Raw genomic sequence first — 71,579 nt, forward strand, 5'->3', positions numbered from 1 at the left:
CAGTCCTAGAGTCTATGAATCTATGAAGGAAAATATTGTGTCCAACTGAAACTGCAGAGGGATTTTAAATAGGGAGAATTTACCTGCAAAGAATACCAGGGCTAATATCCCTATGTTTTTTGACAAATCTCACGTGATCTTTAATTGTAGAATCATTGAAGTGTAGGGCTGGATGGGATGTCGAACGGTCATGTAGTCTTGCTCACTGCACTGAGGCAGGACCAAGTAAACTTTGACCGTCTGTGGCAGGTGTTTGCCTAACCTGTTTGTAAAAACTTCCAGCAATGGAGATTCTACAACCTCCCCTAGAAGTCTATTCCAGAGCTTAATGACCCTTTTAGTTAGAAAGCTTTTCCTAATATCTTACTTAAATCTACCTTGCTGCAGATTAAGCCCATTACTTCTTCACCTACCTTCGTGACATGAAGATTGATCACAGGCCTCTTTATAACATGTTGGAATATTAATATTAGGTCCCCCATTAGTCTTCTTTTCTAAAGACTAAACATGCCCAGTTTGTTTATTTCCTTTTCTCATAGTTCAGGTTTTTAAAGCTTTTATCATTTTTCATTGCTCTCCTCTGGACTCTCTCTCCAGTTTATCAACATATTTCCTAAAGTGTGATACCTGCATTTGGACACAGTGCTTCAGCTGATGCCTCACCAGTGTTGAGTAGTGCACAACAATTCTCCCCCATCTCGTACACACAGCAGAATGACATTAGCCTTTTTTGCTACTGCATCACATTGTTGATATGTTTAATTTGTGATCCACTATAACCCCCAGATCCTTTTCAGCAGTACACATAAGCCATTTTGTAGTTATGTATTTGATTTTTCCTTCCACAATATAGTACTTTGTACTTGTCTTTATTGATTTTCAGCTTGCTGATTTTCAAACCAATTCTCTAATTTATTGAGGTTGTTTTGAACTCCAGTCTTATCCTCCAAAGTGCTTGCAACCCCTCTTAACTTGGTGTCATCCACAAATTATATAAACCTACTCTCTGCTCCATTATTCAAGTCATTAATGAAAATATTGACTCGTACCAAACCCAGAACTGATTCCTGTGGGACCCCACTAGATACATCCTTCCAGTTTGACAGTGAATCATTGATATGATAAATACTCTTTCCTTATGGTCTTTCAACCAATTGTACACCCACTTTACACTAATTTTATCTAGACTACATTTCTGTAGTTTGCTTATGAAAATGTCTCATAGAACAATATCAAAAGCCTTATTAAAAATCAAGATCTATCATGTCTACTTTTTCTCTCTATCCACTAGACCAGAAACCCCATCAAAGAAGGAATTAGTTTGGTTTGGTGTGATTTGTTCTTGACAAATCCATGCTGCCTACCCTATTATCCTCTAGGTCAGTGGTCTCCAACCTTTTTACACCCAAGATCAATTTTTGATCTAAGGGCAACCCAGGATCTACCCTGCCCCTTCCCGAAAGCCTTGTCCCACTCACTCCATTCCCTCCTCCCCCATTGCTTGCTCTCCCCCACCTCACTCACTTTCACCGGGCTGGGGCAGGCGGTTGAAGTTCAGGAGCGGGTGCAGGCTCTGGGCTGGGGCCGAGGGGTTTGCCGTTTGGGAGGGGGCTCTGGGCTAAACATGGGGCAGAGTGTTGGGGTGCAGGAGGGGGCACAAGGTGCTGGCTCTGGGAGGGGGATTAGGGCTGGGCATAGGTGTAGGAGAGGGTGTGCGGTGCTGGCTCTGGGAAGGGGCTTTGGGCTGGGACAGAGTGTTCAGATGCAGGATGGGGTACAGGGTAATGGCGCTGGGAGGGGGCTCAGGGTGGGGCTTAGAGTGCAGGAGGGGGTTTGGGGTGCAGGAAGGGATATGGGGTGCTGGCATTCTACCTATCTACCAGGCTCAGAACCTTAGAATGCCCTTCAACTCCTCACACTTCATCGTCCCACACAGTATGCAAGCTTGCTCTATGTCCTGCCTCACTGCTAAAACCCTAGGCCATGTCTCTCCCCTATTACAGTGCCCTTGTTACCTCTGGCCTCCTTGCTTCTCAACTCCAGTTTTTCCAAAATACCACCATTAGAGTCGTCCCACCCACAACACTGAACACATCATCGCTCTCTCTGAATACCTTCACTTGCTTCCTATCTTTTACCATCCAATATTCAAGCTCCTTGGGCCTGCTAACTCTCTCACACACACACAAACTCTCCCCACTGATTAACCAGTGTTACGCTGATGTAATTCCATTAACTGCACCGAAATAAGAGAGTGAAGAATAAGGCTTCTTGTCTTCCATCTTCCAGGTGCTTGGCTTCTTCTGTCTCTTTCAGAGTCTGATCCTGAAAGTGTCTGTTTGCTCTCATCTCCCATTGGCTTTAATGAACCTTGAGGATGCTCAACATTTGGCAAGATGAAGCCCTTATACTGCAAGCCCTTTGAGGAAGGAAACATGTCCTATCTTATGCTTTGTAAAATGCTAGGCAACAGTGCAGCATTATAAATATTATGAGCATTATAATCACAACAAATAAACATACGCACAATTCAAACCACCTTGGACTACAACCTTTTTAGGGCAAGGAGTGCTATTTTGTGCATCTTCTACAGCACCAAGCACATTCTCCATGCTTAAAGAAATAGTACTGATGACTGTACAGCAATACAAATGCTATTTAGGTAACTGCAGTTGTAGAAAAAAAAGTGTAGTTCATTTCCAGTATGTTCCACTGCATTATATGCTGGATTTTTTTGCAACATCGCTCAGCATTATCTGATCATGAAACAAAAGACCCTACTAATGCATACATACACACAAGAAGCAAAGTTAAAGCTGCAGTGGGAACCTTAGACCTGGGGTTCTCAACCTTTTTCTCTCTGAGGTCCCTCCAACATACTATAAAAACTCCACAGCCCACCTTTGCCACAACAACTGTCTTTCTGCATATAAAAGCCAGGGCCAATGTTAGGGGGTAGCAAGCAGTGCAACTGCCCAGGCCCCATGGCACATGGGGCCCTGAGAAGCTACATTGCTCAGCTTCAGCCTCATGCTGTGGTCATCCAGCTTTCTGCCCTGGGCCCCAGCAAATCTAATGCTGGCCCTGCTTGGTGCCCCCGCCACCCCTGAAACTTGCTCACAGCCCCCCCAAGGGGCCCCAGACCCCGATTGTGAACTATTGCCTTAGCCCATCCTGGCTTTTGTAACATTACAAGTCATTTTTGCCTATTATTTCCATCACTTTGTTAATTTTTAAAGGAAAAACAAATGGGGAAAAATATTTTTCATGAATAAATAAATTGGAGGAAAGGCATTGGCTGGAGAAAACTGTGCTGGTGATGAAATTGTGACCCCATTCTGTTACCCAATATATATAGATGGGCCACAGAGAGTCCTTTTTCTCCTTGAAGGGGTCTCACCCAGGTACTTAATAGCTCCACGAATGCTTCTGTTCTTAGACCTGGTGAGCCCATGAGGCTGGATTAGTATAGCCCTGATGAGTAAATGAATTAAGCTCCAGTTGCTCACATGCCACTGCAGAGCTCGCCCACTAGTCAAGTAGTAATGAAATGTAAAAGCTGAATTAGATTGTCACCCCTAGAGGTCAAGGGGGAGGCACACTGAGGGAAAGGGGCAGCTTGCATTATGACTGCCTGTGCTGTGCCCATTCTGAGGATAAGTATAAGACTTCTGTTTCCATGGCTGTCAATCCAGTCCCATTCAAAAGCAAAAAGTGGGATTTTCAGACGCACCCAAGTGGTTTAGGAGCATGTCACACTGACTTCCAATGAGATTCCGCTCCTAACTCACTTAGGCCCTTCTGAAAATCCACTCAGAAATTCTGAAATTCCAGAGTCAGTTTTTAACTCCGTGTTTACTCAAAATCTTGCTGATATCAATTATATCAATTCTGAGTAAAGAATGAGTAGGAGATTCAGGATCTAGCCCTCAATTTTTTAGATTTAAGGAGGTAAACATAGAGTCTGATTTTCCACAAAGTGTTGAGTGCCCCCTAAGAGATGTAAGTGGCAGTGGAGAGCACTCAGTCCTTCCCAGGAGGGCTCAGCCCTGGGCGGGACTGGGCCTAGACTGTACATGCACAGAGCACTATTTATAAATACCATAACTGGGGCCACCTAATGCCCTGCTGATTTACCTACAGATCTAGTCCTGAGAACAGAGGATGGAGTCAACTGCCTTTCTAGTACTGCCCCTTCCAGTGTCAACAACCCAAAGAATTTTCTTTGTCAGGTCAGGATCCATACTGAGGGGAAAACGTGCATCATCCTCACATCCTGCTCCACAAAGATCAGGGGGGAAAGGTAATACAACCACGGTATGCCTTTCATGGGGAACAGCCATCCACACTGGGGCAAATCCCCTATTTAAGGAAATAGCCATGTACAAGGAGTCCCTGACAAAGCAGCTCCAACAGATGCACATTGTGACTACACACTGGGCGAAGTGTTAAATCAAAGCCAGGTTTAAGTCTTAAGTTATCTAAGAGGCAAAGCCGAGCACCTGAGAATAGATGGTTTTTCTAAATGTTCACTGCTAGCTCAAAAATAGCTGAGTGCTTGTCATAAAAGTTTCACTAATATTCCCCTTCTGCCTGAGGCTGTGTAGGAGTCAATTTCCTGAAAAAGTTACAAGCATCTAAAAACCAAGGTTTTGAATGGAAGTGTCACCTCAGCTTTAAGTAGCAGATTGCTGCCAGGAAGCTCGACAGCCCAATATGATCCAGGTAATATAATTTAAATATATTAAATTATAACAGGAATGACTGTATTATCAAAGGGAATGTGACCTTGGCTATTTAAAAATCTATAATGGGTGCAGAAAAGTTCTGATATTTTATGTACAGTTAGAGTGATGCTCCCACTGACCAAGACTTGGACCTATGTAAATATCCCCCAACGTCAGTATCATGTCATGCTTAGAACAGCCTCCACCATCTCTTGCAGCAGAGTCTCTCTCTTTCCCTCCTTCAAATTCCTCAAGTAAAATTGTTTTCTTGTGGAAAGCTCCCCAAACTCTGATCTTATCACTGAGATGCTCTTTCCTTTGCAGTGCTAGCCTCTGTATCATACACTGCAGAGGCTCAAGATGGAACTCTTGAACCTGTTCTTGCTTCATCTCTTTCATCTATGCTATCCAAGTACTATTTCAAGGTGAGGACACTCAGCTGCTCCCTGGAGTTGCATAGCATCTCACAGAATTGAGCAAATTGGACACAGTTACAGGCGTAACTAAACAATCATTTTTAATAGCAGCAATGGGGCCAAGCTGCAAAGCTCAGATCCAGATCCCAATTTAAACTCTCACCAAGTTGTTCATATCTGGGATTTTGACCCAGATCATCCCAACGATACGCATAAGACATTGATTTCAGATCTGGATCAGATCATAACTTCCCCAATGCTCCGGGTCATTCAGTTCTACTACAGTAACCCTGATCCTGAGAAATATTTGAACTAAACAAGATCTGTTACTCTTCTTCAGCAGCACCCTTCTTCTCCAGCATAGTGAGGTTCTGTTTCTTACTGAATTTTTTTTTTGGCCCTGGCACAGATTTGTTTGGATTTTCTTATATTCTTTGCAGTTTAATTGTGAGAAAATATAAATCAATATTTTATGTTCATTCACATAGCTTTCCCCCTCATTTGTGTGCAGCACCTTGAATAATAAGCCCCTGGATTCTTGATTGTGGCCATCATGCGCTACCAAATACAAATTAGAAATAACAGTACTTGACTCATTTGCTCTTTACACAACAAAAATACTATGGTGTAACCATACTGGCACCTCTGGGTCCCAAATAACCATATTTACTGAATATGTACAAAGGTGCCAGGCCTAGTTACATGCACACTAATGCTCTGGCTGGTTTAGGGTGCCTTCTAGAACACAGTGAGTCCCACAAGAAGACTCTCAAACTATTCAAAGGGATATGATCATATTTCTATATATTAGTACTAACACTAATGACTCTACAGTGAAACTAAAGCCTTCAAGATTCAGTGCCTCACTAACCCTAAAGGGATCTATTACCTCTAGCAATTAAATTTGTACTCTTCTGTTTCACCATGAAGAAACATAAATGCCTCTGCCTGGTATACTGTTCACTATAGCCCGTGAGTGAAAGTAGAATGCATTCCTAAGTGCTGATACTTATGATCATCCACCATTCCACACTAATGAAGCACTGAAACCCATTACAGACGCCTGTAATGTGCGTGACATACAACAGCAAACATGATCACACCACGGTAGTTGGACTGGGGGAGTGAGAAGTCATAGCACATGCTGTTACCATGGTGCTTTTCCTCCCACTATCCAGAACATTACAAGTAAGATGAGTTATGTGATGTACAAAGGGGCAATTTTATTGAGTCCCCAAGAGAGATTGCTTTTATATGCAGTTGTGGATTTCTGGTAGAGAAATCCTGGTAATTACTTTAAGTGATTCTCGCTGTCAAAAATACTGTCAGATTTAGACACTTTACATGTAGACAACTAACTAAGAAGGCATGTCGCATATGTACTTATGTTACAATCGAGCATCCATGGACTTCCTAGCCTCGCCAAACTTTATCAGAGATATGTCAAAGGAAAAAGACAGAACATTTAACCAACAGCTTGAACTATCAGATCCACGTTTTTAAATGTTTAACATCCAGAAGCTGTCATTTTAAAGGGGTTGTATCATATTTTCTAAAGGAAAACATTAAAAAAGTGATCAGAGCAATCAGAATGAAAAATAAAAACCAAGAGAATCCTAATCTGGGATCAAATTGTGGTAGTTGGGTAATAGCCACCCAAGCAACACTCACCCAAGACATTACTCACAATAAACTAGTTGGAGCTTCCTAATATGATAATCACTCTTTATTGCGTGCTTTTCAGCAGCAAATAAAGTTTGGAAATTTGACATCTTAAATCATCATTAGGATTCCGAGTTAACACTCAATTTACAATATATGGGAGTTCTCCCTGAGTTTGCAAAGAGAAAATACTGTATCTGTTTACACTCAATTTTCAAGCTACAATTTATCTTTGCAGCCATACATGCAGTGGCAGATTTAGAGTTAGTGGGGCCCTGTGTGTAGCTTCATTTTCACCCCCGCCCCCAGGACCCAGCCAAGAAAAAGAACTTTTTCTCTTATTTTTCATTCTTAATTTCTTCATCCTCTTCCTATATTATAAGTAATGGGAAGTAAATGAAAATAAAGTGAGGCACTGTGACTGGGGAAGGGGGTTGCAGTGCAAGACGGGATGCAGGGGGCAGGCTCTGGGAGGAAGTTTGGGCACTGGGTGAGGGCCCTGGGCTGGGGCAGAGGGTTGAGGTGTGGGAGGGGTGTAGGCTCTGGGCTAGAGCAGGGGGTTAAGGTACGAGAGGCAGGCAGGAGAGCATTCTGAAATGCTGCAGTTTTGCCCCACACATCCACCTCAGCAATGTATCTAATCATTGCATTTGCAATGCTCTCTGGTACCCCAGTCGATTTCAAAGGTGCACTGTGGAACAGGAGCAAAAGACCTATCAGAATCATCTATATGAGCATTAAGCAGATTCAGGCTGAACTGCTTCCAACTAAATTAGTATTGAATTCTGCTGAAAGCAAATTCTAGTCCAATGCTACAAAGCACATGGTAAACCAACAGGAGGACTAGTGTGTATGGACATAATAGAGCTGAGTTTTAGAGGTGCTGAGATCCCACAGCTCCCACTGAAGTTCACTGGATTTGTGGGCGCTCAGCACCTCTGAAACTTAGGCCTCATGAGTTTTTCAATCATTTTAAGACTACTGTTTTTAGCAGGATAAATTTCTTTAAGGTGTCCAAGGCCCTGGTAGCTGAGTTTTAATGAGACAAATCTTATTGGACCTGCTGGTCTGTGACTTTAATTTATTTTTTGTATAAACAGTAAATATTGAGCTAGTTGTTAGTATGACATCCTGGCATAATTACATGTCACACTTGAAACTGATTATTTGAAAACCAGGAAGCTGTAATGCATAAACATGGCCACATGATGGTACTGTGTAACTAGTTTCTACGTTAAATACATTAAAGTCTGAGTTTTTTTTTAAAATGTATAAATAAGGCATTAAAAGTTTTTCCCTTCTCACACCTTCCGAAAAAAAAGTGGGGGTAGAAATAATGATCCACTTGTTTGTTTCCTTAGAAATATCTATTTTATAATCACAGTCTTTCCAACCATATGCAAGATCAGATTCACCAAATTGAGATCTTGAGTGGACTGCCCACCTCTTTATAGAATGTAATTCCAATAAACATTAATAAGAGTTAAGATCACATAGAGGCTGGAGCCCTTGTGCCATCCTCTATGATCTAATTTGACATGCACACATTAAAGATAGCTCCTGTCCCCTAACTTCAGATCTGCAAATGCATATTCCTCAGTAAATTAAATGTAGCATTTAGCAGTGGTTTTCAACCTGTGATCTGCGGATCCCTGAGGGTCCATAGACCATGTCTAAGATTTCCAAAGGGGTTTGCACCTCCATTTGAAATTTTATAGGGGTCTACAAATGTAAAAAGGTTGAAAACAAATGGTAGATCATATTAGGGTAGTATCTCTTCAAATACTTTGCAAGCCCTCTAGTGGAGCAGCCAGAAAGCAGTGAGAGCAGCAGTCTGTATGTAACTAGCTCTGATACGTATGTGTGTGTATATTAGTAAACAGAGTTACTTGGGATCCACTGTGTCTGTGATTTCTTCATACTGTTTTTATTGTGTAAAGAGCAAAAAAAGACAATGCTAAGGCACTGCATGCAAACGGAGAACAGAATAGAAATTACTTTTAGGTACTTGCTCACAAGCTTAGTAACCATGTGTAAACTATAATAATTTTTTTGAAAATCCTCATTAGCATAAATAATTATTTTTCTCTCTTTTTCCCCAGTGAAAACCACCTGCGTTTCAAGTTTTTCCAAAAATGACCTGTCGGAGAACATTTTTTTTTTAGGGGCAGATTAAAAACTACCATCTATGAGGTCAGCTCTCTGTTCCTTCATCCTCCATGGAATGGAAGTTCACTTTCTGAAGGTAAAGCAAAAAATTTTTAGAGTAGTGCTCTTTTAGTAAAAGCAAGTTACAATAGCTCCATATTGGGTGAAAGTGATCCATAAGTAGGGCTCTTAAATATTAAAAAAAATTAACTGTGATTAAATCATGATTAAAAAAAATCATGATTAATTCCACTGTTATCCAAATATTTAAATAAATGGTATTCTATTAGCATTTGTTTTCCACATTTTCAATTATATTGACTTCAACTGCAACACAGAATGCAACTTTAAAAGGGCTCACTTTATATTTATTTTTGATTACAAGTATTTGCACTGTAAAAAAAACAAAAGAATAGTATTTTTCAATTCACCTAATACAAGTACTGTAGTGCAATCTCTTTATTATGAAGGTTGAACTTATAAATGTATAAAAATCTACAAAAAAGCTGCATTAAAATAAAACAGCGTAAAATTTTAGAGCTTGCAAGTCTACTCAGTCCTACTTCTTGCTCAGCCAACCACTCATATAGACAAGCTTGTTTACATTTAGAGGAGATAATGCTGCCTGCTTCTTGTTCACAATGTCATCTGAAAGTGACAATAGGCATTCTCGTGGCACTGTTGTAGCTGGCGTTGCAAGATATTTATGTGCCAGACGCGCTGAAGATTCATATGTTCCTTCATGCTTCAACCACCATTCCAAAAGACATGCATCCATGCTGATGACGGGTTCTGCTCGACAACAATCCAAAGCAGTGTGGACTGACGCATGTTCATTTTCATTAACCAAGTCAGATGCCACCAGCAGAAGGTTGATTTTCTTTTTTGGTGGTTCAGGTTCTGTAGTTTCCGCATAGGAGTGTTGCTCTTTTAAGACTTCTGACAGCATGCTCTACCTCTTCTCCCTCTCAGATTTTAGAAGGCACTTCTGATTCTTAAACCTGGGGTCTAGTGCTGTAGCTATCTTTAGAAATCTCAATTTGGTACCTTCTTTGCGTTTTGTTAGATCTGCAGTGGAAGTGTTCTTAAAATGAACAACATATGCTCTCTCATCACCCAAGACTACTATAACATGAAATATATACCAAAACGCAGGTAAAACAGAGCAGGGGACATACAATTCTCTCCCAAGTTCAGTCACAAATTTAATTGATGCTTTTTTTTTTTTTTTAAATGAGCATCATCAGCATGGCAGCATGTCCTCTGGGATGATGGCTGAAGCATGAAGGGGCATACCAATGTTTAGCAGATACGGCACCTAAATACCTTGCAATGGCAGCTACAAAACTGCCATGCAACTGTCTGTTCTCACTTTCTGGTGACTTTGTAGATAAGAAGGCAGCATTATCTCCTGTAAATGTAAACAAGTGTTTGTCTTAGCGATTGACTGAACAAGAAGTAGGACTGAGTAGACTTGCAGGCTCTAAAATTTTACATTGTTTTGTTTTTGAGTGCAGTTATGTAACCAAAAAAAATAAATCTACATTTGTAAATTGCACTTTCACAACAAGGATTGCACTACAGTACTTGTAGGAGGTGAACTGAAAAATACTATTTTTTATCATTTTTATAGTGCATTTTTATAGTTCAAATATTTGTAATAATAATATTCTGTGTTGTAATTGAAATCATATATGAAAATGTAGAAAAACATCCAAAATATTTAATAAATTTCACTTGGTATTCTGTTGCTCAACAGTGCAATTAATCAAAATTAATTTTTTTAAGTTAATCACATGCATTAACTGTGATTGACAGCCCTAATAACAAGTAGTACAGTATGCAGAAAAAACAACAAACATGGCAAAACCACTCGTTGGGGAGGTTGGTGACCATGGAGAAGACTGGAAGAGTGACTTCATGCCCCAGCCTGTGAGTTAGTGACCCTCCTAGTAATTGTGCACAATCCAGTGTGGAAGAAGGGTTGTGAAGCCAGCCTGCAGAAGGAGCAGAGCACCTGAGTTCATAATTACATGTATTCAGTGGCTATAAACTTCCACAAGGAGCCGCACAGTATGTGGCTTTGATTCTCACCTAGAGGCTGGAATACCAGCTATGGAGCAACCCTATGCCTTCCTGCAGGCGGAGCTAGGTTCCAATTCAAAACCTCTGCAATGTTCCTTGCACAAGACAAAATTTTCCCAGGAGCAGGTATGACGTTCACTTTACAGGAAAATCTGAGCTCATCAGGTGTTGTTGCTCTGCTACTCGTCCTTTAGCAAACCCAAGACCAACCTCACCAAGTTCCAGCCTGTGGGCTGGTCTACACTATGGGGGGGGGGGGGGGAAATCGATCTTAGATCCGCAACTTCAGCTACGTGAATAACGTAGCTGATGTCAAAGTATCTAAGATCGAATTACTCACCGCCCTCACGGTGCAGGATCAATGTCCGCAGCTCCCCCTGTTGATTCCGCAACTCCGTTTGGGTTGGTGGAGTTCCGGAATCGATATAAGCGCGCTCGGGGATCGATATATCACGTCTAGATGAGATATATCGATCCTCGAACAATCGATTGCTACCCGCCGATACGGCGGGTAGTGAAGACATAGCCTATGACAGTTGAACCCAACAGAAAGATTCACTAAACCTGAGAACTTCTACTGACACAGTCTGCACTACTTTATTGATCACACATCCTACACACACTATCATTCATTCTCTGACCTTGGCTTTTACTAGCTATTTGTCTCTCTTCACCCCACCTCTCACAAAGGGAAAAAAGATTTTCTTTTTACTTGACACAAAAATTGTCTATTTGTCAAAACCATCACAACATTAGCACAACGGATTGACTCTGGAAAAGCAATTGGACAGGGGTATGTCTCCTACAAGGGAGGGATCGCTCAGTGATTTGAGCATTGGCCTGCTAAACCCAGGGTTGTGAGTTCAATCTGTCTGAAAACAATTCACAATCCTAGAGACAAAGAGAGATGAGAATGTGGGGGGTGAAGGGCAAAAGTTAAGAAGAGAATCAGAAAAGGTAAGAGATAAACAGATCTCTTCTTTTGACCCAGGAGGGGGGGTAACTAAAAAAAAAATTTGCAGAGGTCCACAATACCAGATCCAACTCACTTTTTGACAGAGTTAAAAATCACAGGAAATGATTATTTATCATGAACACAAGGTTTTGGGGTTTGACTTGAACTATCTTCTCACATGAGGCTTACAAATCAAACTCAATCTATGACTTTAGACAGTAAATGATTATTTTTGTTCTGCAGCCAGGAAGTTTCAACTTTGTTACTCTGAACAATGAATTGGCCTCAGGAAGTCAGGTTCATCCTATCAGAAACAAGTAGGTTCAGCCAGTGACACCACCCTGCTTCAAACACTGAATTCATAGATATAGAACTCCATACCGGATGCATGAGATATCTACTTGTGATGGATCAAAGTTCTCACATGCAAACAGAAGCATCCTGTAGGAAGATTAAGATTTCAAAGGCTAAATTCTGAAGGTGTTTTAGAAGGTAAGTTTTATAAGCAGCAAAAGTGAAAAACAACAATGTGCTGTATGGTATTGAGTTAATTGCATGTTCAGAGTTCTTAACGTCAGAGCAAAGATGTGCTTTTCTGCGAAGTATCAGAGATAAATGTTAAACAAGACCATGCCAACAGGAAATAGCATATCAGTATAATTTTTACACAGCTCAGAAATCAGCATACAGAATTTATGCACAAAATTTCCTATATCTAGCAAAGCAGATGGAAATTGTGGTGCTGCTGTCCTCACCTCTGAACAGTTGACACTGGGAAATAAACACAACCTTATTTTAATACATAGATAAACAGAACCACCTCTCCCAAGATGCAGTCAGTCTGCAAAAAGGAATGTTATAAACTCTTCTATTGCTTCTGTTTTGTAGTGTCTGATTCTTCTCATTCAACGCCTGCATTTTCCTAATGTTCACTTCTCATTTGGGCTCCAACACCTGATTTAAATGTACATTTCAGCCTGCCTGCATTTATGTTTATGTTAATCAAAAGGAAGCTTGTGTTTAGCTTTTATTACTAACTTGGGGATAAATTCTGCTTTATATTGAACGGAATCTTATTCCACATTTATTTCCACCTGATTTGATCTCCCATTAATTTCAGTGGGTCTCCTCCACTGAAATCAATGGGACTTCTTGTGAAGTAAACTACTACTCAGTAAGACTGGCAGAATCTAATTTTTGATAGTTATGGCCCAGATTTTAATATCTTAACTCATGCCACACCTGAATCTTGCCTATGTAACCACTGATAACATTTGTAGCTGTGCAAACTAAAATCATGACTTGGGCTGGCCAGTCTTTATGAACGATGCAGACAAATTGGAGACAGTCCAGAGGAGAGCAACAAGAACGATAAAAGATTTAGAAGCTCTATAAGGAAAGGTTAAAAAAACTGAGCATGGTTAGTCTTGAGAAAAGATGATGGAGGGGGACCTGATAATCTTCAAATATGTAAAGGGCTATATAAGGAAGATGGTGATCAATTATTCTCCACGTCCACTGAAGGTAAGACACAAAGTAATGGGTTTAATTAGTAGCAAGAGAAATTTAAGTTAGGAAAAACTTTTTAACTAGTATCTATAAGAATAGTTAAATACTAGAATAGCTTCCCAAGGGAGGCTGTGGAATCCCTATCACTGGAGTTTTTAAGAACAGATTAGAAAAAACCTGTCAAGGATGGTCTACGTATACTTGATCTAGTTTTAAGACACAAGGGTAGACTAAATGACATTTTGAGGTCAACTTCCAGCCCTACATTTCTATGACTCTATTATTCCTTCTTCGGAAAAGTACCTGTTTCTCAGGAAGACATAACTTATTTGGCTTGGATGATGCAAGGTTAGTCCAATTCAAATGCCCTACTCAATGCCTTCGGGCTGGCTATGTAAAGCAAATGGAATATATATTCACACCCAAATGACAACCTACATGATGTGAAAGCTAAGATTTCTAAGAGCCATATAACACTGCCAACACAAACACTGAATATAACAGACACAAACAACCTCCAAGGAGAATGTCACACAAAATGAATGTTCCTCACAGGAACATTTGTAGCTGTGCAAACTAAAATCATGACTTGGGCTGGCCAGTCGTTAAGAAAGATGTGGACAAATTGGAGAGAGTCCAGAGGAGGCATCTTCAGTGCCATAAACATAGCTCAGTTATCGAACTCTAATCAGAAATTGCTAACCAAATCCCAACCAATGGCTGCTTGTATGTATGTTTTGTAAACAATTCTTCTCTACTGTGTGCAAAGTTTCCTCCATTTCCTTGCACATACAAAAGATCCTATTGATGTCAATAGGAGTCTCTTGATTTCAGTGAAAGTTGTTCAGGGCCTCATTCTCCACTGGTGGAAAGGACGTTTATTTCCCCCCCCCCCCTTCTTTTAACTATTGGTTAGAGTGTTGGTTGTCAAGCTGCGGGACACAGCCTCCAGGAAGGTCCTGGAGAAGTCCAGGTTGATCACAATCACCCTCTTCTTTCTTTATGACTTGTTGGGAGAAGAGTCTCCAAACTTTTTTCTTTTGTAATATGGGGGTCACAGCATGAAAGAAGTTGAGAAGCACTGGTGTAGGGAATACCAAAGTGATTGTCTGCTGCAGTTTGTTTGAATTTGTCTTACCTAAGATGATTGTGATTATTTTTATTATTTGTATTCCACTATTGCTTAGAAGCCCACCAGTGATTCGGGCCCTATTGTGCTAAGCACGCACATATAATGAAAAGACAATCCCTGTCCCAAAGAGTTTACATGACTATAACAGACACTAGAGAAAACAAAAAAATGTCATCTTATTTTCTGCATGACATCTATTGCACTGTTTCTCTTTCCTAGTTAATTTCCTATTTGTGTGGAGCCAGAGCAATCAGAAAAGAAACATATTTGAAATAGGAAAACAACTTTGCAAAAGAACAAGAACAGTAACAGCAACTTTTGGACAATTAAGACTGAAACTACTGAAAACTCATTTTTCTGAACTGAGATTTCAAGTTGATGGGGTGCCCTCAGACTTTTTTTTAATTGCTGGTGTAATCATGCCATTTAAAAAAGTCATATTTACTTCTAAAACAGCTAACTTAATAGTGAGATTTAATATTTGAAATCCTTCCGGTATGGGAAATGAAAAGTATATTTTATTATGCTATGTTCTTAACATGTCACCCACCATATACACCTCTAGCCAGGGGTGTCGCATGAGTAACTTGTTTTAGGGCTCTTTTGAAACACTGAAATGTTGATTGTTAATCAACAAGATCAGCCTTTATAATAAGGCAAAACTAGAAATTTTCATATCTCATGCAGCCAGAACTCTGCCAAGACTTGAATTCATACTGGCTCCTGTCTGCCGACTAGTGGCAAAATCTTATAGTAGACTCAGCTAGTTAAGTGTTCTTTCCATCTGAAGAAAGGTAGGACTCTGGGAAAGGGTGAAAAAGAGTCAGAAGGAAAGTAGAATTGTGAAGATGTTTGGTTGAATAAAACAAAATGTAGACCTACAGCACAATTAAACTATTCTGGATGTAGCTACTAAGGAAAATTCGGAGTGAAAATGTCTAGACTGGGAAACAGAAAACTTCCTCCCAGAAGCAGAGGGCTGTTAACTCAGTACATCAATGAGGGGCAAGATTACTCCTATGTTGAAGGATCTCTCTACAATTTTAAGAAGAAAATCTGGACACAAGAGTCTTTTCCATTTATTTCTACTGATCCAGTTAACAAATCTAAAGGGGAAGCTGCTTGACCCAGTGGCTGAGGCAAAGCTAGACTGTGGCGGGGAAACCAAACTGTAACCTAGCGGTAGAAGAGAAGCTACTTGTCAGTCCTGAATCTCTAGATGCCATTTGCTTTGTGAGGGTGACCAACATCTGGAAAGACTACATTTGTATAAGCTACGTTAAATACATTCATATCATTAAGCATCAAACCTAGATGGAATAAAAATCAGAACTTTTAACTTTATAATCCAGATGAGACTGTTCCATAAGTCAAGAATGCAGTCACACCTCAGCCATGCCACCTTTTCCTTGACCAAATCCCTGCACCAAGGGCTGATGTGTGTATGAAGGCAATTTACATAGAACCATTACACCCACACTACACCACTACAGACCATGGGAGAAATGGGACCAAGAGTTGTAGTTCTAACCTCTTCAAGGGAAAAGATAAGTTACCCATGCTGTAAAAAGATGATTGCTAGAATAAATGGTAAATTCACTGTAAAAGGGTTAAAACATCACTTGATTAATACAAAACCTTCACCTCGTAGGTCTAACTATGATTTGAATTAAACCCCAAATGAACAGCATAGTATCTTTTGCAATGCAACATATGAACTGCCTTACTTCTTTGTGTTGCAATGTGCTTTATCTTTGATTTCTTGCTTACTGACGGGCAGGGATAAAAGCAGACTCTAGTTACTCTAGAGTCCTGCATCTTTGATTATTTTTATTATTATATGGGAAGGCTCATCATTTGGGGCTTTTAGGCACCGAAGTCAGCCTTTTGAAGAAACTTTCAAAGGTTTAACACCTCTTTGCTTGGTTTCCAAGTCACCTCTAGCCTGTACATCCCCTCCTTAGTTAAAATTCAAAACTTAAATGAAAAGTTATGTTATTTAAGATATTGTCTAACTGACTCATTTAATTGCATGTGGTTAAAATTAATTACAGGCTTTCTTTGTGTTGCCTGAAGTGAACTGCGACATAAATTGTCTGAAGTTAATTAATTTCAGTACCAACAGCTATGAAAAGACAATTAAGGATGAAGAACAGTGTGCCTTTGCCATATCTGCATTGTTTCTCTTGGCTAGTTCAGTTCGTAACTTTAAGACAGATTATTCGCTGGGAAGTCAGATACAAGAAACCCCAGGTAAAGCAGGTATAAAAACATCCTTAAGTTTAATTTCTAGCAAGTCAGAAACATTGGATATTTTCCTGACAAACCTTGGGGAGAAACAAAATGCACATTTGAAAGACCAGACACCTGACAGAATGAACCAGAAAATAGAATTGATGCCACAGAGGACGTTCTGGAAAACACAGATGATGGTCAGAGACTGCAGCAGGGAACGTAGATAAAGACCTCAAGGATTTCCTGAAAAAAATCTAACAGAGGAGATTAAAGACACGTTCAGTAAACATCCCAACAGCTGGTAACCATGAAAGACCTTTTTAGCTCTGTCTGCCACCCCATCCAAGTCCAAGGCCAGTCTTTATGGTTGGACCTACCATTTCAAGCCCCAAAGTCAGCCTGCTCCTTCAGGATTTTGACATTTCATTCAATTTGTGGTCAGTCAGTAACATGTCTTCTTGCTATATAATGCAGTGCCTAAAAGCAACATGGACTAAAAACCTAGTCCCATTACAGTCTGGACTCATGCCACACATTACAAAATGTCTGGCCAAAATTCAGCACTTTTGGCCTGAAGGTGTTAAACTACAGAAAACAGGGCCCATTTTGATGGGCCATCTCAACCACTAGAATCTTTTGGGTCCAAAACCCATTGTAGAGTGTCAATAAAAAGCTTACATAAAATACACTTAAATCTCCTAGGGAAGTTGTGTTGGATAAATGTTTGTAAGATGTACATTTTAAAAGATTCCTCTCCAAAAAGGTCTTAGAGATGCCACATCATATTTGATCAGTTTCTAGATAAAGGCTGATGGGATCTAAAATTTAAACTTTTTTTCCTCCTCCGTCAGAGCTCATCACCAGTCATAAGGTTCTGCAGGTCAAATTATAACATCAAGTCATACCTCAACAAACCCACTGAAAACTAGCTTGGTTACACATGTTCAGACAAGAAACAACATGTCCGCTGTGTCTCTGTAAAATGGGGATAATGTTGTTTACACGCCTTTGAAAAGTGCTGAAATGGATTCACTGACACCCAATAAACATTGCACCCCACAATGCTACTTTTCAGAGTGGAACTGCTCTTTAATACAGTAGACATCAGAGGGGTAGCTGTGTTAGTCTGGATCTGTAAAAGCAGCAAAGAGTCCTGTGGTACCTTATAGACTAACAGAGGTTTTGGAGCATGAGCTTTCATGGGTGAATACGACGAAGTGGGTATTCACCCACGAAAGCTCATGCTCCAAAACGTCTGTTATTCTATAAGGTGCCACAGGATTCTTTGCTGTTCTTTGTCATCATTTCATGTAAAATAATTGTCCGAGTATAAATTAGATGTCAGATGCCATTTCTTGGGTCTGCTAGTTTGACCATTATTTTTTACCAGAGGCATTTTTAGTCAAGAACATTTGCCTGGACCTCTTGTGATTGGTTGGCAGTGTTGGATTTGTCACTCAGAGGTCCTAATTTGTTCAGTAGTAAGACAGGTGATGCCCTGTATAAATAGGTTATCTTATTTAAAAGGAAGACTTCATTTTTTGTTGTCAGTAGCAATACCAACATACACAGAAAACTTTCAGTATGCACTTCAGTCCCAACATACTCACAGACAATTGGAAAGCTTAGTTGTTATAAAGGACAACAGAGTATCAAGAGAGGCAAGCTTCCTCAGTCCCAGTGGTTCCTTTGACATCTTCGCTGAAGCAGCAATTTTTTTTACACTTTTAGGAAGCTTAGATACAATCCTTTTATAATTTTTAAGGAGCTAGGTACATAGGACCAAGAAGTTGATCATGTGGAAGTTTTCTATATTTAAATTTTGACTCTCCAAATTTTGTCCACCTGAGGGCCAAGTTGGCAACTTGTCTAGAGCCAGATGGCCTCTGCTGATTTTTTTTTCTGTTTTTTTAAACAGCAGCCAACTCTAGCTATTTATTTTCAATACAGAAATGCCATTGCTCAGAAGAGTCACATTCTGAGAGCTGTAGTATCTGTATGCTATACATATATATATATTAAAGATGGGGAAACTTTTAAAGCAGATTGTGAAACTGTAGACCAGGGATCAGCAACCTTTCAGAAGTGGTGTGCCGAGTCTCCATTTATGCACTTTAACTTAAGGTTTTGCGTGCTGGTAATACACTTTAACGCTTTTTAGAAGGTCTCGCTCTATAAGTCTATATATTATATAACTAAACTACTGTTGTATTTAAAGTAAACAAGGTTTTCAAAATGTTTAAGAAGCTTCATTTAAAATTAAATTAAAATGCTGCTCTTCCATTCACCTAGGCTGGCAGCGGGCTGAGCAGGGCCTGCGGCCAGTATCCTGGCTGGCAAGGGGCCGGCAGCCAGAAACCCAAGCTGGCAGCGGGCTGAGTGGGGCCGGTGGCCGGGACCCCAGACCGGCAGCATGTTTTAAATTTAACTTTTCAGATATCTTAATGCCCATAAATACTGTTGTAAGAACAGAATTGCTTTTCTTGAATGTCTTTCATCTTCTGTATGATACACTGAAATTCCTAGAAAAATGAACTGGACGCTACTGGAACTGTACAGGTAAACACAACAGCTGTTATATACTCAGGAGCTTTCTCAACTTCTTGGATATCTTCCCATTCTTACTAGGAAAGGTCAGCATAATAGTCAGAGATACCCTGCATGTGAAATTTGAGTATGCCTTTGTGACATCTTAGCTACCTAAATGCACTTGCTTTCTCTACTGGGGCAGCAGATCTATTGCATCCTAAGAATTGTTATAAGTAGGTATGCTCTCTCTGCCCTATTATTGTGCTACAATATGCCTTTTCACTACAAATGATTTTTTGCATAATGCTCCTGAGACTGGTTTTTGAATTGAATGTGGGATCTATCACACCCACTCACTTCACTACCCAGAATGTGCTAACGAGTTGCCAGAAAATATCAGTCTTTGGACTTTTATCCCCTACAAAACTTGTGATATTTCAATGGCTTTGCACTGCACTCACCCCTGGAGCCAACAGCAGGTAATTTTTTAATTTTATTCATTACATTCTTAACATGATGAAGTCTGTTGAATACAATACAAGTCAGTCACAATCAAGTGCTGTATTTATAGGACTTACAAATCAGGCGGGGGGGGGGGGGGAGTCAAGCACTGATCAGAAGGTAAATCATGGACACATACCTTGAACTTTCAATTGTCACTTTGCCCCACACAAGTTTCAGAGGAAGAACAGATGAGTATTGGAGCAAATGAAAGTCAGGACACCTGGGTTCTAATACTAGCTTCGACACTAATCAGGATTTGTAATCGTGGGCAAGTCAAAATCCCTCTGAGGCTCTACTTTCCTATCCTGTATAATAGGGATGCTTGCATAGCTCTTAATTTGCAGGATGGGGGAAAGAGGGCAAAGGAGGAAAACAGTAATCTCTTGGTTAATGTTGTAGTGATTAGAAAACATAAGTTACATATGTATTAAGCACATCCTGCATCTTAAAAATAATAAGCCCACTTCATAGTTTCTGGGGCCTCTTTGTGCTGTCACAAATAGACTCAAAGAAGCTACATGCTCCACAATGGAAGAAGATCCTCTGTATCACCCACATAGGAACCTCAGTTCAGAGGGTTTTCAGCAGGGTGGATTAAAAAAACAAAACAAACCCCACACAATGATTTTTTTAAAAAATAATTAAACACACTTTATTTAAATTGGATTTTTTGATAAAATGTTTTTAACGAAAAAACCTGAAAGTTTAATTAAGATGAGATATCTTTGAGCTATAATGTATCATGGAATAGGGATTATAAAGTCTATAGTATGAGAATATATTCATGTAATGTCTAAAAATAGTTTTGTAAATGAGTTCCAATAGTTCATGTATTAGGGACCCAATTTTATGGGGTTCTAGGAGCTTCTGTATAGATTATTTAGGTTAATCTTTCTATTTACCCCCTGGAACTCAGTGCTCAGTCTAGAAGTCAGAGATGCTTAGTTTTACAGTTCTCAAACTGTGGATTTGTGTCTCCAGAGATAATATGCTTGTTAACAACAAAACATTTTAAAATATAGAGGTGAGAAACAACAGACCTCAACCCTATTGTCCCTCTGCAAATTTCTGTACACAGAATCAGTCCCTTCTCTCTCTCTAAAAGTGCAACATTTCAAAAAGTTCAATGAATAGAAGATTGTTGGGTGGAATAGATCTGGACAAGGAGAAATCCAGAGATAAATGTGAGGACAGCCCATAGACGTAAACGAGAAACTGTTTGAGTAGCATATTCCAGAAGTCTTGAGGTCTTTGAGTGTAGCCTTCATTGATTTGAGACTTACCATACCATTCTCTCACTAGAAGGGAAAATCTATAATGGCAGCAGACTGTAAAAGAGCCGGTTTAGGTCTCATCTATCTCTGAATTGTGAAGAAAATTTATTAAGGTTATAACAACCAACAAGAATGCATTTTTATGTAGAAATCCATGATTACATTGAGTCTTCCTCTCTAGTGATTTAAATCAAATTCACACTGGTTTTCCTGGATATGTCAAGGGTGGGAACATGTGTGCCTGAAGTAAACTCGAGGCCTTTATGTCACCTGTAAAATGAAATAGAACCTCCAAGCGGGGCTTGTTTATCCAGCTCTTTAGATACAAAATTATATGAGTAAGGCATTATTATGTCATATTGCATTCAGTTGGATGTTTAGTGCATGTTCATGACACTACTACTTAGCCACCTCACTGAAAGTGTTACAATAATCTGTGATTCTACTGAAGAGGTTTTGCTTTTCTGCTACTTCTAATTGTTAAAAAAAGTGTACATTGAAACTCCAGTTAAATTTTGTAACTAGATCTCACACAAGCTAAATGTTTGGCATATTTTATTGTAGAGTCCATTGTTCCTGAAATAGGTCTAGGAAGTTTGAATAAAATGTTATGACTACTATCCAGCCAGTGGCTTTGTTGTGACTATTTGTCTTGCATTTATGTGATGAAGTCAGTTTCAGCTGTTGATCCCCACTTTTCCTTAACTTAGTAGTAGAAGTTTTAGAACTAGACAGCAGACTAGATACAGGCTGATAGCTGATTTTAAAAAAAAATAAGATTTGGAGGTCACCTATATTTCTACTACATATGACAATGGCAGGATTGAGACACAAAAATCTTAAATATACACTTTCATTGGTGGTATTCTTAACACTGCCAGCACCTGGTCCATTGTTGTCAATGCAAGTGAACCTTTGGGGATTTCATCAAAGTAAAGATGGTTCTTGGTCACTATTGGGAGATCAAAGCAAATAGGAATGCCTGGAGAGAGACTGGTGCATCATGGTTATTATGAAGCTCCGATTCTGGACAAGCTAAAAAAAGGAAAGAGGCCAGGCAGCATCCTGGCACCTTTACATTTCTCCCACTGATAGATTTTATATTTTCTAAAACTAGTCACAAGTTCTTTGGTTGGCTTTTAAGAAATCTGCTGCACTGTAGGACCTATTACCAGCATGCTGCAAGAATGACTGGAGCAAACCACAATATTTATTACACAGAACCTGTGGCCTAAACACCCTAAGAAGTGCTGAACCCACTATTTCAATCCATAGGTTGTCAGCATCTCTGCTACAACTCTATTCCGAGAGAGCAGCTGCAGTTGGTAGGGGAGGGAGTGGGATGGAGAACTAATGTTCATCTGATTTCTCGGGCTTTGCGTGGTTTAAATTCTGATATAGTTATGTAACCTAAAGATTTTTTTCCCCTTCACAAAGTTAAAAATCACTGTCTCCCAGAATTGCCTAAATCAGTTTTAAATTACTAAAAACAACCCAGGCTAAGTATAAGTTGTCTGTCTTAGGGTCATATGCAGAATAGTCACATTTAACTTTGAGATTTGGACTGTAATACTGATTTAAAAAGTCAGGTATACTAAGCTGTTAAAGCTCTTGACTGAGCAACTCCTATCAGAAAGGTACCCACTACTTCAGAGACTAGGAACACTTGAATCATGTCTGCACTTACTCCACACAGGGCAATAAGCCTTGTAATGTGGATTTTAAAGCCCTGTGCTTGTTTGCAGAACAAAGGGCTCAAATGCTGTGATCTATATGTTCATGTAGCCTGGGGAAATAATCTGAACTGATAATACATTTCATATTCTGCATCACAACAACTAAAAGTGCCTCTCTGCTCTCACTGGTACTAGTGTCAATCCTCCCTCCCACTCAGACCTGTAACCTGGGCTTCATTTTTGACTGCTCCCTCTTAAGCAGCACATCCAGGCTACATTTAAATCTCATTTCTTTATCCATAAGTTTTCCAAATGCATGATTTTCTTTCCCTCCACTCAACTAAAACTAGTTGAAGGCCTCATCTCCATACGTCCTCCTCCTTTCCAGCTTCTGTAAGAAGTACCACCCAATCTGATCCATTCAGAGTGTACATGATGGGGCACTATGACAATCTTCTCAGATCACATTGGCTCAGCTTTGAAAACCTGCACTGACTCCCACTATTTCACCACATCAAGTGTCTAGTCTTTGCTTTTAAGGCTTTTTACATCTTAGTCACTGTCAAGGTAGTATCCCCACTCTGAACCTTAGCGTCCAAAAGATGGGGTACCTGCATGAAACCCTCTAAGCTTAATTACTAGCTTAGAAATGACAGAGCTGCCACCACCCAAAATAGTGTTTGGGGCACTTTCTGGCCCCCAAACCTTTCCCTGGGGACCCCCAGACCCAAACTCCTTGGATTCAACAAAGGGAAATAAACCATTCCCCCCCTTTCTTCCTCCCAGATTCTCCCTTCCCTGGGTTACACTGGGAGATCACTGTGATTCAAACTCCTTGAATCTTAAAACAGAGGAAATTCACCTTCCCTCACCCTCCCAGGCTCTCCCTGAGAGAGAGATCCTAACAGAGAGAAATCAGGCTTTTCCTCCCCCACTTCTCTCCTTTCTCCCACCAATTCCCTGGTGACTGCAGACCCCCTCCCCTTGGGTCTTACCTGATTTTTTTTTTTTTTTAAATTTCTTGGGTTCTTAAAAAGGAAAGCTTTTAATAAGACACAGGAAAAAAAAGTAAAAATTGTCTCTGTAAAATCAAGATGGAAAATGTTACAGGGTCTTTCAGCTTACAGACACTAGAGAGAATCCTCCCTCCAGCACAAATACAAGTTGCAGCAAACAGATACAATCCTTCCAGCGAAACACACATTTGCAAATAAAGAAAACAATCAAAAGACTAAACTGCCTTTCTAACTGGTACTTACTAAATTGAACAGAAGAGGCTGTTTCAGAAAATTGGAGAGAGTCTGTATACGTCTGGTCCCTCTCAGAACCCAAAAAGCACAAACAAAGGCTTCCCTCCACCAAGATTTGAAAGTATCTTGTCTCCTGATTGGTCCTCTGGTCAGGTGTTCCAGGTTTACTGAGCTAGTTAACCCTTTACAGGTAAAAGACATTAACCTTTAACCATCTGTTTATGACAGTCACACCATACATGCCCATCCCATCTTCATTTTGGGAGCCAGAGAGAGTTGAGTCAATGGGAGTTAGAGCTAAAGGAGTTTGGCACTCAGCTCACCTGGGCTACCTTCTGAAAATTCCAGCCTTAATCTCTCCTCAACACTGACTTCTCTCCCAAACAAGTGTTGGGACACTCAGGTAAATGATGGTGCAGGTTGTACATGTCAGCAAGCAATAGCAAAATTCAAAGAAAAATACAATTGCGAAATGACTGTTCTTGATGGTTACAATTGTTACCTATTAAATATATTATTTTGGTTTCCCCTTGCTCCCTCCTCCCATTGTTAGGCACTCACTCAAAATTAAGTAAAACAATCTAGTCACGCAGCACAGGGACCACTGTTTATCATTTGTGCATAAAGTACAATGGGGCACTGATCCTGTTTGTATTGTAATAGCACTTGAAGGCCCTGTTCTATCCCCATGGAGAATGTTGGCTCTTTGCTTCAAAAGAAATTGCAGGACTCCCTTAGCACTGATTTGTGAAATTGGTTGTTAGGAGGGGTTCACACCATACCTGGAGGCAGCTCAAACTCACATTTGCCAGATATTATCTAATTACAGCCTATTTGATTTAAAAAACAAACAAACAAACTCACTCTACTTAAAATTGGGAATAGGCAAAAGCAGCAAGGCCAGGCAGTTTGTTTTAACACTACAGTAGCCAGAGGATTTTTTACAATAACTTAGTTGTTTTTGTTCTGCATTGAAACAAAACCTTTCAGGCATTTTTGTGAAAGAACCTGTGGTGAAGTGTATGTTTTCAGATACAAAGTCAGGTTTGTTTTTTTTTTAACTCAAGTCTTTAATTGAAGAGCCTGGGATTTCAGAAAACTTCCCAACTCACTAAGTCTCTGCAAAAAATATTTTGCTTTGATGATACATTGACAAAAATGCATTTGTCAAAAAAGGTGCCAACCAGCTCCAGTTAAGCACCACAGGGTAATGTGCAAGCTATACTAGACAATAATGAATAAATTGAGCTTCAGAGTAACATTCATCCTGAAGTCAACCTACCTACCCTGATTGTTATTTGACCAATATGCTGGGAAAAGCTAAGCTAATTTTATATTCTGCTATTACACCTGCCAAAAATCCCTCTGTTGTGGAAGATTCCACTGAACTAAGGGTTATGCAAGCAGTAAGTTACTGAACAAAGTCATATCGATAGCAAAAGGTTGTTTGCCAACATGCTACAGCTTCTGAAAGAGGTAGCTGTACAGCCCTATTGTGAAGGCTGCTAAATTTATTCAGCTGTGGAAACCACTGCTGATTTGAATGAACTTGACAGGATAGGAAAGAATGAGCAAACTGAAGTTTATTAGCTCACTGCTACATGCTCTCTTATTTTAGTTTGATTGTATAGCATCAGTTAGGATTTCTGAAACTGTGCCTCTTTCTCCACTAAGCATTTACTTAATGCCTGGGTCTCTCTCTAAAGGGGAAAAATATAAGTGACAGTTTGCATGTATATTTCATGTTACAGGAGATCCTAGCAGACAAGAACTGTTCAACCCCTAAACAGGGTTATTAAAAACTGTAGGGAAGGATGACCACTAATTTTAGATTGAAAGTGTAGCTCCTTCACTAGTAATAGTGAGCTGGCTTGCTCTACTTTAGATAAGTTTAAGAAATGCTTATATGACAAGCTACCAGGAAAAGCAAAGCATTTACTCTGCTCAGCAGGAATTAGTGAATCTCATTGTATAAATTCCTTATATAACTGTCTTAACACAGCTTGTCTTCTGTCCTTGCATCATGAGTTATCTTCACATGAAGAAGAATCAAAAAATTGATGAATGACTTACTCACTTGACATCAACTCAAAGCCTCTGGCATGTCTCAGCTGGGATAGGGCCATATCTCCAGGTCATTTGCTCTTCTTTTAATCAGAGCGTGGTAGTCAGTCATTACCCTACTGCTGAATACAGGTAATTTCCATTTCAGCTAAGCGACACAAAAAACTTCTCTAGCTATTAAGTTGGCATTTATTGACAATTAACAAAAGAGTGAAAGTAACAAATTAGACTTACCACTTAACATGAGAACCTATACCAAGACTTCCAAAAAGCAAGTACCAAAGGGAGTGCCTCAGACAAGTAAGCAGTCGTTTGATTCAAGTCAGCTTTCTGCAGCCCTCCTCTGAAAGACCGTTCCTCCTCGAAAAAATGTGGGTGGGCAAGCAGCCTACTCCTTTTATGATTCCTCATGCTCTAAGAGCAGAGCATCAATCATCATACAATTTTACTTTTAAACTAGTTAACAGCAAGATTGAGTTTGGTTTCAATTGTAGTTATCCTTTGATAATGCACTAATTGCTGAAGTCTCCCCCATGCCAGTTAGTCAGAGGGTTAACTTAAATGGTTATTGAGGAAATAACCATGTTGTGAATCACCTCATTATATATAGGCTACACTAGCCAGTGAAAACAATGGTGTCACTTACAGCCTCTGCTTGAAGTTCAGCTCAGCAGACTACCTCCTTCACTATCATTTGATTTTATGTTATTTATAAACAAATACAAGGTTTAAAAAGGGGAGTATTAATTGCTTAATATTTTCTGCATAACAAGGTTATGATCTGAGCTGGAGTAGTACTGGTCACTGCATCTCACAAAAGGGGACCACAGAATCAGGAGGCTCAAAGCAGGGTAATAAGAATGATGGGGTACAAACAAGAGAAGATTGAGAAGTGGATAAGGAAAATGTATATTAAAGGCAGATGAGAGACTGCAGGAGAGACACTCCTTAAAGCAACAGCAAGGGGTGGGGACTTAAGCCACAAATTCAGGCTAGTAGGGAATTGTTTATGTAATGCAGAATGTAGATGCCAAGAACTCATCTGGACTTGGTAAGTGACTGGATATTTATATCCTTATGAGAAATTAAGTCTCCTGAAAGCAATGTGAGAATTGCCTACTAGCTTTAGCAGGTCACCACTCCTGAGGTGGGCACCAAGGCTATAACAAGCTATCCAGCATCTGTTAATTGCAGGGGTTCTTGTATATATGTTTGTGTAGGTGGTCTGGTGCTGGCTACTATTCAGGCAGGCTACCAAACTAGCTAGATCATGGCCAGTGTTGGAATTCATATGCAGGGCAGTTGCTCTAATACCTAGCTCTCATTTAGTGCTTTATGAAGCTCAAGATCACCACTATCAGTGAATAAATGGAGGAACAGAGAAGTGAAAGACCATCTTCAAGGTAACCGAGAAGGTCCATGGGAAAGAGCCAGAAGTAGAACCCAAGTATCCTGATTCCCAATCCACTAGGCTGGATATTCACTGCAGGTAGAGTTGTATTCAATTTAAGTAAAGGACAGGGAGAAAAGGGTAAAATATGTATTTATGCTATTGTATTTAGCTCATCCAGTTGTTTTTGGCTAGTATTTCTACAGAGAAGAGAAACTGGATGCTTAATGCATGGAGTAGCATCAAATGCAGCAATTACCAAGGACAGTTTCTAATCTTGTCAGATAGAAGAGTGCCTACCCCAAGTCACCTGTGCTAGAGACCTGAAAGTTATAATGAAAGCAGTAGGAGCTCTGTTTCCACCACAGCCCAGGAATAAAGCCACTTGAGTTAGGCACTCAAGTAGAGATTTTGGCTAAAGTTTCTCTTTGCTAAGACAAAAGCCTAGCTTTGGTTAGATTTTAGGTGTTGCTCAATTGAGAAGCAAGACTCTAGTTGTGCTGCATTCCTTTGTCATCAAACTAATGTTCTGTCACTGTAGTTTCTGGTAAGCCCCCTGCTGCTGTAGGCAAGATTGTTTCTACACAGATCAGACCCAAGTCTTAGGCTATGCAAGTTAGTCTAGTTCTTTATTATTAAGAGATACAAAAAGATTCAAAGCTGTTCAGTGCTCAATAAAAAAAAGTTTCCAAATTCACTTTTAGAGTCAGGACAAAGGTGGCAAGTCAATGATTTCATCCAAGGTAGAGAGAAAGTTGGTAGTTGATTGTAGCAATTCTGGAAGAGTTAAAAAGGGGGTAAGTCAATATCTCATGAAACCCCACATTCTATTAAGTAGGTTAGACTCCCAGTAACTGTTAAGGGTTGTTACCCATGCATTCCCTGTCCTCCTCTCCACCCACCACTCCAAACAAAACAAGGTCTTACCACATTCCCATGAAATGGGAGACAGCTTCACAGGTGAAGGGACCATGTTTATACATCTGTCAGGTATATTTTTGTCAAGTATCAACAGAGGAACCCCAGTCAGGGACATGTGGCTTAGTCTGTGTTCTTCAGGAACGTCAAAACTCTCAAAGTCTGTTCAGAGAGATTAGTTTATTTCAAGTTTGACAGAGTTGCATGGCTTTCCACCAGACTACTGTTAGTATGAAGCCTGTCCCCTTAGACCTGACCGTGTGTTAAAGAAGGATAGTTCACAGGCAGCTAGATGCTACAAGTATGTTTACTCAGTTCAAGATAGCAGGTACTAAGAACTTGACAGCATATGGGATCATGTAGGCAAAGGCTGTGCAATCCATTTGCCTGCACCTTCATTGGTGTTTATGAGACATCCCTGTGGGATGTCTTATTATGCAATTATTTAAGTGCAATTTAGCATAAGGTATGACCTGCCACTTGTTGCACTAAAATCTCTAGCAGGCTGGGCACTAAGTGCTCACTCCCTCCCCTCCCCCGTGAATAAGTGAAGCATTTATTCAGAGCTGGCATGAAAGCTCAAGGGTGCCTACCATCGCATCTTGTGATAAGACATGGAACCACTTCATGTTTATAAAAAAAAAAAACTTGCTGATCTCATTCTCTTGAGAAACCCTTCAAACTACTTCAGAAGTATTCAGAATATCTACCAAGGTTCCCTTATGTGTTTTAATAAGCCTTACTAGAAGTACCATCAGCCAAGATGGTACTAGTTCTGAGGAAAGAAGAATCAGGAAGGCAAATGCTGCATTTGCAAGACTCAAACATCTCCCTCAAGACAAAAAACTGAATGGTAACAATTGCTTTGTACACAATCACAATATATAGCAGTGAGACATGGCAACTTACCAAAAAAGATACGCAAAAGTTGGATGCATTTCATCACTAAAGTGTCAGAGAACAATATTGGAAAGTATATAGAGATAGGAAGACTAATGAAGTAGTCAAAAATTACTTGACAAGGCACCCTCTCACAAATAATCTACAAAAGACAGTGGCTGGGACATGTGCTGAGAATGGAAAAAGAACCCCTTACCGAAATACCGCCCTTGAATGGAAGCCAGAAAATGCAAGAAGAGGAAGACTGCAAACATGGAAACAAACAGTTCTGAACGACATCAGGCACCTCAACATGAAATAGGAAGATCTGGAGAGAAGATCAGTTGACAGGAAAGGATGGCAAATGTGGGTAGCCCAATGGGCAGCAAAGCACGAGATGGACCAAGGTCTAAGATATTAGCCAAGGGCTTTCAAGAGTTACATCCTAAGTTAGCGCTACAACAGTCTAGCTAAAACCCTCCTTTGGAAAGCAAGGTTAGCCTGAAAGTCAAGACTTATATTTAGGTCTACTTAAGAGGCTAGGACAAAAATATGTCTTATATTTACATCAGTTCTCACCAAGAGGATTGTAGGGAAAGAAGTTTTCAATTTCTGGATAGGCTTCTTCAGTGGCCACACTGCAGCTTTCCACTTGAGTTGTCTTTTCAGTAATCTAAGAGAGTTTATGATTAGTCATCCTCCAGTAGTCTAATTTAAAGTGTTTGTCCTCTATACTGATGAATTGCCTCCCAAGATGTGCACATAAGCAAGACTCCTTAAACTAGTTTTGCTTTTAATAAAATATTAGTGTTCCAGTTTGATTGCTGGGAGTTCCTATAAGACCACAGGTGACAAAGGACTATCTGCCAGATGACATGTAGTTCACTCAGGGGTGAAAGTGACTTACAGGACTTACCGGTACTGCCTGAGTCCTGAGGGGGCATGGCCTCAAGATTTAAAGACCCTGGGGAACCAGCTGTGGCTGGGATATCCAGAGCCTTTAAATCAACCAGGGGCTCCCAGCTGTAGAGGTGGCTGGGAGCTCCCTGGGGAGCAGGGGCAAATTAAAGGGCCCCAGGGCTCTGGCCACCAGGGGGAACTCTGAACTTTGTGGGGCTGGGGCAGGGATTTAAAGGGCCCAGAGCTCCTGCCACTGCAGGGAGCTCTGAGCCCTTTAAATCCTGGCCACCAGAGTCATGGCCAGGATTGAAAGGGCTCTGGGCTGCCCCCAGTCATGGGCAGCCCAGAGCCCTTTCAATCCCTGCCATGGAAGTCAATGCGGTCCAGCATGGCATACCGGCTCTTGCCAGTACACCATACCATACCAGCTTACTTTCACCTCTGAGTTCGCTAGATACTGAGCAAGACCAGCTCATTTTACACAGGGCAGACAGATTTGGAGGGTTGGGGGGCAGAGTCTAGCTGATCAGGTAGATAAAGTAGTATGATGCATCCCATTACTGGGAATTTGGGTTAGGGTCACTCCCTTCCCTAACTGTTTTTCTACCAGAAAAGAAAGTATTTCCTACAATCTGGGGAAGATTTTTGGATTAATAGCAATAGGCTCTTTAACTTCCATAAAGATGGAGTCTTACTGCACTCAGACACCTTTTCCCTGTACAGAAATACCAATATCCAGCCTCTGTGCTTATTTCCAGGAACTGAGCAGGTAGAAAGCTATAGTGCATGTTCAGTTCCTGCTGAAGTCTTTATGTACGTACTTTCTTGGCAGGCAAAGCCTGTTTTTTCTGTTTTTGAATTTCCTTCTTGTTTGTAGTTCCCAAAGTTCTGTTTACATTTCCCAGAGCCTTCCTGACAGACTGAGACCTGGCTGGAGCTGCATTAACTGTTCTTCCAACAAGTGGAGTCTGGGTCTGTGATCTTTCAGATAAGACTTTTGCTGCAGGGAGAAATTTAGAGTTTTACTTAGATGAGTCAGTACATAGCTTTGCACATGCTTGACAGGTTACTTCTAGCTATTTCAAGTTTTCTGCCTAGTAAGATGACTGTGACTTAAGAATCAAAGGTGTTGTCTACATTTAAAACCTCTATTGGCATAGCTACACTGCTCAGAGGTGTGAAAAACCCCACACCCAGACTGCCAACAATGCTGACAAACAACCTGAGTGTTTATACAGCTACGCTGACAGGAGAGAACTTATGTTCATATAAATAACTTTGTTTGGGGAGGTACTGTTCCTATACCACCAGAAAGTCTCCTTCTGTTAGTGTAACCTGGTCTGCCCTAGGGTCATGCCAATGTAGTCAATGTCTTAAATGCTTAATTCTCTATAATCACATCCACTCCAGTGGACACAGATGGAGTTACCTCTGAACTCTGTTACAGGTTCTCAATATACTGCTTAAAAGGGACGATGGGAAGGTAAGAGTAGCTCACATAGGATTCTGAGGATAGCATTTACAATACTGAATCTTTGACACAACTTTCATGCTATTTTTTCAGATCTGAAGAAATAGTGAGCCAAGCATGTTCCTGATTTATTACACTAGACATCTTGTTTTGGTTCACAGATTCAAAGTTGAATTTCTATAGCAACATATACTCACAAGATACTGAGGACAACCTTAGCCGATCCTTAGAAGCAGCACCAACATCTCCTTCATTCTCTTTGTCTATGAATATAAGGGTTGTCATCTTCAGTGATGAGATCACTGCAAAAATAAAATAAAAAACCTAAACACCACACTTCTTTGTTGAGTTACTGCCAAGTCCTCAGGGAACACATGCATTGAGGACAGTCATGACTTTGGTGCCTCTCCTAACACAAGCATACATTGGGGATTCTGTCTTTAAGAGGGAGCATTTATGACTATGCTGTCCATTTGTTTCCTAGATGAGAGTCAGTTTAAGCGAGACCCGTCCCCAATTTGAAGAAGCTGTAATTAGAGCTGTATATACACCCCCCCTTTACCTTATTTTGGGTACCATATTCTTGCTAAGCTTTAAGCCTGACATCTTAGTGTAGGAAGTCCCACTGCCCAATCTTGATTACTTTTACAGAAAATGTTGGTAAGTTAGAATAAACCTGTCAACATTAACCAAGTTGCTTAATTACATCTTACTATGTTCTGTTTATTCTCTTATTAAGAAGACTAATTTGCACTCGCAAGTAATGTTGCCACTATAATGCCAAAAATGACAAACTGTCAAGTTTGGAAACCCAATCACATGATTTCCCAGCCTGCTTTAGTAGTCTGCAGTCAGCTCCTGACTAAGTTAAAGGGTTAGAAAGAGGCAGTTTTCAATAGAGACTTCAAAGTAGGCATCAACTTGAAAATTTCCCACACAAGCATCATTTGTGCCTATAGTTCACACCTAATCATACTATAATTTAAGGAGCCAAGACAAGTCTGTTTCCTCAGCCTTGGGTTAATCAGTAGATCATGGAAGTCTGATGAAGGGGAAACATTTCTGGAAGATTGTTAAACTCAGATTAGTGTTATTGCATGAGCTGTTCTGGTGCAGTGAGGTGGCAGTAACTAGACCACCACCACCACAAATGTTAGCACTTTGCATCTTAAGTGGAAATAGGGACAGAGGAAGAAGCCCAAAACAGCAAGCCAAGGTAGTACTTGCACCATTTACCTCAAGAGATGAGAGGGTGAAGATTGTGCCCTCAGGGATGTGACAAAGGAAACATTACCCAGAATGATGTTATTTGCAAGGGATTACAGTGAAGTATATTATAGTTTGAAGATATCAGACACGTTGATCAGTCTCCCCTTCCACCCCCTCCCCCCCCCCATGCACACCCACACCATCAAAGGAGCCTGCATTTACCTGGCCAGAGTCCTCAGGAAGCGCTAGGGGGAGCCAGAACAATGCAATTCTTAGAGGAGACAGCAACGTGTCAACCTGCTGAGAGCAAAACAGCATAGGCAGCAAGTCATATGGGCCTCATGCGCCACCAATATTCAGGAACATGGGCTCAGCTCCACCAATGTTTGGGCTTATGTTTTTAGAGCCATCCCAGCCACAGGACAGACTGGGACAACTGCCCTGGGTCCCACACTTTGGGGACCCTCACACTTCAGGGGGATATGGGTCCAAGAGGACAAGACATCAGTAGGGTACCTGGCCCCAGACCCCCTCCACCGCCTCCTACTTCCCCCAAGCCCCCACCCTGCCTCATTCCAGCCCTTCCCTCAAGAGGTACCACAAGCCATCAGGATAGAGTTGCAGCCAGGATATGCATTGCTGCCAGCAGCACCACCCCCCAGCCCCCCACATCTCCTTGAAGTACAGGATCCCCCAAAGCACAGGGCAAGTTCCCCAGTCCATCCTATGGGCTAAACAGCTTTGCTTGGATCCATTATAGGCACCACCACCACAAAAAAAACAAAAAACAACAAAAAACCCACCACACACACCACCACCACAAACCTGGCACCCATACACCAGAGCTTAGCCACAGCTTCATCCCAGAAGCTAGGGAAGCCTCCACTCCATACCCAGGAAAAGCCAGAAGTAGTGTCAGTAGAATGGCTTGCCAATTACAGAACCAGTTTCTCCTCCCTTGGTTTTCACACCTCTACTGCTAGAACGGGGCCCCATCCTCCCTAACTGAGCTAACCTCGTTATCTCTAGCTTACTTGCTAGCATATATATATATATACATACATACACCTACCCCTGGAAATTTCCACTACTTGCGTCTGACGAAGTGGGTATTCATCCACAAAAGCTCACGCTCCAAAACATCTGTTAGTCTATAAGGTGCCACAGGATTCTCTGCTGCTTTTACAGATCCAGACTAACACGGCTACCCCTCTGATACCAGAAGTAGTGGAGATTAACAAGGCAGGAAGCACGCCAACTCAAGTCCTGCTCCCCCCCTGCGGGGAGACAGCTCAGCCGCTCACTGGAGCAGGCAGCTACCCGTAGAGAGAAGGAAAAGCACAGATACGTCCACAACCCAGAGCCCCTGCAGTAAACCAGCCTAGAGCAGCCTCTACACAGATCGAGCCCGCAGGAGGAACTCGCGCCCCCCGCCCAGTGCACTCACCAACTGTATGACACAGACACCACCTGAACCGCAAGCCATAACGCACCCCCACTCGCGGGGCCGTTTTTAAACATCAACCGTTTCTCCCATTGGCTGCTTGACACGGCGACTAACGTTCCGGCTTCTGATTGGCTGAGCCAAGGGGTGACGAGATGTTTCTGGGCCGCTCTCCACCAATAGGGAAAGGAGGAGTAGTTGTCAATCGGGGGGGCTGTCAGCCGTAGGCTACTGCGGGTCAACCTTGCACGCAATTCCCAGCCTGTGCTGATGGCCACGCTTAAAGTCACTTTGCCTGAGAGCTTTAAATCGCTTCTCCCCTGAATGCTGTTTATTGTTTTGCATTTCACTGAGGCTGGGCAGTGAAAATGGTTCGGCTTTCTGGTTCTTATGAGCTATTTAGCTAATAATCTAGATCGCCACTGACTGTGGTGCTATTTTATATGTAGTGCCTATTTGTTACGCACAATCCGCTTGCTGCAGCTGTCCGGGCCACAGACAACCCCCGCCCCCAGAAGTTTACAATCTCAGGCCTGGGGGCCCAATCCTGACAAGCGCTGAGCAATTCCTCGGAGGCACTGCACGTGCTCCTCTCCGGGAGGCATAGCGAGTTCATCCCCTCTCCCCGCCCCCCCAGAAGATGCTCAGCCCCAGGCCCTCAAATCAGGGCTACATTGGCCACAGTGATATCTATTTAGAACACTCTCATCCAAACACCACCCCGGGCACAGGACCACAGCACTACAGCCCTCACTTCATAAACGCGGCAGGAAGTGTCTAAATCCAAGCCGGACCCGTTTGGGTTGGGATTTACACAAAGAGCACGTGGACGCATTTAATTCGGTGCCATTCCGAAGTATTTTATTGCCAGGCGAAGCTGCGTAAGTGCGGCCGAAGAGGGGAAGGCTAACGCGCAGCTAGCGCCGGCTGCCGCGGGCAGGGCTCCGCAGCCTCCCGCGGCGGTGTGGCCGCTCTCAAGGCGTGTGACTGTCCGAGCCCCCCGCACACGCAGCACAGACACAGGCGAGCGTGGGGCGCGGAGCCGCGGCCCTCCGCCGTGTGGGGCGAAGGGGAAGCCCTTCGGGGCACAGCTGTGCTCAGAGCCGCCTGGCACGTCACGTCTCGTGGGGGAAAGGGGACGGTCCGCCCGGCGTTAACAGGAGCAGCGACCCACGCCAACAGGCTCCTTTAAGAGGCGGAGCCAGAGTCGGCGGCGCGGTGCATTATGGGATAGCGGAGGGGAGGGGGAATGACTTGAGGCCTAGTTGGTAAACACGGAGCCCGGGTCTGTCTTGCTTCGTCTGGGCTCTTCGGGTAAGTCAGGCTGTGTGCCGCCTGCTGGCCTGGCCGGGTCCTATTCTCGAGCCTCAGGCGCTGCGCTCGCGTGGGGGGATAGAGTAGGGGCAGCGGCCGCCTGGACAGGGGGCAGCGGAGCCAGGCCGGGGCACCGGGGCGGGAGCTGCCCTGTCGGGCTAGGCACAGCGTAACCCCCGCCCCCGACTAGGGACCCTCCCGCCTGGGAAGGGGATCCATGGATGCGCGTCCCCCTGCCTCGGTGCTGGGAGTCCCTAGGCCGCTAAACCGCTGCCTGCGCGCGATTCCTGGGGCCCTGCCGAATCACGGGTCCCCAGTAACAGCGCAGGCCGGGCCGTGTGGACAAGAACCGGTGGCGGGTCACTGCCCTCAGCGGTTAGTCCCGGTGAGCTGCGGGCGAGTAGCAGACACGGGGGAGCGGCTGAGGCAGGTGTCAAGGGCTGCAGCTTGGGCTCTCTGAAAGGTTCGTGAGCCTGGTTAGTCCAGAGGCCAGTGACTAGCTGGTAACGAAACCAGGTGACTATCTCGTGGTTTTTCATAGGAGGCTTGTATGATTTGAGACAGGATTCCTGAGTTTTATAGCTAGCTTTGCCCCGACTCGTCCTCTTGTGTGAAGTATCTGACCTTGTTCTGTGTTGCTGTTTTTCTGTCTGTAAGATTGGGATAACACTTACCAACTTTACCTGATTTTTGTGCAACTTTACCTTTTTTATGCATGTTCATAAAAGGCCGTGAAGTCTTTGCAAAAGTGCTGCATAAGGGCACGGTGTCTGCTCGCATCCCAGAACAGGAATTGGTCCAGTAAAAGATATTTCCTCACCCAGCTTGTCTCTAAAGTATATCTTGTTCTTTACAAGAAAGAACTATATTTTGTTACTACAGATCTGTGATCTACTTGGCCACATTGACATGTTATTGATAGTCCTGAAACTACTTGTGCTGATTTTTAAAAACGTATTTTGTACAATTTCCTTCTTCATTTGCAAGAGATAAAAAAGTATAGTGTATTGACTGTGCATTTTTCAGTATTAGTTTCTATACTTATTTAACTGCTTAACATGGTTATGAATCATAAATGCCAGTGATTTTTGTCAAGCATATTGGCTTAACTAGAAAACCGGAAGGAACTAAATGATGTGAAAAAATATAAAAGATTGTTGATGTCAGATAAAAATAACTAATATATTAAAGATTGATTTTCCTTTAATTTTTAATAATTCTATATAGTGTTAAATCTGTTGCCCTTTTCAGTATACCCATATGTGTTCATGTCAAAAAGAAAAAGACAATGGCATCTGGGACTGTTGAAATAATTAACTCTACCCCTGCGGGAGGGTCAAATGATGTAAGCTTGGAGGAACCCAAGAAGATGACAAGAGAAGACTGGAGGAAAAAGAAGGAACTAGAGGAACAGAGAAAGCTGGGTAATGCGCCAGCTGAAGTGGATGAGGAAGGAAAGTAAGTTTCATCTAAGACCATGGTTGATTTTCTGTTACAATAAAATACACTTGCCCTTCTCATTACTAAAGAAAGTCTTGAGGAAAATGGCTAAATTTCAGTAACGCTGGGGAGACTATTTGTGAAAGCTGAACTTTGTGAATTAGCTGTTAAGGCTTAAATCATCCCCATTTTTCTGCAAGTGTAGAGTTTCCTTTAACAAACAAACAAACTAGTACTAATCTGGTGTACCGTAGGTGGAGATGCCAAATATAGATGGGGGCTCTTGTGGTTGCTTACAGTGGGATTATGGTGTTAGACAGAGGGTGGGACTGGAGAGTCTGTTACGCAGATTTCCATTTCTTTTCCTCTACCTCCAGTCTGTACTAAAGGCTATGTCACTATTTTGGCTGGAGTAGTAGTCATGGTGTAATAGTCAGTTTTACACCTCAGAAAAGTGTATATTCCTGGCATCAAGCCAAGTTACTTCATTTGGAGGCAGGATGTAAGCCTGTGTGAATTGACTGCAACAAAAGAAAGGAAAAATCATTGTTTGCTTATTTTGACAATTATAGTTAGTTTAAATTCATTAAGATCATGTTTACTGTGGCTCATCTGTCACAAAAATACTAATGCTGAATGTAATGACATCTTTAAAAGAAATTGTACTGTTTTTCACTTACGCCACATTGTTTACATCATTTGCAGGTGTCTAAATATTTTTTATATTTTTTTACAGAGATATCAACCCTCATATTCCTCAGTACATCTCTTCAGTGCCATGGTACATAGATCCTTCAAAAAGACCTACATTAAAGCACCAGAGACCTCAGCCAGAGAAGCAGAAAGAGTTTACCTCATCTGTGGAATGGTACAAACGAGGGGTTCAAGAGGTAAAATATCTTACGGTGTAGCAAAGATCAGACTTATGGAACATATTTTTTGAAAGGGAAGAATTGTGACAAATATATGAGACTCTTCTTTGAATGAAATTAATTTATCCTTGTGATGATTTTATTATGAGAAGTGTTTCACTATAACTAATCTAAGTTTTGGTAATGCTAGTGTTCAGTTTTGTCCCCACTTATCCCACATAGAAATATTTTGTTCCTTCTTTTTCACTTGTGGAAGAGCTGCACCCCTACACAAAGCTGAAGAGCAATAACAGTATATCTAGTCTGGTTTTTTTCTGTTGTGATCTTATATGACTACTGAAGAAAAATTTGAAGCGGAATATTAGTTTCTCTCTTCATAGAGGGAAAATTGGGGATGTGCACTGTATTTTAATGTAAGAATTGCCAAGAATGGCTCCCAACAAGTTTGATCTTCATTCTCCTTTGATATCCAGTGGTTTCTTTAACTGTATTAAAGAAATGTAGAATTTCCTGTAATCTCTCACCAACCCTAAAACGGTGTTGGATTGTAATCCAGAGATTCAATTTCATAGTTTATTTAGACGCAGGGCTCCACTAATAGGCTTCAGATCTTTTCTAAAGGGACTGTTTCTGTGAGAGTAGTTCAGTCTTTATTACTGTTTTGATTCTCTGCATCTGTACAAAGATCCAACAAGGGTGGAATTGCTTTCACTTTTCTTGGTAGTGTAGAAACTGCTACTAATAACTGAAATGAGACCACTGTTTTAAAATGTCATTAAATAGCAATCAAATTAAATTACTTTAATTTACATGCAAAACTGAATGTATTTTAATTGAATAATCCAGTCTAGAGGAAAAAATGTGAGAGCTCAATCCAGCACTATTGAAATCAGTGGGAGTTTACAGATTTCTATTATCAATTCTTCTGAAATATCTATTCCCTCTGGTTCTGTACTGATTGGGCAGAGCGGGGGAGTGAAAAGGGAAATCTTTGCCAAAGGCTTTCCAGAACCTTTGGGAAACAACTGAAACTGTGTTTTGGCTTTGTAGAGCTGATTTTGTGTGCAGAGATTCACCCTTACTTAATCAGGCTAATGAAAAATGCAAATCAGCCAAAGCTGGTTATTTGGAATGTGTGTGTTAGTCATGCTATTTATATCTGTGTTTGTTCCCTTATGTGTAGAATACTGTTACAACTAGGTACCGCAAAGGAGCCTGTGAGAACTGTGGTGCAATGACACATACAAAGAAAGACTGCTTGGAGGTAAACCTGACTATTTTTGGTGTCTGACTGTTTCTTGGAAAATATTGCTGTGAATTTGCATTGATGGAAAATATGTAGTTTGGCGCATCTAAACTGGCTGTTCAAAGTGATTTTAATCAATCTCTCAAATACAGTTTGAGGTGTTTGAAGGCTGTTGAATGAAACCAGTTTTATGTAGGGGAAAAACTCAGTTACCATATCAAAAGACTTATTTTTTCAAGGTATTATGGGTCAACCCATATATATATATATATATATATATATATATATATATATATATTAAAAAATTCCCCTCTCACCCTAGGGTGGTATGTGTCTTTCCTCAACCTTGGGTCCTCTACCAGAGGGCCTGAATTGAGGGTTCTGCGGCAGTATCTTTTAGCTGTTCCTATCACTGCACTCTTCTGGACAGAGAGCTCTGAGGCCTATTATTGGAGCCACTCACCCCAGCTTAGGAGTCACAGCCCCCAGTGCTCCTACCACCACTGGGGTACCACTTTGGCCTTCACTTTCCACTCCTCTCTAGTTCCTCTTTCAGGCCCTTGGTACTTCTCCAGCTCTCATATTCCTTCTTCCTGATGTTGCTGTCACTTAGCGGTGCTTGATTAGATATGCAGTGCAGCTTTCTGGTCCTTGTCTCAACAATTACCACGATGTCTGGTTGAATGTTTTAAATTGCCATCAGTACCTGCCTGTCTCATCTGATCTGAAGTCCCACAGAATCTTAGCCCTGCTATTCTCCACAAGCTTCTGTGAATCTCGCCATCTGTCTTGGGAGGTCTAGCCCATACGCTGTGCAGATGTTCTGTACACATGCTAGCCACTTGGTGTGCCGCTTCAGTGTATGCTCTTCCTGCCTGCATCTTACATCCTGCCACTATGTGTTGGACTGTCTCTGAGGCCTCTCTGCACAGTCTGCACCTTGGGTCCTCTTTAGTGTGGTAGACCCCTGCTTCAATGGATCTATAAAAACATTTGCCAATATGGATAAGAAAATGGATTTCAGTCTACCACATCTCACCCATGTCTTTCATTATATAATTTACTGAAGTAATTTGTTTTACACTGCTTTGGGTCAAGCACAGCCCAGGATACCTTTTTCAGCTCCAAATCTGTTAAAATGGGATTTCTTGAAAGTACTCTTAAATGTCTGATGATGGGACACCAACTTCAGTCTGTTCAGTTTAAAAAGTAACTTCATGTACTACATTTTGCCTCTGAGTCTTCATGTCAACTTTGTTTTTGGTGGTTTTTACAATCACACTTTATTTAAAAAAACAAAACTTTTTTTTTCTCTTTCTTTTGAGTGTATGATCCACAAAAATGGGAAACTGACACAGGTTTTGCTCACATGTGTGACTTTGCAGAAATCCTCTCATCTTTTTTCTAGCACTGGACTGGTACAGCTCCACCAGCTTTAGTGTAGACCAGCGTTGTTCTACACTACCTGTGTTCTCCAGATCTCCTCTGATTAACAATGGTGTTTTTGACTACTAATGCCAATCTATACTAGCATTCTTGCCATTTCTAGAAGTGATCCAATAGTGGGAGAATTCCTTAAAACTACCTCTGTTGATGCAGCCTAACTGTCTAAACAGGGAAATGCACAGTGAAGGAGCTGAAAACTAATTTTCCAGTTAGAGTTCTTTTAGGTGTTATGGCAGCAGTAAATGTAATAAAAGCAGCTACACTTTTGTCAGTTGTTTTAAGTCAGTATCTTTTTAAGTCAACTTCAATATATAAAATCTAGAAGTAATAATGAACATAAATTTAGAACTGCAGGTTGCAAATAGTGTATTGTCAAGGTATCTAAGAGGAATTAAGTTTTTTAAAGAGATGTATATAGGTGAGTAATGTGGCTGTCCTTTAGACTAAAATAATGCAAAGGTAATAGTGGCTTCCCTTTTTCAGAGACCTAGGAAAGTTGGAGCAAAATTCACAGGCCTTAATATTGCACCAGATGAACATGTGCAGCCTACACTAATGTTTGATTATGATGGGAAGCGAGATCGTTGGAATGGTTATAACCCAGAAGAGCACATGAAGATTGTAGAAGAATATTCCAAAGTTGACTTGGTATGTAGGTATTTAGTTGAATAGACTTACTAAACATTCTTCAGCATGTGCTGCATTCATAATCCAAAAGATATGTGGATTCTCTCTTTGGTTGCTTAGATTTCTTTTCTTGTTGAACTAAAAACTCAAAAATAAAAATGGAATTGCAGGGGGATTCATCCTGTAAATGAACTGCAGATCAGAGTTGCATATACACTGTTGCAAGCATTTCTTACTTCGACTTAATTTTTCTGTATGTATAATCACCCACAGTAAATACTCGATATGGGGTAGGTAATATTGATAATGATTTACCACAGAATTAAAATATTTGAGCTTAGCTGGACTCTTAATGTTTTCAGTAGCAGATATGAATGCCAATGCTGAAAGGAGACACTCTTAATTTTAACTCAGTGAAACTGACATGCCTTTACTGTGTCAGCCCAATGAGCCAGAGTATTTTAGAGAGTATGCATCTGTAAACTTGCTTATATTAAGTAAACTGGTTGTGACACTAAGATGGCCTTTAGATACTCTTCCCTCCCTCGAGTGATGTAGTTAGAGATTTGGAAGAGCAGTAGAAAGACTTTGGGGCACTGGATCTTTTGGGTAAGTCTACACTGCAATAAAACACCTGAAGCTGGCCCGAGTCAGTTGACTCAGGCTTGCAGGGCTATAAACTTGCAGTGGAAATGTTTGGACTACGGCTGGAGCTTGGGCTCTGAGACCCTTTTCCCTTGCAGGTCTCAGAGCCCCGGCTTCAGCCCAAACTGAAACATCTACATTGCAATTTTTTAGCCCCACAGGCCAACCTCTGCAAGCCTGAGTCAGCTTGTTTCATTGCAGTGTAGACATACGTTGAGGGGCTCTCAAACCTGGAGACTGTTCACTACCAGTTGGTTGGTGGCAACAAATTCGGGTCCTAACTAGTGCATTTAAAGTTCTAAATGCACCCAGAAATGCTTATGATGAGTGTTTTTTGATCATTCACTTTTATTTAACAAAATAAAATAAAAACACTGTTTCCATATTTAGGCTAAACGTACTCTGAAAGCCCAGAAGTTGCAGGAAGAGTTGGCTTCAGGAAAACTGTTGGAGCAGGTGGTAAGTAAGCTAAAACCTGGCACTTTTTCTTAAAACTGAAACAAAAAAAGTGCCTTTTTCTCCTGTTCTGAATAGAACAGATCGTCTCTGCCTTCAGATGCTGGTAGCCCAAACAACTAGTAGAGGACATTACAACATATATGTGCTTCATTTGCTGTCTTGTATCTTTTTGTGTGCATGCAGATCTGAAGCTTCTGTTTTGTAACTGCTTGCTTTTCAGCATATGCCATTGATAGGAGTAGCACCTAGCACTGGGGCAAGGGATAGAGCAATGTTTTTGTTTTTTTTTTGTCTGTAGGGCATTTTTATGACGTCTGTTTATCCTATATTGTTCAATACGCTAATCATATTTATAAAGTAAGTACACTAACAAGGAAAATATCCTTTACTCTTAACCCTTTTTCACTTAATTCAGAGTATTTTAAGAGTAAGGCTCCCGTGTCCTGACAATTGATGGCCTTGCCAAGACATGCAAAACAGAGCTTAGAGAATCTTGCTGTCCATTAGTAACTTTTATTCAGGGAAATACTTAGTAAAATAATATAAAACCTCTTTAAGTCTAACTTTCTAATTGTGAAATCTTCCCATGGATTGATTTGTCAATGGTTAGTATAAACATGTATGAACTCGGCTCACTATCTGAAATCCGCACTTTACATCTTATTCAGTTTTTTATGCCAGTATTTGTAGATTCTTGGTTAAGCTTTATTTTGAGGTTGGGGAATATCAACACACATTCCTCTTGGCTTGCAGATCTCTTTGCCATGGCTTTAGTTTTCATTTTCCTTCTCGCTAGTGGCTCTTGGATTATAATTAGGGCCTTAGTAATTATATTAACTGAATATTCTTGTAAGAGGATTTAATGGTAACTTTGCATGTCTTCAAAAAAATTAAACCTAGAGATGGCTATAAGTGAGGGCAGTTCTTGGAATATAGTATACTGTGTTTACTCTGTTACTGATCAACAACAAACCAAAGCATTTATGCTATTCGTCCTCCATTTTCTAGGGCAGGGGTCGGCAACCTTCCAGAAGTGGCGTGCCGAGTCTTCATTTATTCACTTTAATTTAAGGTTTCACGTGCCAGTAGTACATTTTAACATTTTTAGAAGGTTTCTTTCTGTAAGTCTATTACATATAACTAAACTATTGCTGTATGTAAAGTAAATAAGGCTTTTAAAATGTTTAAGAAGCTTCATTTAAAATTAAATTAAAATGCAAAACTCCCCCGGTCTGGTGGCCAGGACCTGGGCAATGTGAGGCCACTAAAAATCATCCGTGCCATAGGTTGCCTACCCCTGTTTTAGGGAATGTAACCACAATTTTTATGCTAGATAGCATAGTAAACTTGGTCTCTAATCCTGACACAGGATTACTCTTCTTCCTAAGGATTGAACAGAACAATCAGAGCTAATTAAAGATAGCTTCCATCTCTTTCCTTCTCCTTTCCCCAGCAGGAACCTCCATCTCCCTTTCAGAGCCAAAAGGAAGGCCTTGTCACGCCTCAAAACAAGCCATTCTCTGAGGGTGAAAAACTTCATGCTCTTTGTTTCCCTTCTCTGAGTGGTCAGACACGCTCTCCGTAGTTGATCCCAATGCCAGATCTCCTTCAGCCTGCCCCAGTGACTCCTGGCACAAGGGAGGTGGCAGAAATGGAGCATGTTAAGAATGCAGGGCAAGATTTCTGGGAGAGGGAATGTGAAGTGGGACTAGATGGGTTTCTCCCAGGACTCCTGGTCCTTCTACCAGTGTCCATGGATCTTCCCTCCTCCTCCACTCCAGAGGTCACCTCAACCTGGAAATTAATTGGTCCCGCTTAAAACACTTTAGCTGGCTTCTTCTGGGTTAAACTATGGGTTCTGGTCTCTAAACAAAATGTCCAAGGTACTTGCAATCCTGTTAAATCATCAATTCCAAACTACGTCTTTTTGTTTGTTTGTTTGTTTGTTTTTAAATAACTTGAAATATTAAGATCTCATGAGAACTTAATTTGGAACTATCAGTGTTGACAGACAGTAGAACTGACTTTATGCAACACTCTCACAGTTCAGGGACTCATCACTCTTGCGAGATAGAGATAGATATAGATATATATAGTGGTTTGATGTGAAAATAATTTAAAATATTTTTCAAAAAGGTTTCTGTTCTGTAAGAGGCTTGTAAACTTTTTAAAGCAAATTGTGTATCACAATGATCTGTTCTGCAGTTTGTTCCATGATTATCACATGTGTCTTCCACTGCCTTTGGGGTAAGCCCTGCTTTGATTATTTGTCCAACAGTTTCCTCTACTTCACTCTCCCAAATCTCTTCCCACCCTAAAGTTTTTGTATTTTCTGCTCATGTGCTTTTTTTTTCCCCTTGCAGAACTCCCCAAGACACCACTGGGAAGAGGAGGAATCAAATTCACAGACAGTAAGACACTTATCAAATGCATCACTGAAGGGAAGAAAAACCAGGTGCTGGAAGGGGTTGGAATAGAAGCTGCTATGGTGGCTTCATGCCATCTTATGGATTCCTTGAGCAATGGGAGCTCAGCAGGGGCTTGGAGTTACTGGCTTTGCAGCTGCTTTGTGCTCCCAGAGTGGTGCAAAGCAGCTGGAGTTAGGTTCCAAGATCTGGCTCTTTGTCTCTGAAGTTTATTGTGGTATTAACTCCTAGGAACAAGTTGCCAGGCAGGAGAATAACTGACTTGTAAGGAAAATCCAGGCCATATCAAGAATAGTGGCCATATTTTTTATTGCAGTTTTATTTTAAGTATATTTTAACCCTTGGGTCTCATAAATAGAAATGGAAATCCTGTAGCAGATTTATTTCTAAATTTTTCAATGTAACTGTAGAATAGATTCTAATACTTAACCCAGAATTTACATTGGAAATGCCTAATTAGAGAAACAGGGGGATGGGATGAGGGGGTTCTTGAATTTTTTCTTTAATCAATTTAAACTAATAATCAGGTTGTTGTATTTATTTCTAGATTGAACATCTATCATTTTACTTAGTAGTTTTCTGACTCTGTTTTCAGGAAAGAGATCATAACAGTGAAGATGAAGATGAAGATAAATATGCAGATGATATTGACATGCCTGGACAGAACTTTGACTCCAAAAGACGTATTACAGTCCGAAACTTGCGTATTCGGGAAGACATTGCTAAAGTAAGGCACACCAAATGAACTGGGTTATACAGTTATGATTGTTTTCTTTTTTTTTTTAAATGTATTTATATAACTTATTGTTTCTAAGGTTGTGTTCTCTTAACTAGTAGTTACTACTAGTGGACTCAGGATGGGGCTTGGAGCCTGTGGACTTAGTTTCTGGTCCCAGCTCTGCCATTGATCTTTCTGTGTCACGTTGGGTAACTCATGACCTCCCTTTACCCATTTCCCCTTCTGTCAACGTATAAAAATTCTGACTTTTAGATACTGCTTTTCACCTACAGAGCATCAGGTGCTTTACAAAGGAAGGCAACCTATCATGGTTATCCCAACTAAAAGGAAGCTGCTCTAGTAGTAGTTGAGGCATGTCATCTAACACTTTAAAAGTATCTATGAAGGAATTACAGTAATATTTTCAGTTCTGTTAGAATCCCAAATTTCTAAGTAAAACATATTTTGTATGTCTCCTTTATTTTAGTACTTGAGGAATCTAGATCCAAATTCTGCCTATTATGATCCCAAAACAAGAGCAATGAGGGAGAACCCATATGCCAATGCAGGCAAGAATCCAGACGAGTAAGTTTGAAACTGGGATTTTGGCTACACGGTAAAGTTAAAATTGTCTTAATATTAAGCTTGTTTCTCTTTGCTGTCCTGTGTATCTTGCTACCAATGAGTGAATAGTCAATTATGGAGGCGGGAATCTTTTAATACTTTCTTGGTTATGTTCTTCTGATTATTTTGTTTTTTTTCTTTTAACTTACAAGTTGACACACACAATGCTGATGAGGATCATTTTGTTGAGTATTGATGTTTAAAGTGATCTTGTCAATTTAATTACCATGGGATTGATACTAATTATTTGAATACAAATTGTAAAGTGGGCAGAATAGCAAATTGCAGGTTACAGCAGAGCCCCTCTATAGTAGACCACATGGTATCTCTAGACCACAGTGATGTATATGTAAATATATTTCAATAGTTGGATGTTTGCAGCTATTCTTCTCTTGATCTGCAATTATCACAGCAAAAATACTCCCAAATTCAGATATCCCACTATCCAGAAATTGAACTTCATGCTTTCCTGTCACAGACTCGTTAGAATCCATAGGTTGGGCCAGTAAGCATTCAGAATGTTGCAGAGCTAACGTGTAAATTCTAAGGCTTTGGCTACACTGGCGCTTTACAGCACTGCAACTTTGTCGCTCAGGGGTGTGGGGAAGAAAACACCCCCCTGAGCGCTGCAAGATACAACGCTGTAAAGCGCCAGTGTAAACAGTGCTGCAGCGCTGGGAGCGCGGCTCCCAGCACTGCAAGCTAAACCCCATCAGGATGTGGAGTACATGCAGCGCTGCGGCAGCGCTTTGAAGTTTCAAGTGTAGCCATACTCTAAGAGAGAAAGCAGAGGAGTAGTGATGTGAATGACATTTATGTGTGTTCTTCTGTGGCTCAGGTGGGGAATAGAAACAACGTTGCAGGAGGGTCTTATGGTTTAGGGAATGTTGGTGACATGTCCTTTTCAAGCAAGAGAGATTCAAAGTTACGACAGTAACAGAATGCCAGAAATGGATGAAAGAACGTAACAGGGAGTAAAGGTGTTGCACATTAAATAACGGGGTGGATTTTTTTGTTTTTGTTTTTGTTTTTTTTTGTAGAGTCGGTTATGCAGGTGACAATTTTGTTCGTTACACTGGAGATACCATTTCAATGGCACAAACTCAGTGTAAGTATTTCATTAAGTCAGAAAAATCATACCTTAAAAATTGAGGTGCCATATTTCTGTGCCAAGGAAGAAATGTATCTTGTTACAGATAAACTTGACTTCATGATTACTCTTAGCACCTTTTAATCTATTCTTTGTCTATTTGAAAAGCATGTATAGGATTCAGAATGATTATTTAATCAAGTGTTGGCTCTTTGTTTTATGTATAGTGTTTGCTTGGGAGGCTTATGACAAGGGCTCTGAGGTTCATCTTCAAGCAGACCCTACAAAACTGGAGCTCCTGTACAAATCCTTCAAGGTGAAAAAAGAAGATTTTAAGGAACAGCAGAAAGAAAGCATCCTAGAAAAGGTAACACAGACAAATGCCCAACGAACAAGAATGCTGTAAAGAGCAGGTCCAGCTTGGGATTTTGCTTTTTTCATTTAAAAAAAAAAAAATCCTTAATGCTGGTCAAACCACCTGTTAACCTGATCAAACTCTAAAATTATGTAGCCTTTATACCTGTTGTGTCTGGTAAGTTTTTTTTGTTTTTTTTTTTTAATGTAGACACATCAGTATAGTTGAAGGTCAGTTAGCATTTCTTTCTCTATGGTCACGGGTCTCAGCTGCCAGAATTTACCTCTGGTGAAAACTTGGCAGTGTAAGATGTGGGGGTCTAGATTTATGTTTTAAAATACATACAAGTGGCGGAAAATAGTCGTCGTATTGTTAAAATTGATCTTTTAGGAAGAAGGTAACTTGATATAGTTTAGACTAAGTATTTGCAAATATTTCACAACTCATACAAAATAAATGCTTTTCAAAATCTCGTTTTTCAGACTTTGGTATCGGCACAATGAGCGCTGTTTCCTTGTATATAAACATTTTTCTATTTTGCTGTATTATCAATTTTACTTAGACGACATGGTAAAAATCATGAAGATGCTAACATTTGTTAAGCACAAGTTGACAACAAACAACATATTGTCTAATTGTTCTATACTTGGATTGTTTTTCTAACTTTGTTTTGCTTTGAAAACTTCTAATCATTTAAACAAGATTTTCTATACTTAAATTGGGATATATCACTAGAGCTGGTAATATTTCTCCAAACAAAAAAAAAAATCTGAAGTGTTACCGCTGTAGCTGAAAATAAGATCTTTTAGCTAGCAAGTCAGAAGCACAAAAAATTGATCATTTTCCATTTTAATGTTCTAAGTGCTTGCACAGCACCCAAAGCACAGGAAAGGTAGTGAAGTGATGTGTTTGAAATGTAGATACAGTTGCAAGTCTTAATGACTTTTTTTGCTATCTTCAAAAATGTTGCTTGTATTTTTGTAGTATGGAGGACAAGAACATCTAGATGCTCCACCAGCTGAACTGCTGTTAGCCCAGACAGAAGACTATGTGGAATATTCTAGACATGGAACAGTTATCAAAGGACAAGAGAAAGCTGTTGTCCGTTCTAAGTATGAAGAGGATGTAACTATCAACAACCACACAGTAAGCACCTAGACTGAGAAACAATAGCAAGAGCTAAATTTCCTGGTAAAGCAGAGGAAATATGACCAAGTGCCATGGGAACCGATGCACTGTCTATTAAAGTAGTCAACTTAACTTATCTTTTTGGATTAGTTGCTTGCTAAAGTCTCTCCCTCCAAGCAGGAGAATTTAATTACCTTTAACAGGAGCTGTGTGTGAATCAAGTGGAGAGTGTGCAGGGAACTTTCAAAGGCACAAATGGCAGTCATGCTTCCAACTCCCCTTGAGTTGTTCTGAGAGTTGGGCACCTAACTGTCCTTTGCCTTTGAAAATCTCCCCCACTTGCTAATTCTTGTAGATCTTCAAAGTTCATCAGTTTTCCCTCCTAAGAGCCTTGAATGAACTAATACTTTTCTGAAAAGAGTTAAACAAAAATCTTGCATGATTTGCAATGTTCCTGTTACGTGATTGCTTCAGTACTGTCTCTGTCTTGCAGTGTATATGGGGTTCGTACTGGAAGGAAGGCAGATGGGGATATAAATGCTGCCACTCATTTGTCAAGTATTCCTATTGTACAGGAGAAGCTGGGAAAGAAATCGCTGTAAGTAACATTTCATTTTTAGACATTTAGAATAATAGGATGCTGCTATAAAAATGTCTAAAATAAGGCTAGTAATTCAACTTGTCTTTTCATTTTGGTACACACATAGTGAGTTTTCATGCCCTTTCTTTTATCTTCATTATGCAGAATACTGCATCAGACTTACCAGAGGAAAAACCTACAGAGGAAGAGTATATGGCAAAATCCAAAACGTTGATGGAGGTAGGTTACCTCCCCTCCCACGTGTCTTCCTTTTATAAAAGAAAAACTACTTGAAAAGATTGTGGGAAGGAAGATTTTTACATTCTGCTTATCTGGAGTTTTAAAAGTAATGTACTGACTGTACTACGAAGTTGCCTGGGCCATCTCTTCTGAGCTTGACTAGGAGATTTAATAAAGTATTGGATCATTAATGTCTCATCTCTCAATGTTCCCAACTAAACTCCTGAGATATAGAGTTGGTGGATCCTAGAGATAAGTTCTTTGGACTGCATGTGCATAACCCTTGGCATTTCGGTCTCAAACTCCTGCTTTTCTACCTCCAGATACATCAAGAAAAACAGAAGGATGAGAAAAAAAAGAAAAAGAAGCAAAAGAAGAGTCCAAATTCAGATAGTGAGGGTGAAGAGAAAAAGAAACATGAAAAGCTGAAAAAGGTGCACTGTGTTTTTCAGACAGTGTTCTTGTTCTTATTATGAAATATTTGATCAGTAACATGAGGGTCCCAAAATCATGGTTCTTGTGGCGTTGTGTATAGGGTTTCTCTGCTGGTGACGCTGAGTTGAAGTGACTTTTAGACAGAGTTGTTTAGCTGCTTTGAAGTAAATGGTTAGAACAGTGGGTGGTGATAGCAGAAAAGTGGAATACTAACCTAATTAATTGTGTGAAGTAAGGTGGGAAACAAACCAACAAAATCCCTCTCTCCTTAAAGTGCCTTTTATCCCAAGGAGAAAATTAGGCTCTATCCTGAAATTGATGGTGTGCATGAGTAGATTATGGTGACTGTACAAAGTCCCAATGAAGTCATTGAATGGGGCTCCACAGAAATACAGCAGTCTGTCTGTGTACTATCAGTTACAGCATGGGAGTCTTATACTGATATACTATACTTCAACCATCTTTTGGATAAATCACAGCTTCTGCTGAATAGCAAACAGTAGCACTACAGTAGGGAAGGAATATTTAATGTCTTTAGAAAACAAAAGGGGAAAAAAGCTATCCTTGATCAGTCTGGATGAAATTCTCAAGCTCTTAAGTCACTAAAACGCTTTAGAGAATTTGACCCTATACATAAACTTAGCTGAAAATTCAGGAATCCTTAAAATTACTACATTCTACATTTACACAAATTTTAAAATGGCTAAATTAAATAATAATGTGAACAGAGAAAACTGACAGCAAAATTTAAAACATTAGGCATGACAAATGCTAATTTGGCACTGTAGTGGGAGGTTAAACACTTAAGGCTTGTAGGTGTAAAATGAGAACTAGCAATAGCTGCTTTTGTGTGGATTATAGAATTGCACTGTTCTGTCTCCTGCTCGTGTTTTACTTAAAGTACTAGAATCTGTCATGATTGTTACCTTGTTTCTGCTTTTCTTCAGGCATTAAATGCAGAAGAGGCTCGTCTCCTCCAGGTTAAAGAAATCATGCAGTTAGATGAGAGGAAGAGGCCATATAACAGCATGTATGAAACACGGGAGCCTACAGAAGAGGAAATGGAGGCTTATAGAATGAAACGCCAAAGACCTGATGATCCCATGGCCCCCTTCCTTGGACAGTAATTATGTGAAAGACATTCCAGCACATAGTTATTGGCTATTGTATACGATATTTGGTAAACCAGTAACTGGAACTTTTCTGCCCGCGTTTCTGTTTAAAAAAAAAAACAAACAAAAAAAAAACACCTCCACAAGTCTGGTTTGCAGAAATGGCCTGGTTTTTGCCAGGGAAAAGTCATCTACGAGTGAAGCTAACAGCTGGTGCTATAAGCATACTAGTGCTTTCTTTTTTTAAAAAAAAAATACTTTGGCACAGACTTGTACTACTGAAAGGGTAAGTTGATACCTTCTAAAATTCATCAAAACGGGAGAGGGGAACCTATCAATTCAGGAAGACAAACTGCATCTAAACCAGTTGGCCAGCAAGTGTCACTGTTATGAAAAAAGTGATGAATGTAACACAGACTATGGGCAGGTCTTTGCTACCCGCTGGATCGGAGCATAGTGATCGATCAATGTGATAAAATCGATCCCTGATTGCACTCCCCTGTCAACTCTGGAACTCCAAGTTGCGAGAGGCAGAAGCGGAGTCGACGGGAGCAGCAGTGGTTGACTCACTGCCGTCCTCACAGCCAGATAAGTCGGCCTAAGATACGCCGACTTCAGCTATGCTGTTCGCGTTGCTGAAGTTGCGTATCTTAGATCATGTCCCCTACCTCTCCCCCGCTAGTGTAGACCTGGACAGAATCTACACTAGGGACCTCACAGCCGAACAGCTCTACCGCTGCAGCTGTGCCACTATAAGATCTCCTGTGTAGCCACTCTCTGCCAGCTCTACAGCTGGCATAACTAAACCGTCCCCAACAAGCAGCGGTAGCTATGTTGACAAGAGGCGCTTTTGTTGGTGAAACTTTGTTTGTGGGATATTTTTTTCACACTCTTGATCGACAAAAGCTTTGTTGACATAAATGCTTATGTAGGCAAAGCCTTAAGTGGTAGACTGTAACATCTCTTAAGACTTTTTTATGTGTGGCTCAGTGGGGGGAAACTAATTCTTTATCATTTAATAATTTTAGGAATGCAAAAATGTGTAAAAACTGATGTGATTGGATGTACAGACTTGGTTGAACGTAATATAAATGTTAATGCTGTCTGTTAATTGGGAATATTTGACTCTTGTCCTGAAGAGATTACAAGAAGCTGATATTCTACACAGAGCTTTGAAATTCTTACTGTGTTTTAGCTAACAATGTAGCCTTATATGCGTACACCCCATATGCAATGCTGAGATCCTGTGAAATAAATTGCATTCGTTGTGAAACTTTGACTGCTTCACCTGCTCTGTCCCTACTCATGCATATCCAACAAAATTCAGTCTCACATTCCAAACATTTGAGCAGTTCAACCAGCCAACATTATTATGTATTTTAAAAATAAAAAATGACCACATTTCTTTAACCCTTTGCCCCTACCAAAACCCCATCTTGCAATCTTCAATATTAAGTGACAGGTTTAAGGTCCAATATCTTATGGTATCTCAGTTTAAAATATGCTATCTACACAGTTGGAAAGGTGTGATTCCTAAATTTCCAAAGAGACAGATGCAGCTTTTGGTTCCGTCCCTGGATGGCTGAGATATTGGATATGACATTTTCAGTGTAAACTCTTAAACATTTTTAAGAAATATATAATATCTCTTTCCCTCAAAAGTCTGTAGTAGTAAATTAATATTAACAAAACCTGACTTTACAGCTAGAAGGATTAAGGAAGTAGTCCCAACAGCGTTTTTAAAACATGTAATCTTTTTTTTTCTCTTAAATATATGGCTATATTGATTTCTAGTGGTGTGATATAGGAATATTTATTAGCATTGTTTAGTTATGCAGGTCATCCCTGAATAGCAAAGTCATACACGTGAGAGTCCTACTCACATGCTAATAAAATCCTTTCTACCCTAACTATATTTTTCCTTTTTTAATCTTTTTATAATTGGAAGCCCAATTACAATGTAGAAAAAAATACTCTAACATAATACTGTTTCAAATAACTGATATGATACCATAACTTTCCTAGTTAAAATCCAGTGTGTTACAGTAGACAGGTGGATTGATTTCTTGTCACTCCATTTTGTATTGCATTTGTCTTGTCCCTATTTTTAACACTCCTATCAGTTCTGGAGCATCTTTTACTGTCAGCCCATTCTGACTCCTACAAAAACTTCAGTAAAAAATAAAATAGATCGATGCATTGTGTGTTAAGCTACAAGCAAGAGAAAAGAAAAGCGTTAACGACTAAGAGTGCTGGTTTTGGGGGTGGTTTAATTTTTAATAAAACACCACAGCTTTAGCAAGTCAGAGTTTAGAGTAAGATGCACCCCTCAGGATAGAATCTGGCTCTAGACAAAACTCTTAAGACTAGCAGCAGCACGTACCGCTTCCCACAGCTCCCAGTGGCCGGGAACGGCAAACTGTGGCCACTAGAAGCTGTGGGCGGCCATTCCTGTGGACGATCAGTGTAAACAAACTGTCTTGTGGCCCACCAATGGATTATCCTGGCAGGCTGCAAGTTGCCCACCACTGCCCTAGATCTTATACCAAAGACTATGCCTGTAGCCAGTCCTGTAATAAACTATCTACTTGTTTATTAAGTAGGAAAGAGAAATGAGTTATTTACAGGTTAAAGCAAGCAAACATACACACAAATGAGTTACCATCTAAATCCAACGAGCGACAGTTGTGATCTGTCAATTCAAAGTGTCTTTCAGCGTAGACCTCAGGGCTAATCCCTGGAGACTTCTGGCTTTATCTTGGCTTCTGTGGCCATGTTAGAGTTCAAACAGCAAAGAGATGAACAATCTTCACATCAACTATTTTTATTTTCCTCTGCCATCTTTCAGAGTGAAAGAATGAGGCCTTCTGCACTTCTCCATGGGTGCAATAGGGCCATTAACCAATCCTTTGTATTGCGATGTTCCTTGAGGCCCATCTGATTTTGATAGTTCTTGGTGAGTGCAGGGCCGGAGCAACACTTTTCCCAGCTGGGTTCACAAATTTAGAGCAAATATTTTTAAAGTTATAAAGCAAAACTTGCATATTTCCTTACAGCCTGGAAGACAGACATGGCAAGTAATAGATGCAGCAATTTACAAGTATTTCATAGAGTTTAAACACTAAATACATTCTTATAAGACTAATACCTACTGGTCCGGTCTCCAGCTATGAGTTTCTCAGTTCTTAGTGCCTTCAATCTTGGCAAGAGCTGGCACCTGGTCTGCCAGTGTCTCAGATACATTCTGTCAATTTGCCTCCACTTAGTTCACCAAATTTAATGCTGGAAATAGGAAGCTTGCTGGTTCATTTAAAAGGGAATGCGTAACACCCAGGCAAAAATGTTGCTGGATTAATTTTTTGCTGAAGCCAAAACAAAACAGAATCTAATACAATGTGGTACCTCTTCAAATCCTTCAGGCTCACCAGATAGTTTAATTTCAAAGCAATATGGGACAGTGCTATGAGGTGGGGTGATCTTCATGCGATATCTAATCAGTCAGAGCTGGATAGGTGAAACCCAGTTCTGAGTAAGCCATGAGAGCCTTGGCACCAGGAAAAGCAGTAGTAGGATAATTAATGATGAAAGAGGAAAAACAAAGGTACACAAATCCTGCAAAAGAATTCCTTTCTCTGCTTTGTAAAACGAGATTTCTCTAGCCTAACTCGATTGCTCCAATTCTCTATACTCCTCTTGCTACTGCTTTAATTATCTGCATTATTAGGTTGGGGGCAAGCCAGTACATCTTGGGCTGAGCTTTGAAGTCAGAATTGCCATTTTGCTGCATCAGTACTTCTGTGTGGATTAGTTTTGCTAGATATAATGTACAGAAATAGAGGAAAACAGTTATACTCTATTCTTTATTTTTACACTTCCCTTCCATGGTCTAACCAGAAATCCCAATAGAAATATTAGGCACGGATGCTTTCTTGCTTGTGCCAAATATTACCACAGTTTAAACCTCTGTGGAACTGTAAAAAACTCACTCTGCCTAATGATAGCTGACTAAAGTCTATGTGGGCAGATTAATGAGACCAAACACATCCAGCCACTAGGCACGAAGTGGAATCTCTGTTAGCTCACAACAACCCTCAGAAACAACCACCCAGATTCTTGTTTATACTGTGCTTTTAAGACCTGAACGTAGTCACTGGCTTACAGCTCTGTAACCGCACACAGCCTTACTCCTAATTAGGCTATTTTCAGACTTGTGCATGTCAGTATTACATGTATGAAAGTTTATATTTAACAAATACAAAACTAGCCAATTTCAAATGAATACAGAGATTTGACTCCACAAGCAACTAGAGGCAGAAACGTAACCCACAGTCACACCTTCGTCAAAAGCCATTACACTGTCTGCAGAGGTCTGTCAGACCAAGAAAAATGAGTGCCAGAGTCAAAGGCCTTTGACTGAAAATCCCCCCTGCAATGTGTATGCAAACTGAGGCTCTGTGAAGGAGAACATGTCAGCTGTCATAGCAGGGCAGGAAGAGAAGGAGTCTCCTAGGCTTTATCTACACACAACCCTGGTTGTAGTGTAAGCTTAGTCTGGACAGGGTTCTGGCCTTTTAGCCTCTGTGGCAGGACAAACAGCTAAGTGCCCCTAAATTACATCAGGGTTGTGATGAACTTGAGAGGAGTGCAGAGTCCCACAGAGAGAGCAGCAACTGGCGAAAAGTCCTTCCACTTGTGACTGTCTATTATTTGTCAGACCTTCCTTTGTCTGTTTAACTGGGACTTTTCGGATGTCTTCTTGAAATCTGGAAACTCCACTCTTGCCTGAAGAGCAGAGAGATTCTACCATAACATTAGACTAGAGACACGAGTTAATTGGGTTTACTGGCCTGTGCGAATGCTACCATTGTAACTGGATTCACTCCCATGGTGTATTGAGGAATTCTCCATCTTTCTACAACTGACTGAGTTTTCACAAGTCATGTCAAATGCTCTAGTTAATATGTTTATAAGTTTCTTACTTTGGCTCCATTTCACTGTAAGACATCTGTTTTCCCACTGGAATGTGGAACTCTAATAATAGTGGGAGCTGTTTATAAAACTCCTTGAGCACTACAAGGAAAAACTGACCCTTTCCATTTACATCATCATTTGATATTAAATTTGCATTAGCAGCCAGTCTGAGGTCATCCCAGCTCCCGACATTTAGAGGATAGTATGGGATATGGTACAAAAATTATCTTTAAAAAATAATATTGTTCCTCTGCTCAGCAGCAAATATTTAACTGAAGTGTGAAACCTGTAGAACTAATTTCCCTATTGAGTTCTGCAACTGGCTTTATTTGTACCATCACTATCTTGCCATAAACACCGTGACGGTGACACGACAAGGACAAACATTCCTAATTCACTCCAGACAAATTTCATCTTCATAGATTTTAAGGCCAGAAGGGAATAGTATGATAATCTAATCTGACCTCCTTCATACCACAAGACATAGCACCTCACCCAGTAATTTCTGCATCAAGCCCATAACTTGTTTGAGCTATAGAATATCTTTTCGAAGGACATTCAGTCTTGATTTAAGGATGTTGAGAAATGGAGAATCTACCACATCCTTAACTAAATTTATTCCTCTTGCCAATTTTCCTCACTATTAAAAACTTGCACCTTATTTCTAGTCTGAATTTGTCTAGCTTTGGTTTCCTTCTGTTGGATCCCGTTATACCTTTTTCTGTTAGATTAAAGAGTTAGCAGACTTGTTCCCATATAGGTACTTCTAGATTGTCATCAAGTCATATTTTAACCTTTTCGTGGTTAAACTAAATAGACTGAGCTTCTTTAGTCTCTCCCTATAAAGCAGATTTTCCAGACCTTGAATCAGGCTTGTAGCAATTTTTCCAATTTTTCAACAACCTTTTTGAAGTGAGGGCAGAGAATGTGGGGATTTTCTTAAGGCTTTGTCTTTAGTTGTTTGATTAGATATCTAATATGTGCCTCACCTTGGCAGGTGGCAATAAATCATTTTATTCACCTTGAAGTGTAGAGAAAAGGCATAGATAAAAGATGACAATTTAAAAAATACACACCTAACACTCATTTTCTTCTGCATTCCCTGCTTGCCTTGTCTCATTCATTTGTTTGTCTGGTTTTCACTACTATTTCTCCTCCACTATCATTTCTCCACTGATGCAGCTGCACTGCTGTAGCACATCTGGAGAAGATGCTGTCTGCCAATGGGTCAGCATAATAAAATCTCCAAGAAGCAGTAGCTATGCTGACAGGAAAAGCTCTCCCACTGACATAGCTCTGTCCACACACCAGCACTTAGGTCAGCATAATTTATAACACTTTGGGTGGCTTATTCACACCCCTGAGTGACACAACTTCTATGAACATAGCCTTGTCTACACTACAGAGTATGTCTGCCCTATGAGCGAGGGGTGCGATTCCCATTTGTGTAGACATACTCACACCAGCTGTCATCAAGCAAGCACCCTAACAGTAGTAGTGTAGTCACAATTGCACAGGCAGTGGCAGCACAGACTAGCCACCCCTGAGTACAAACCCACTTCAACTTTGTTGGTATGTACTTGGGGTGGCAAGCCTGTGTAGCCACTGCTGCTGTCCATGCTACCACGGCTCCACTGCTATTTTCATCATGTTCTCTCACGGAGAGCTAGCGCAAGTATGTTTGCTTGAGCTAGGAACCCCACACCCCTATCTCGTGGTGTGGACATACCCTGTGCGTGTTAAGATTGCAGTTCTTAAACAGCAGATTTGATATTGTCAGTGGCATCTTTTAAGTTAAAGGCAAAGCTTCAACGCACTTTGTCGGGGGTTTTGGACAGAGACAATCATTCACTAAAGATGGCGCAGGGACCTCTAAACTCCTTTTAGCGAGGGCAATAAAAGTGACTCAATGGTGAGTCCTGCAGACAGAAAATGTCTTTGCCACATCAACATCTGCAGATAAAAAGTCAGTCTCCCACATCCCACCATTTATCTCTGAAAACACACACACTTCCCCTCTTCCTTTTCTCTTTCCCTTTCTATGCCATGCATCTATATTTTAGGCTAGGTGCAATCCATCTGTGAGCTAGTGAAATGACTCAGCAGAAGAAAAAGACCTTCAGTCAACACGGTCTTTTCCACAAGGCCGGTGTTTCTAACAAGACAGTAAAATATATTAACAATCATAGAGTAAATAGGAAAAAACAAAACAAAAACCACCCCAACTCAGTCCAATCCCATTATCTCTGGGTAAGGAACCCAGAATTCTCTCACCTCTGTCTCCCAAGCGGCCACTTCTAGCCCTTCCCCTGAGTATATTTAAAAGGGCAGAGGTAGCTGAGCTAGAGTTAACCCTGCCTCAGGTTGCATCCTTGTTTCTTGTCATACAATTTGTCTGTATACACATTTAAAGTTGTAATCTCACTAAAAAGTTACAGATTGAGGGTTACTGTTCTCTAGGGCACTGTCCACATTAGGGATATTTACCAGCCTTGCTAACACTTATTCAGCAATGTTGCAAAGTTAACTGTGTTGGGAACCCTAGTGTAGATGGGGTCTTAGCTGCTGATGCAATTTTCAGCTCCGTATGGATTAGATTTGCTCACAATGACACAGTGTTGAAAGCTGTGTTAGCAGGCAAAGCCCCACCAGCTGAACCAGTATTAGCAGTGGTGGGATTTTTTTCTAAAATGTCTGTAGTGTAGACAAAGCCTTGATCTCCCCATGTAACTCTTAAGCAGTGACTGGCTAAAAATTCATAAAACTAACATGTTTATTGTGTTTCATATTATGAAAGGTTAGTTTATTTATTTAATACAAGGACATTGCCAAATATGTGCTCCAGCAGAACTTTCTAAAATCCTCTAAGTCAAAACGCGGTGATCCCAGGCTAAGCATTACAGTACAAACATATTTTCCATCTACAGATAAAAGTGCTAGAGAAAGGCATGACTACTCAAAACTGTTTCCTTTCTATGCACATAGTCTAAGTAGGGCAGAATTCAACTCTCTCTGCATCTGATGTACAGCAGATCTGAACATGAACTAATCAACTACTGATAGTTAACAATATCCTGGATCAAATATTACAGCACCCATCTCCACACTCTACTTTTTCCTGAAGTGCTGTTGAGCATTTTGAATTATCCAGAATTACTTTTATAGCCTTTGTGTGTGTTTTTTACTCCCTTGTACACTGTGCCCTTGGCCTGCTTCATGCTTGGAACAAAGTGGAAGGCTTTAGCTATAATAATTATCCAGTCTGAACAGACGAATATACGCTGCCTCAATCTTTAGCTCACATCTGGTATGAGCTCACGATTGCTGGGAGGAAGGGTGTGGGCTAAGGCATGTTTTAGCAATAAATAGTTTACAACATTTTGACACCCTCTGCATCGACACAATATTTGGAGGAAGGTCAAAAGAATAAGGACTTTCAAAGTAGTTTACAGAGGGGACGTCTTTTAATTTGGTTTTTAGGAGAAAAAATGATCCCACAAAACATTGTATCATTTTAATGGCTTTTTAATACCTTAGCATTTTATTATGATTTATTTGTATTATGTTGGCACCTAATAGCCTCATTCATGCTACAGTGGCCCGTTATAGTAGGTGCTATACAAACACAGAATAGAAAAATGGTTGGTTGGTCCCTGCCCCTAAGAGCTTACAAACTAAGTATTGTTAATACAATCTAGGCACCATCTTAGTATATAGAATTTTTTTCAAAGTTCTTTCTGAGAAGAAGTCAGCAGTCAAAGAAAAGTGGGAAGTGAGTAGTTGGAATCCATCTCAGGTGCGCACAGAAACCCAGTGTTTTAGTCCTAGACAACGATGAGGCAGATTGAAATCCTCTGTCTCATCTGGCTCTGTGAAGATGTCTTTAGCTTTATCTCTTTACTCTCTTGGCTTTATTTCATTGCCTTGATCGCTTCAGGAGGTACTATCTATACAGACATCTATTCCACATACATCGCTGTGGTATTTTAGTGCCTGACTCAAAGCAGGTTACAAATGTGCACTCTCGCCTTAATTGACACAAGGGATCACTTTCCTCATTCCAAAGATGACTTTCTAGTTCATAAGGCAGTCACATTCCTGCTCCTGAGCCAAATGTACAAATCCCAGTGACAAAGCAAGAGCGTGGCCTGGGCCTTCTGAGCCTTGAGGTAATGATATCAGTAGGACAGAACAGGTCATGCTGGTGGGGGAGTGGCACTATATGTGAAACTGCATGGAAACTTTTTGAAGAGACCATAACAGAGGCTCAACTTAAATGTATACCCCAAATTAAAAAAACATAAAGTCAGAGAACCAAAAAAGTGCCACTGTGGCTAAACAGCAAAGTAGAAGAAGCAGTGAGAGGCAAAAAGGCATCCTTTAAAAAGTGGAATCCTAGTAAATCCTATGGAGGAAAATAGAAAGGCGCATCATCATCATCACGTTCCCATTATGCCTCTGACGTTTAAGGCAGCAACAAAGCTCCTCCACTCCTGTCTGTTTCTTCCAAGTCTTTCAACAGTTCCCCAGCTGTGTTCCAGGTTTTTCAGCTCAGCTTCCACAGCTCTTCACCATGTTGTTTTCAGGTGGCCTCATTTTCACTTGCCTTCAGGTGTCCATCTTATTGCTACTCTGGTGACAGAATTAGTTTCCATCCGAAGTATATGGCCACTCCATCTCCAATGCCTCCTGGCATTGATGGTGCTCATATCCTCTTGGCTGAACTGTGTCAATAGATCTCGGTTTGAGATTGTTCTGGACCAAAAGATATGGAGGATTTTTCTGAGGCAGGTTGTATGGCATGAAGACAGTTTGGACATGTCAGACTTTCTCATTTCCTAGCATTCTGCACTATAAAGTAATGTTGAAATATGCAGCTCTGATAAATCTTGAGTTTGGTTTTGGTGTTGTATATTGATGATTTCCAAACTGTATTTAAGCTCCTGAACGTGTTCCTAGCTTTACTGATCGTGTTCTGGGTGTCCTGGCTTGTTCCATAGTCCTGGTTGATGGTGCTGCCCAAGTATGTGAATGTTTCTACACTGGTGAGACCATAATCCTCTATCCGTACTGGTGATAGTGAGGCAATATTAAAGGTCATGATATCTGTCTTATTACGGTTGATTTTCAATCCAATTTGCTGGCTGAATGCGTGGAGTCGAGTTGTTTTTTCTTGTATATGGCATTGGGTATGTAATAGGAGAGCAAGATCATCTGCGAAGTCCAAGTCTTCAAGGGATGAGAAGGGTGTCCATTTAATGTCTCTTGGCATGTCTTCTGTTATACACTGCATTACCCAATCAACGGCAATGTTGAAGAGGATTGCAGACATGACACACCCCTGACGTATTCCTGTTTTGACTTCAAAATTGAGTTCACTGTGATCAACATTGCATGTAAAGTTGAAATAAAAGCTTTTGATTATGTTGATTATATGGAGAGGGATTCCATTTGCCTTCAGAATGCACCATAAACTGGTCCTGTGAATGCTATCAAAAGCCTTCTCAAAGTCTATGAAATTTATGTAGAGTTGCCGTTGCCATGCTAAGTATAGTTCTATTATGTTTCATAGAGTGAAGATCTGGACTGTGCATCCACGCCCTTTCCGAAAACCAGCTTGCTCTTTTCTGAGAACGCTATCAACTGCCTCTGATATATGCTGGACTATGATTTTACACAATACTTTGCTTGGTACAGATTAAGATGTGATACCACACCAGTTATTGCAATCACTGAGAGTTCCTTTTTTGGTATCTTCACTATAACCCCATTGGTCCTCTCATCTGGCACTTTTTCCCTTCCCAGACTGATGTAAATAGAGGGGCCAGAATAGATGCTGCTAACTCTGGATTTACCTTGAACAATTCTGCATTCAAGTTATCCTTGCCAGGCGCTTTCCCATTTTTTTAAGGATTTGATGATTTCAATTATCTCTTCCTTAGCTGGGGTGTCTGTGTTGATATCAAGATCTTCTTCTGCCTCCTGGATGTTTGCTTCCTCTTTGAATGGCTCCCTGTTCAGCAATTCTTTGAAATGCTCTGTCCAGTGCATTTCTTGTTCTTTTTCTGTTGTTAATAGGTGGCCTTGTTTGCTCCTAATAAGAGTGTTTCTTGGTGTCTGCTGTTTACCACTGATAAGCTGTGTCATTTTGTAGACGGTTCCTTGTTTACCACGAGCAGCTGCATCCTCTGCTTGTGTTGCCAGATTATCAATATAATGTCATTTGTCCACTCTCACAAGGCATTTGACCTGCCGGTGCACCTCGCTATACTGCTTGTGGTATTTGTCCTTTAGCTTCTGGGATTTTCTGTCTAAAACTTTTTTCTTCAGGGCTCGTCTGGTTTCTGTGGCATTCCATGTGCTGGGTGTAATCCACTCCTTCCTTCTCTTCTGCCTGTAGCCAAGACAGGCTTCACTGCTCTGTTTATACATTGCTGTTACTTTGTCCCACTTCTTATTGATCTCCTTATCTACATTCCTCTCCTCTTCATCAAGATCTGCAAGTGCTTGAAACCTGTTCTTTAACTGCAGAACTAAGGCTTTCTGTATTTCAGGGGACTTTAGCTTGTCAATGTCATAACATCTATGTCCCTTGTTTGGTGGACCCACACTTCTCAGTTTTAGCTTGATGGAGGCTGTCACAAGGTGGTGGTCACTGGGTACATCTGCTCCCCTTCTCACTTTCACCTGTCAGTGAGCATCACAATTTGCCACTGATCGTGATATGGTCAATCTGGTTCTTATCTCTGTCATTTGGAGAACACCATGTCAGCTTGTGAATTTCACAGCGTTGAAATAGGGTTCCACCAATGACTAGGTCATTCATATTACAGAAATCAACAAACCTTTCTCTGTTTTCATTCATGGTGCCACAACCATGTCTTCCCATTGTTCTGTCATTGTTTGTGTTGTCCTTACTGACCTTGGCATTCAGGTCTCGCATGATGACAGTTAGGTCGCGCCATGGTACTCTCACTAACTCCGCCTGTAACGTAAGGTAGAATTTGTCCTTTACTTCTTCATCACTGTCATTTGTTGGAGCATAGCACTAAATCGGGGTGACATTATTGTGTTTCCCCTTCACTCTGGCTCTCATAAGTTTGCTGGCATGAAGCCATTGGCATGAAGGCTGAAGTACTCAACACTGAGACAAAAAACAAACTTGGTTTTTGAAACATACGGACAATGTATGCAACAGGGAAGCTAGCTCAGGTCACAGCAGAGATGAGACACTACAGCTTACACGTGCTTGGGGTCAGCAAGAGCAGATGGATGGGATCATGAAGATTAACAACAACCTCAGGAGAAACCTTGCTGTATTCCTGATAGGATGATGTACAATAACATGAGGGTGTTGCCATCCTTTTGAAGAAGGGAGTGGAGCATTCCCTGCTTGAATGGAAGTCCATTAGAAAGGAGCATAAACTCTGGCAAATGAAGTGTAAAAATATAATTAGGAAGGCCAAAAAAGAATTTTAAGAACAGTTAGCCAAAGACTCAAAAAGTAATAGCAAAAAATTTTTTAAGTACAACAGAAGCAGGAAGCCTGCTAAATAATCACTGGGGCCAATGGACAATAGAGATGCTAAAGGAACACTCAAAGATGACAAGGCCATTGCAGAGAAACTAAATGAATTCTTTACATAGGTCTTCACTGCTGAGGATGTGAGGGAGATTCCCAAACCTGAGTCATTCTTTTTAGGTGACAGATCTGAGGAACTGTCCCAGATTGAGGTGTCATTAGAGGAGGTTTTGGAACAAATTTATCAACTAAACAGTAATAAGTCCCCAGGACCAGATGATATTCACCCAAGAGTTCTGCAGGAACTCAAATGTGAAATTGCAGGACTACTAACTGTAGTCTGTAACCTATCATTTAAATCAGCTTCTGCACCAAATGACTAGAAGATAGCTAATGTGATGCCAATTTTTAAAAAAGAGCTCCAGAGGTGATCCCTGCAATTACAGGCCAGTAAGCCTGACTTCAGTACTGGAAAAACTGGTTGAAACTACAGGAAAGAACAAAATGTCAAACACATACATGAACATAATTTGTTGGGGAAGAGTCAACATGGTTTTTGCAAAGGGAAATAATGCCTCACCGATCTATTAGAATTCTTTGAGGAGGTCAACAAGCATGTGGACAAGGGGGATCCAGTGGATATAATGTACTTAGATTTTCAGAAAGCCTTTGACAAGATCCCTTACCAAAGGCTTTTAAGCAAAGTAAGCTGGCATGGGATAAAAGGAAAAGTCCTCTAATGGATTGGTAACTGATTAAAAGATAGGAAACAAAGAGTAGGAATAAATGGTCAGTTTTCAGAATGGAGGGTGGTGTCCCCCAGGAATCTATCCTGGGACCAGTCCTATTGAACATATTCATAAATGATCTGGTGAAAGGGGTAAAAACAGTGAGGTGGCAAAATTCGCAGATGATACAGAACTACTCACGATAGTTAAGTCCCAGGCAGACTGTGAAGAGCTACAGAAGGATCTCACAAAACTGAGTGACTGGGCAACAAAATGGCAGATGAAATTCAATATTGATAAATGCAAAGTAATTCACATTGGAAAACACAATCCCAACTATACATATAAAATGATGGGGTCTAAATTAGCTGTTACCACTCAAGAAAGATCTTGGAGTCATCGTGGATAGTTCTCTGAAAACATCCATTCAGTGTGCAGCAGCAGTCAAAAAAGTGAACAGAATGTTGGGAATCATCAAGAGGGACAGATAATAAGACAGAAGATATCATATTGCCTCTATATAAATCCAATGTATGCCCACATCTTGAATACTGCCTGCAGATGTGGTAGCCCCATCTCAAAAAAGATATACTGGAACTGGAAAAGATTCAGGAAAGGGCAACAAAAATGATTTTCCGTATGAGGAAAGATTAATAAGACTGGGACTTTTGGGCTTGGAAAAGAGACGACAAAGGGGGGGATATGATAGGGATCTATAAAATCATGACTGATGTAGAGAAAATAAATAAAGAAGTGTTATTTACTCCTCATAACACGAGAACTAGGGGTCATGCCTATTTAATGAAATTTAATGAAATTAATAGGCAGCAGGCTTAAAATAAACAAAAGGAAATATTTCTTAACACAACACACAGTCAACCTGTGGAACTCTTTGCCAGAGGATGTTGTGAAGGCCAAGACTATAACAGAGTTCAAAAAAGAACTAGATAAATACATGGAGGATAGGGCCATCAATGGCTGCTAGCCAAGATGAGCAGGAATGGTGTTCGCAGCTTCTGTTTGCCAGAAGCTGGGAATGAGCCACAGGGGATGGATCACTTGATGATTACCCGTTCTGTTCATTCCGTCTGGGGCATGTGGTGTTGGCCACTGTTGGAAGACAGGATACTGGGTTAGATGGACCTTTGGTCTGACGCAGTCTGGCCGTTCTTATGATGCTTTGTGAGCATTTTCAATTCGAGGAAAACAGAGCTGAGTAATTATGGCAGCTAAGCTGGGCTAGTGAGAGTCCTTTTATTTGACAAGATGTGATCCGCCATCTGTATGAATTGATTCTGATTCATATGGGGCGGGATGAGGTGTCATCTTATAGTTTTCATTTAATGGGAACCACACATGACAACCCCTCTAATAAGTATTCAAGAATCCCACGAGTGTTCCATGCCCATACAGTACCTTTTTCTGCAATCAAATGACTTTTTTTTAAAGTAAGGATATTTTTTAAATGGGAAGGGATCATCGTCTAGCATCTAGAGAACAGGGAGCCAGGACTCTTGGGTTATAGTCCTAGTTTCCCTTGTTTGACCTTCAGCGACTCCTGTGGACAGTTCTGTGCCTCTTCTGTAAAATACTTGCACAGCCAGGTATGTCATGTGGCTTAATTAATTAAGAAAATAAACACAGCTGGACCCAATCTCAGCATGTTCCAAGAGCAGTAGGAAGTGAAAGTTATGAAAATCAGAGTGCTTTGGGGAAAAATGATTCTAGCTGAGTGCTCACGACTCACTGATAATCTCCACTGGATAGAAAACATCTCAAGGTTAATCATACAAACATAGAAGTGCAGCAGATTTACCCCTATGTTTTGACTGAGGTGATTACAAGTAAATGAGACTCATTTATCTGAAGTAAACAAGATTCCTCAATCATTTTGAACAGCGTGAGCAAATAGTTAATGTAGTTCTCAAGAAAGGGCTATGACTCAGAACCTGGAGGCCTCTATTTACCCTAAGTCCAGAGATAGCATGGGCAGCTGCAAGCAGACTTGACTTCTACTACCCCACCTCTGATGTGGAGGAGACCATGAAGGACACAGGGTAGTTAGTTCTGTATCCATTTCATTGCTTGGGCTCTGTGTAGTATATGTAGTCAATAGGATGCGCAATTCAAGTTTGTGTCTCTAGGTCTCCTTTAGTTTGTACTCTGACCTTTACACAGGATATAGCAGTGTAGCTTTTAAGTAAATGGATGGAGTATGTATTGCAACAGCTCTGGTGTCATCTCCAGCATGGGCAGCAGGTACCATAGGCTGCGGGAGGCTGTGCCTCCCGAAACAGCCAGGCGTGGTCCTGCTCACATTGTACCCCCAGGTTACCCCACCCTCTGCTTCCCGTTCTGAGTCTGTGGGCAGCTCCAGTCCCCCAGTGCTGGCCCCGGCTGGGGCAGGGCCGTGCCACCCACCCTCCCAGTGATCCACGGTTGGGAGGGCTGCGGCCACATACCACCCACCCTCCTGGTGCTCCAGGCCAAGGGGGAGGAGTTAGCCTGGAGAGAGGGCCAATGGCCACGATGGGCGGGTTCTGGGCTCCAGCGGAGGGTGCAGAAAGGGCATGGCCTTGGGTGGAAGGGGCAGGGCTGGGGGCCGGCACTACTATAATATAAATAAATAATAATAAAACTTCCATTGACTTCAGTGTGAGAAAGCTCAGTGCCTGTATAAGGTCAAAAGACTATATTTTCTCCTTATCATGAAAAAAAATCAAATAATTAGTCATGCTATCTATGTGGCTATATGAATTTCCCTCATTGTCCCTAGCAAACCTAGGCCCTCATCACAAACAGTATTTGATGGACTCAGACCAAAACTTAATAGTATTATTGCACACCATATGTCCACCAGATGATTAACTTTGAGCAATGGGGTCAAAGGGAGAAAGAGAAGCTGAGAGCACAGAACAGATTGTGATTGTGGATTTCCTTTTTCACTCTTATCTTCATCGGGAACAGCAGCTTCACATTATCACCCCGGAAGAAGGGCCCCAGTTGCCTGCAAAATGTAAACAGTTCAGTTCTCCTGATTTATTAAATCAACACTGGGAAGCAGTGAAACAAGTCTGATGCTAGTGGGCACACGTGCTGCCAACTGTCACTATGAGTGTCATTCTATCAACACCAGGGTGGCGGCCACCAGCAGAGGACTCAGGAAGTCCTGTATTACACGAAACATGGAATTCCAGCTGCTTGGGGACAGGAGTTTCTCAACACATGTGAAGTACTAGGAAGCTGCTTTGGGCTTACAGCCCAGAGGCTTGGGTGTCAGCCTGGTACTTTAGGACACCTGGATTCAAGTCCCTACTATGTAACACACTTCCTTGGGGAAGTCACTTAGTCTCTCTGTGCCTCAGTTCCCCATCTGTAAAATAGGGTCTCTTGCACTGCCCTACCTCTCAGGAGTGTTTTGTCAATCTATACATCAAATATTGTGAGGTGCTCGGTTTCTCTGGCAATGTGTGCCATATAAGTACCTAGGATGCATGGATGAGCAAAAGGTCTGTATACAGCTTTCCCTTAAAGCCACCCTTCTGTCTCCATGCTAAAGATGAACAAGCCTGAAAACAATTCATATCCAGATGCCTGTTTAAAGGTTGAGTGTCAGATCCTGCCATCAGATGCATGAGATTACTGTGTGCATTGGGGAGCAACTTCTTACTCACCCTGATTCCAGAAAAAAAAGTTTTTCAAACATCGTTGTGTTAGTCCCTCTCTCTGAGAGGCAGTCACTAGGTCAACAGAAAAATCCTTCTGTCAACCTAGCTGTGTCTACACCAAGGGCAAAGTTGACCTAACCTAATTACAGTGCTCAAGGTGTGAAAATTTTCACAGCCCTGAGCAACATACTGCAGTTAGGTTGACTTAAGTTTTATGTGTAGACCAGCCCTAGTCATTCCAGACACTGACCGTTGACAGATACTTGAGGTCTAATTATTCTATTCTTGCCTGTCATAGACCTGTTGTGTGACCATAAGTAAGTCACTTCACCTCTCTTTAGTGAAGCAAATGGCTGGTGAAAACACTTACCTCAGTAATGCATTTTGAGATCTATAAATGAAGGTTGCTACACTGCTGTTAGTATTTTCTTCCTTATCCACCATATAGATTCTGTGTTTGCTTTTCCTTGTGAATACTTTTAAATGTTTATTTTTGCTTTATAATTTTCAAAGCACAGGAGAGAATTGCCAAGAAAATTCCAATCCTATAATAACTGTATCAACTTTTCAAAATATTAATACACCATACAGTAATAAATAAAAAGCAAAGAGCTAGTGTCATTGTTCTTGTATATGCAGCAGAGGTGAGTAAGAGAAAATGAGGCTTCCCAGCTAAAGTAAGGTACGCAGAGCTGTTGAGTTGCACTGTCTGGTTAACGATGATGTCAGTGATTTATTCCATTGCCATCATTACTTATTTCACTTCCCGGCTTGGGACTAATCTCCTGCCACCAATTTGCCTAAATCATTTTAGAATTGATAACAGAGTTTCAGTCCCCTGGATAAGATCTTCCTCTCCTGCCAATGTGCTAAGGATCAAGTGTGAATTTTTTTCCCTGGGTCAAGCTAAACTAATCTATCTCCCTACAAACACTCCTTGCACAGACACACATACTGCATCAGGCAAACTCTCAATCATTTACCCATGAATCAGTCAAGGTCTGAACCTTTTAGAGTAGTTTGTAAAGGAGAAACAGAGAGGAAAGCAGGGGTGGAGGCAATCCCAAGCATCAAGAGCTTTTCAGCCATATGTGTGTAAAAATTCTCTTCCCATATCATGTGACACAAGGAAGAGGCTCAAACCCATTACACAATAATAAAAATATGCCTTTGGCAAAGCTGAGCCAAAACCTGAAGCTGCTGCAGGAAGCTGGGAATAGAAGCAAAAGGAATACACTTTTTAAAACACAGCTTGTGGACTTGAATTTTCAAGCTACCCTCGGAAAGGAAGTTGTCTGCAGAAATAACCGGGATTCATGCTAAACTGTATGACAACGATTTGCAATGAAACATCTGCTTAAGATTCAGTAGATTTTCCAGTGCAGGTCGAGATCTTACTGACGAGATTAGTCCTGGTAAGTAGAATCCCCCCCCCACCCTTTTTTTTTTTCAATCCTTAACTTTGAAACCCTGGCTAAATAAGGTCTAAATTACTGAGCAATCAGGTTTCCAAGTTATGCAAAGGAATCCTTAATGGCAACAGTCTTGAATTAAAAGAAATATTACAGTGGGAAAATGCTCATCATAGTGTTTTCTGGGCTCAGCCAGCCCAGGGAAGTTTTTTCTCTGTTCTTTAACTGGTGACTTGTATAATAAGGTTTTCTACACAAAGCTACTGAGGGATTTGCACAGGCATCACCTGCTTGCTTAATGGCAGGGACAGTAATGCCACCCAAAGCGTAAGAAATATTGTTCTCCTTTTTTTAAAGTGTAACCTTAACAGCATTTTGCCTAACAACAGATAATGGGCCAAATTCAGACCCCATGTAAATCTATTGACTTTCACTGAGCTACATAAGCGATTAAATGCATCCATTTTAAACATGCCACCCTAGTTATTAATAGCACACCTTGTTTAAATCAAATCATTGTTTTATTTTGTGTGGACGAGTGCTTTGCTGCTATCATTAGGGTGATACTTGATTATAATGACCTGTAATGAGAATTATAATAAAAGGGAAATCAATCTTTTTAAGAACATTAGAACCTTTTGAATTATACCACAAGAATCTGGGGTGAGGAAGCTGTTGCTTTATTTAACAGATGTCCAAATATTTATGGGAAAAACTGGAATACAAGGATTTAGCTAATCTTTTAACTTACAAATCGGTGTTAGAAAACACTGTAAGGTCATAAGGCGGCAGGGAGGAAATGTAACTCAGGCAACACCAGTTAATAGACCGCATGGTCAAAGCTTACAGTCCCTATTCAGGCAATACAGAACCATTTGTCAATTACTGTGTGGTGAAGGGTCCCTCCCACTCATCCCCTTCAAACACCCCCCAACTCCAACTTGTACTTTTTAGCTTCCTTGAAGGAAATTTATCATTGAGTTAGGTTATCTGTCACCACACAACCACTTTCCTACTTGGATAAACCGCTCTAGGATTTTTATTCTGACTTCACATTTCCAAGGCAGCTGAAATGCAATACAGAATGTATACTATGGTAGATGACAACAAAAGGGATGTTCTTCCAGCCTTCATCCATGACTCATTCACGGTGTCCAGACAAAACTTTTTCTTGCCTGGATTCTCTTTTCACTTCCTAATTTTTATTTTTATTTATATTTGTCACATCGTATTCCCTAACAATGTGCCCCACAACTAAAAGCAGGACTACATGAGTTCTGATACTGACCCATTCCATAGTTACTTCTCATTTCCCCCCAGAAAAATCAGTGTATTAAAATGAAACTACTAAACTGAAGGAGTAATGAGAGGATTATGATTATTTACTACCAGTATTGTGGGAGCAGCTGGGAGCCACAGTCACAGACCAGGATCCATGTAAACACAGAACAAAGACAGTCCCTGCCCTGAGGAGCTTTCAGTAATTAGCTGATGTTTGTCCGACACTATACAAGTGCTGTGTATTGTTACACAAGGGATATATTTTTGATCAAACATTCAACAACATCCTGAATATAGAAAACATTCTTATTGAATGTTGTTCAAACTGTAATATCTCAGCTGAAATCTTGCAATATGCCAAACCTTTTCTTTCTGACCTTTGCTACTGGGATCATTGCCTGTAGTTTGGAGAGGCCAGGGACATGTGTTGATTTGGTTCCAATATGCTTTTTGAAGCTAAGAGAGAAAGAATTGGAATCCCTCAGTGGGCATCTATCCTGCCCCCAGGGAGGCTTTCTTCCTAAACTTAACAAGATAGTCTTGTGTCCTGAAGCACGAGGCATTATAGCCCTTCCAAAAGTCCTGTTTTTCTTTTCTAATTACTACTGTAAAGGTACCTTGTTGCAATGAGTTCCACAGAATAATTAAGCAATTATCAGTTTTAAATTGGCTGCCTTTCATCAGCCACCGTGCCCTTATTCTAGGATTACGACAAAGTAAACCAAAGTGTTCAATTTACTTTCTCTATGCCATTTGTTATTTTGTACGACTCCATATTGCTCCCTTTTATTCATCTCTTCTCTAAATTAAACAGCCCTCCTCTCTTCAGTCTCTCTTCATAAGGAATTTTATCCATGCGTCTA

General features: G+C 40.7%; 3 protein-coding genes and 1 long non-coding RNA gene across 7 annotated transcripts in view; 2 read left to right on the forward strand and 2 right to left on the reverse strand.

Annotated features, from left to right (window-relative positions):
• Window positions 1-28,164: 28,164 nt before the first annotated feature.
• On the reverse strand, window positions 28,165-35,211 carry PTTG1 (PTTG1 regulator of sister chromatid separation, securin). 2 transcript variants are annotated; one of them, XM_032794357.2, is made up of 7 exons: window positions 35,132-35,211; window positions 33,156-33,233; window positions 31,922-32,026; window positions 31,075-31,253; window positions 29,933-30,026; window positions 28,484-28,636; window positions 28,165-28,333 (listed from the first exon to the last, which is right to left on the reverse strand). In XM_032794357.2, the coding sequence occupies exons 3-7, from the start codon at window positions 32,007-32,009 to the stop codon at window positions 28,263-28,265; spliced, it is 585 nt and encodes a 194-aa protein (XP_032650248.1). In that variant the 5' UTR covers window positions 32,010-32,026; window positions 33,156-33,233; window positions 35,132-35,211; the 3' UTR covers window positions 28,165-28,262. The 2 variants fall into 2 exon arrangements, with proteins under 2 accessions (XP_032650248.1, XP_074924192.1); XM_075068091.1 differs by lacking the exon at window positions 35,132-35,211 and adding an exon at window positions 34,142-34,160.
• On the forward strand, window positions 34,585-52,407 carry SLU7 (spliceosome associated SLU7). Of its 3 annotated transcripts, none has more exons than XM_075068090.1 (16): window positions 34,585-36,207; window positions 36,971-37,149; window positions 37,868-38,021; window positions 39,187-39,267; window positions 41,179-41,343; window positions 42,358-42,426; window positions 44,790-44,837; window positions 45,448-45,579; window positions 46,058-46,155; window positions 47,235-47,302; window positions 47,512-47,651; window positions 48,624-48,785; window positions 49,261-49,365; window positions 49,513-49,587; window positions 49,911-50,021; window positions 50,970-52,407. In XM_075068090.1, the coding sequence occupies exons 2-16, from the start codon at window positions 36,980-36,982 to the stop codon at window positions 51,147-51,149; spliced, it is 1,758 nt and encodes a 585-aa protein (XP_074924191.1). In that variant the 5' UTR covers window positions 34,585-36,207; window positions 36,971-36,979; the 3' UTR covers window positions 51,150-52,407. The 3 variants fall into 3 exon arrangements, with proteins under 3 accessions (XP_074924191.1, XP_074924190.1, XP_032650246.1); XM_075068089.1 differs by having other exon boundaries at window positions 35,380-35,691; XM_032794355.2 differs by having other exon boundaries at window positions 35,598-35,691; window positions 36,943-37,149.
• On the reverse strand, window positions 46,069-47,213 carry LOC142047117 (uncharacterized). Its single transcript, XR_012656298.1, has 2 exons — window positions 46,968-47,213; window positions 46,069-46,737 (listed from the first exon to the last, which is right to left on the reverse strand). It is a non-coding gene; the product is annotated as an uncharacterized LOC142047117 (long non-coding RNA).
• Window positions 52,408-69,213: 16,806 nt separating the features above from the next.
• Window positions 69,214-71,579, forward strand: part of C1QTNF2 (C1q and TNF related 2) — a 31,975-nt gene continuing 29,609 nt past the window's right edge. Inside the window, exon 1 of the mRNA XM_032794437.1 lies at window positions 69,214-69,438. The gene's annotated coding sequence lies outside the window, so the exon portion shown is untranslated. The remainder of the gene's footprint in view (window positions 69,439-71,579) is intronic.

Source organism: Chelonoidis abingdonii, chromosome 7 (genome assembly GCF_003597395.2).
Source record: "Chelonoidis abingdonii isolate Lonesome George chromosome 7, CheloAbing_2.0, whole genome shotgun sequence".
In the NCBI taxonomy this organism is placed as follows: Eukaryota; Metazoa; Chordata; order Testudines; family Testudinidae; genus Chelonoidis; species Chelonoidis abingdonii.

Bases quoted from the DNA above. Each gene is read 5' to 3' on its own strand.
- PTTG1 (XM_032794357.2), bottom strand. From the start codon at position 32,009: ATGACAACCCTTATATTCATAGACAAAGAGAATGAAGGAGATGTTGGT. The intron at 30,027-31,074 runs GTACGTACATAA...AAACTCTCTTAG, and splicing joins AGGCTTTGCCTGCCAAGAAA to ATTACTGAAAAGACAACTCA. The intron at 28,334-28,483 runs GTAAGACCTTGT...TAACTCTTCCAG, and splicing joins TCCCATTTCATGGGAATGTG to AATTGCTACAATCAACTACC.
- SLU7 (XM_075068090.1), top strand. From the start codon at position 36,980: ATGGCATCTGGGACTGTTGAAATAATTAACTCTACCCCTGCGGGAGGG. The intron at 41,344-42,357 runs GTATGTAGGTAT...TTCCATATTTAG, and splicing joins AATATTCCAAAGTTGACTTG to GCTAAACGTACTCTGAAAGC. The intron at 49,588-49,910 runs GTAGGTTACCTC...TTCTACCTCCAG, and splicing joins AATCCAAAACGTTGATGGAG to ATACATCAAGAAAAACAGAA.